General features: G+C 37.9%; 4 protein-coding genes across 5 annotated transcripts; 1 reads left to right on the forward strand and 3 right to left on the reverse strand.

Moving 5' to 3' along the window:
* Positions 1 to 21,351: 21,351 nt before the first annotated feature.
* On the reverse strand, positions 21,352 to 37,808 carry suclg1 (succinate-CoA ligase GDP/ADP-forming subunit alph). The gene is made up of 9 exons (XM_086083623.1): positions 37,683 to 37,808; positions 36,220 to 36,320; positions 32,664 to 32,780; positions 32,279 to 32,491; positions 31,940 to 31,997; positions 31,327 to 31,410; positions 29,329 to 29,480; positions 24,271 to 24,459; positions 21,352 to 21,743 (listed from the first exon to the last, which is right to left on the reverse strand). Exons 1-9 carry the CDS (start codon positions 37,714 to 37,716, stop codon positions 21,717 to 21,719), a joined length of 975 nt encoding a protein of 324 aa, XP_085939749.1. The 5' UTR covers positions 37,717 to 37,808; the 3' UTR covers positions 21,352 to 21,716.
* A 5,091-nt stretch (positions 37,809 to 42,899) lies between these two features.
* On the forward strand, positions 42,900 to 44,908 carry cisd2 (CDGSH iron sulfur domain 2). The gene is made up of 3 exons (XM_086083293.1): positions 42,900 to 43,101; positions 43,705 to 43,919; positions 44,155 to 44,908. Exons 1-3 carry the CDS (start codon positions 42,999 to 43,001, stop codon positions 44,242 to 44,244), a joined length of 408 nt encoding a protein of 135 aa, XP_085939419.1. The 5' UTR covers positions 42,900 to 42,998; the 3' UTR covers positions 44,245 to 44,908.
* Positions 44,909 to 45,162: 254 nt separating this feature from the next.
* On the reverse strand, positions 45,163 to 54,309 carry LOC147169853 (sodium/hydrogen exchanger 9B2). Of its 2 annotated transcripts, none has more exons than XM_086083292.1 (13): positions 54,186 to 54,309; positions 52,986 to 53,260; positions 51,597 to 51,798; positions 51,259 to 51,429; positions 50,712 to 50,854; positions 49,717 to 49,844; positions 49,454 to 49,629; positions 49,263 to 49,369; positions 48,764 to 48,913; positions 48,541 to 48,649; positions 47,506 to 47,642; positions 47,245 to 47,428; positions 45,163 to 46,139 (listed from the first exon to the last, which is right to left on the reverse strand). In XM_086083292.1, exons 2-13 carry the CDS (start codon positions 53,118 to 53,120, stop codon positions 46,078 to 46,080), a joined length of 1,704 nt encoding a protein of 567 aa, XP_085939418.1. In that variant the 5' UTR covers positions 53,121 to 53,260; positions 54,186 to 54,309; the 3' UTR covers positions 45,163 to 46,077. The 2 variants fall into 2 exon arrangements, with proteins under 2 accessions (XP_085939418.1, XP_085939417.1); XM_086083291.1 differs by having other exon boundaries at positions 47,206 to 47,428.
* Positions 54,310 to 54,346: 37 nt separating this feature from the next.
* bdh2 (3-hydroxybutyrate dehydrogenase, type 2) lies at positions 54,347 to 60,123 on the reverse strand. Its single transcript, XM_086082733.1, has 10 exons — positions 60,042 to 60,123; positions 59,135 to 59,225; positions 58,044 to 58,122; positions 57,739 to 57,835; positions 56,825 to 56,933; positions 56,453 to 56,513; positions 56,187 to 56,300; positions 55,676 to 55,734; positions 55,510 to 55,602; positions 54,347 to 55,160 (listed from the first exon to the last, which is right to left on the reverse strand). The coding sequence occupies exons 2-10, from the start codon at positions 59,204 to 59,206 to the stop codon at positions 55,107 to 55,109; spliced, it is 738 nt and encodes a 245-aa protein (XP_085938859.1). The 5' UTR covers positions 59,207 to 59,225; positions 60,042 to 60,123; the 3' UTR covers positions 54,347 to 55,106.
* Between the last annotated feature and the right edge of the window lie 4,233 nt (positions 60,124 to 64,356).

Consider the following 64,356-nt stretch of genomic DNA (forward strand, 5'->3'; position numbering starts at 1 on the left):
CAGTCCAGGGCGATTTGAATTCATATCTGGGGATGATTTGATGAGTTGGTTACGTAGCTCAACGTCGATAAAAACATGTAACGGTATCTTCAACGGACAGCACTGACTTTGCTGTATTGTTGTATTCTTTCACTAGGACTGATTATGCGGTGAGATAAAAACGAGGAGGCTGTTAAGGATCACATTAGAAAAAGCAATGGAGAGGTTTAGCAGCGTAAACAAAATCGTATTTTGCATTAAAAGGTCACTAGTAAGCAGGTGAACAAAAAAGGACACCCTTCGCCATAATGATTAAGAAAGTTTAATGATTAAGAAGAGGTAAGAAAAAAACAGTAGAACGTATTTAACTTGGTATATCATTTTTTATGTTCGTATGAAAATGTCAAAACGTAAAAAATACAATACAACAAATACAACAAATCAAACAGACAGCTAAGCAGTCACAACAGCTAAATAACATTTTCCTATTTTTTTTTTGTATAATGCTCTATATTATAGACCATTATATTTTGCCTATATACATATCAATTACTCGACCCCCCCCCCCCCCCACACACACACACACACACCAAATCTATACGATTGGCCAATCACGTCACAAGCGACCTTGTGAATTTTCTGTCTTTCTCCTGTTGCAGTTGTATGTATCTCACGTTCCCTTCTCTTCATTAATGATGACTAATGTCAATCAATGACTGGACAAGATGTTGAAATCATGAATTTCATGAGCGCAAAGATGTGTAGGCAATGAGTTTTGCATGGATGCTTTTGAATGAAAAGGCAAGTGTTTTCATCGGGTGTGAGGTGGAGGAGACGCGGTGGGGGGGGGGGGGGGGGGGGGGTTGTTTTGACAAGGCTGCGGCTTGTGTCTGCCGCATGTCAGTGAGGGACACAATTCACACAGGAGCACAAATAAATGCCCCGTCAGATATCCAAAGAAGAGGAGATCTGATGGCAAAAAGTGCACCATTAGAAGTCTGTCTGTGCACAAGTCTTGTCAAAACATACATTAAAAAAAAAAAAAAAACACACACACGCACATAGAAGGTAAGTTGGGTTTCTTTAGTTTTGTGGTGCTTTTGGGGAATGAGGTAAATTTGTGAGTAGAAAACTGAATTGTAACTGTATTGGTTTTAAAATATTATTATTATTATATTGTTATTATTAATATTATTATTATGATTATTATTATTTATTACTATTAATAATAATATATAATATTTTAAAGCCAATACATTATTAATATTATTATGTTTTTATTATTATTATTATTAATAATAATAATATTTAATAATAATAATAATGCATCTCTAGCATGAATTGAGTCTAAATATATTGCAGTAGTTAGTTCAGTGTGAGATGGGGAAAAAAGGGGGAGGGGTCACCGACATTATGAGAACGACGCTGCATTGAAGTCTGGTTAAAATATGCTTTCCTATTTTCCATCTTATCAAAATAGCAGGAGGTTGTAAGATCGAGCACCAAGAGGCGCATCCAGAGAAGTGCTCCAAAGGCATAGAGAATGAGAGCGCATTTGAGGCAGCCCTCACATCACTTTAGAACTTGGACATAAAAGGGAGACAGTAGACACATTAACACAGATGGACTTGCAAAGCAACCACACGACACAATGGCAAAATTAACACATTGTCCATTAACTAAGGTATATCAGATAAAATAAAATAAACATTATTATTCATTATTTAAGTCAAACTACACAGGGATGTTGGCGGCTTTTCACATAAAATCTCAACAAGACAAATAATAATAATAATAATGTAATTTAACCCTAACCTTAGAAATATTAGAACCCACTCTGCAATGCCATTTGTCCACCACCGCAAACTATAACCATCCATCCATTTTTAAGACCGCTTTCACAATGACAAGCAGTCTATGGGTTTCAATTCATACAAACAGTTTATAGAAAAAGCAAAAGATGTATTCTCTGCTATTGGTCTTCATGAGAGATTCTCTCTCCCGCCGTGCGCCAAGGTCAAATGGTTCTGTCAAGGATAGCCACTTTCCAAAAGAATGGATTGCTTTAATACATTTTGATTTGTTATCTGCAACCATCTGAGTCATCTGGACAAGGTTAGATGTGCAGCATTTTGTTCTTATATCAGAAACGTAGGTATAGTGATTGCACACTGGTATTTTTAAGCATCACAGAGAATATGTTTAATTTGATTTTGGAACTGCTTTCTATGAGGACTGATAAAATAATCTGGTATTAATTGCTGCTATTTTCATTAAATCCAAATTAAATGAGTGTCAATTAAATGCGCAAAATAATTTTTTTGCCATCATGTATCCTAAATAGAATGACATTGGTTGTCTCAAAGCAGCTAATACATTCTGTCATAAACACAAATCTTTTCTAGATAATCCTCTTCAGCTTCAGGTATTTTTTGGCTCCACGTGGTGTCTTTAAAATGTCACAAGAACATAGAGACTGGGCATTGTCCAATGTTTGCACATTATTACTGCATGTTATTGTTATTATATTTTTATTTGATTTTAACTTACTCTTAAAGCATAGCCATCCATGTAGGTATTACTTTCCATAATTGTTGCTCATAAACAGGTATTTGATTCAGTTATTATTCATTATAATCATACAGAGTTCATTCTAGTACAGTGGTGGACCTCGGATTTGTTCATTTTTTTTCCAAATCAAACCCTTTATTCATTCATCAAAGTCTTTACAAAAAACAATGTTTTAAGCAAAATTCGAAACTATTATGCAAATTTTTTATATATATATATATATATATAATATAATAAAACTATATATATATATATATATATATATATATATATATATATATATATAAATATAATTGCTCTATGTTAAAATACAACTAAAATATTGATGTATGGATGCATTGCAAGATGTGGGGTAATGTCACTAAAGGTGAATAAAGTTTGTGCGTTGCGAATACAGCAACATAACTCCCATGAGGACAAAAAAGTCATTTTGTTCAGATTTTTGTGAAAACACAAAAATATTGAACCATTTGCACCATGAGGAGATGATTTAGGCAAAACAATAATTTTTGCAACCAAAAAAAAAAAAGACTTAGGCAATTATTTTAAGAGGGTGAACCCACGACCTCCCAGTCTCAGAGCGGACACTCTACCACTAGCTCACAGAGCTGGTTTTTGCCAGATCTGTGAAAATGAGACCAAAAGACTAGTGATGGGAAAATGAAGCTTCATGAAGCACTTGTAACATTTTTTGACTCCTCTAGATGCCACTCTTGGTTGAAAGATGCAGTGGAAATGTAATCAATTTCCTTTGCACGAGCCTTTATATTTAAACCAAGAGCACCATCTAGGGGAGTCAAAAAATATTACAAGTGCTTCATGAAGCTTCATTTTCCCATCACTACAAAATACTACATCCCAAATACCACTCAAAACTGTCAAGTCATGAAGTTGAAATCAGTCAAATGAGTCTTAGTCAAGACTGATATTAAAACGTAAAAGCAATCAATTCTAAACTCATTCTTTTGGGAATTTTGATGACGCGTAAATGTTTTCACATGACAATCACAAGTCACTTTGCTGTGTACATGAGCTCTTCTTTTTTTTTTTTATTAAATTGATTTTTCTATTTTATGGTCATGTTTCCCTCTTCCCCGAATGTGGTGGCATAAACAAATCTAAAGAAAAACAAGAAAACCACCTTTGTTGAGTTAATCCTTTAGAACTACCGATAAAATCTTTAGGGACCTTTAATTTAAGAGGCTCCAAGTGTGTGTGAAGAAAAGTTTGCACTCTATCTTTGAGTTTCAAACTTTGCCATCTCGGTTTGTTAGTCAACTTCCAAAGCAAATACAGCACCTCTGTTTTCGCTGTGGCTCAGTCAGATGACATTGCAAAGCTTTTAAAGAGTAGATGAGAATGCTGTGTGATATTTGTGTCAGGTGGGTTGCAGCAAGACCACCCACTGCAGTACAATCAGCTCCCAAGTCAAGTGCACAGCAGTCATTAGAAATGCTGTTTATTATTCATGTGAACTCGCAGCGTCTTCCGCAACACACAGTGAACGGTGTGAGCATGTGGGAAAAATGTCTGGCCACTCGATGCTTGGCATGAACTCTGATATAAGACAGCGCTGAGAGTTCATTTCGCATTCACATTGGGACTCATAGCATCACCCAGGAACACTTACTGTAGGATTAAATTATCATTTGGGCCTCCGTATGCACATTCGCTTAACAGGATTTGCATTGATAATACATAAGGGACTATAGATGACAAACGTGTTTCTCTTCCACTTAAGCCAACTTTACGAAAATGTGGCTCAAGACCGTAAACCTTGTCCTGAGAGATCCAATTAATTTAGCTTACTTCATAGACTCGTCGTGGCGGGGAAAAAGGGCGAGTCAACAGTGTTGATCCACCGCAACATATTTGTTTGCATTATACAAGATGTACTGGAATGTTTTGTGGCGGATGCTAAAACTATCTGAACACTGGAAATCCCATTAGCAGATTAAATGTGAAGTACTGCGTGAATGTTTTACAGTCATAATCACTTTAAAAAAAAAAGTTTAATTATTTTTTTAAACGCTCATTAGACTTATGTTTAGGGATGGGTGAGTACGGCTGATACCTGGCCTTATTTCAAAGTATCTTTTATGATTGTGTTTTGGGTTGGGTTATTGTGCGCTTATGTGGTTATTATGTTCTTTATGATGAGTTATGCTTATGCAGGTCGGGGAGTCATTGAGTGTCCCTTATGATGATAATGTGATGATGATGATATTTTAGTCACTCTTAGTTTGCCAAATTTTATGCAGTTACTATGCCCCTTATGATGATAGCGTGATGATGTGGTCCATTGTTATGCAGTTGTTTTCTTATTTTGTCTACTCACTATTATTTTATCATATAGAATTGTGCATTGCCCTAGCGATTGTTAGTGAATGACACTTTTGTCAGCACATCGAGGTTCCTTCGGTGAGTTTTCTCTCGACGTGTTGAGGTTTCTTTCATGCTAGTTTTCTTTTATGCAAGCTGTCTTCCGTGTGTTTTCCATTTGAGTTCTGCATTCGGCCTGCTCGCGGTTCTTAGTCAAGGTTTATCTGTCAAGTGTTTTCTTCGAGGCCATCTGAATCAAGCCTTGCTCCCTGTTGTTAATTTGTCTTTTATAAAGCATCTTTGTTTCCAACTGCCGTGTCTTGTCTGCGTTTGTGTCCAAATTCCGCATGTCACATGACAGTGTCGGTACTCACGACTAGTGATTCAAATGTCAACCGCCCTCTTGTGGCTGTTTTCTGACAAGGAATGAGAAATTAGAAGAATATAAAATTACCATTAAGGTAATTTGCAATTGAGATCATATATATATATATATTTTTTTATTTTATTTTTTATTTTTTAAAGTCATATCGAACATCCCTACTTATGTTAATGTTAAAGCAAATTTGGTTACAATTATACTGGTGTAAATTTAACATTTTCAGTGTGATTAATAGCTTTGTCACGTCCCTTCAATGACTAACTACTGACTATTCTGTGTGTTTGAAATAGAGTTTCCGCTGTATGCTTGTTATCAATTAACACTGAAAGTTTGGTGAAGATCCGTTGAGAATTAGAAACAGAGTGAAGACAAGATACCTCATAGACAAATTTATCCGTAGCAAGAAAGATTCCGAAAGTAGTCAAATCAATACTTTGCTAAATATAAGTTTACCCATGAATTAGAGACTCATTTGAAGAAAAGATGGTTTACCAACCTGCCTTTTAATCTATAAAAGCAATTTCAAACCTTACTTGCTCCTTCTGGCCATTATCAGTGCAGCCTTGCATATTCTATGTCATCTATTGATTAAGGCAGGGTGGAGGAATATACTTACCAGTCGCAATCTTCATTTTGATTCAAAAGACAAATGATGTATTTTGTTAACATTTATGACATCATTGGATTATATATCAACAGTCTGTAATCTACATACAACATCACAGCACTTCTAAACATCACAATAAGATAAGGCACAGGTGTCAAACTCAAACTCTAACTTCATGTATCTTGCTAAAATACCAAAATTGCAAATTATTATTTCTTCATGTTATCAGTGGGCAGGTTCCACAAGTATCTGTGCATAAACGAAAATGATCAACGCTATACAATAGAACCGCTACGGTCGACCAAACTGTTCGGTCAAAATCAGTTTGCCCTTTAGGAGATTATGGAAAACATTGATTTTTTTTTTTGGGGGGGGCGCAAAAACAAAAGGTGTCAAATTAATTTTACCAACACTGAGCTGCTCAAGTCTCAAAACGTATGATGAAGTTTTGCATGACATCACGCATTAAGGTGGTTCAAACAGATATTTGGGACACTTTGATGGAAAATTCAAGCTTATACTTTCTTCTACAGCATTTTAATTTCAAAGTTCCATTGTTATAGACTGGAGCATCTGACATTTATACGTGCATATGAATATGGTCTCAATTCAACGAAGAGCATTAAATCTGATCCTAGCAAGCTTCAATCACAGGAGAGCAAGACGCAATATCCTTCACAGGATTAGGCTGCTTTTAAATTGGCTGCCGAGAACAAGACGAAGTGTACACCAGCAAAGTAAAATAAGCCAGTGGATATGGAGGACAAGCGGGAGAGGAGTGTGTAATTAGCTTTGTTAGGGTGAGTGATTGGGGGGGGGGGGGGGGGGGTTGGGAGAGATGGTGATGCCATGTTTAACTCGAGAATTATGGCCTTGGTTCTGTGAAATTAGTAAACCTTTAGGAAATTATCCGCTCGGCGGTAATTAAATTCACTATGAAACTTTTAATCAATTCAATAAATTACTTTTCTCAATTAGCTTTGCTTAATTCTTCTTTGGAGACAATTTTGGAATCATCTTCTGCCTTACCCCATTAATGTAAATAGGATTTTAGCCCAATTTTATTTTTCACCATGTCTTTCAGTTGAAAACTATTCTATCTTTTATAGATGGAATTTTTTCAAATTAATTGGTTTTATGAATGGGATGAACTAGCCCTTTAATGTAACAATTTGTGTTAATTTGTCTGCCCTAATGTTCGCAGGCCACTTCGTCGCTTCGGTTCAAACGAGGACTGTATGAAATGATGTATAATTCTTACTAGTGGAAATGGTTCAGTCGTAATGGCAACAGCAAGACTTAAAAAAAATCGATTGGTTCAAGAGTTTGTTAACAGGCTACATTTTGGTTCATGAGGAAAAAAACTGAAAAACGTTTTCGTGAACAAAATAAAATAAGAACGAAAATGTGTGGGGGGGTTTTCAAAACAAAAACTAACTGAAATTACATTATACAAAACTAACTAAAACTAACTTATAGCAAAAAGATCCTCTGTTTTCGTCTTTGGTAATTAACTTTGAAAATATACTATTCATATGTAATATTTGTACTTTTGCAAAGTTGTTTGAAGTATCGTGAAAAATGTGCTCTTTATTGCTGACTCCGTGAAGCATCAGGCACTTGATGTCAACACTCAGGAGAAATGAAGGTGAACGAACGATGTGATTACAATCAACTTAAATGTTTTTCTTGATGAAGGATGCCACTGGATTTTCTGTTTGCATTCATTGGAACAGGAAACACATTTGTATGCAGCTTAGCCAAGCTCCACTGAGCAAGTAAAAAGTTAATTGTTGGCATGCTTGAAAGGCTGCAAACAGTTTATTAGGCGACACATGACGACTTGATCTCTGCTTTTTCATTCAATGACATGACAGCAGTAAATTTAGAGCGCATATAAATCCGTCTGCTCTATTATAGTTGCAGGAAATGCTGTCAGGTTGCTCAAATATTTATCAACAGCAACAAAAGGACATGGGTGGTCACCGCCCAAAAACCTGCAAGGTGGACCGGGTTATCTGTAAAGATCACGGTGCGATCATCTGTTTCCCGAGCTTATCTCTCTACGCGTTTTATCACCATCAGTACTGACTCTATAATAATAAGTCACATTATCTGTTGTATAAGTGCCCATAAGAGGTTGAAACACTTAAGTGAGAACACTCCGAAAAGTTTGCTTGTTTGCCTGCCAAATGCAGTGACTGTTTGAAATGGAAAGGTCCTCTTTGATATATTTGAAAGTGTTTATGACCATCAAAGGGAAGAATCACTCATCAAAAGACGTACCATCGAGTCCTGTAAGCGAGAAAAAAAAAAAAAAGCTTGGCACATCTGTTAAGTCAACTCTGATATGCATCTCAAGCACCTCGCCATTGTCGCTTCCTGAAACAAAAGACGAGTGAGCCCAGTGCGGCCCTCACTCTTTATCACCTGGTGCCACATGCAGGCAGAGATGAAGGTTGAATGTCTTATCACAGACACACCATTAAGTCCCTCTGCTTCCTGTAGAAATGTGTTGAGCAATGTTTCCAGGTCCTGGGATCTCAGCAGAGGTGATTGATTCTATGATGGGCTAACCAACAACAACCTTGATAAATATTACTCTGTGGACCGGGAACCTTTAAAGGTGTGTGTCCTTTGTCACAGGGAAAAAAAAATAATGAATTCATTTACGGGTTGATCAAGGGAATTTAGCAACAAAACAGATTAACTTTACGCCATATATATATATATATATATGGGCGGCACGTCCGCCTCCCAGTGCAGAGTAAGAAGATACTGAACCCCCTGATGATGCGTCATCAGTAGGTGAATGAGTAGTCAAATGTAAAGCGCTTTGAGGGCCTTATAAGGTGGAAAAGTGAAGTACATTTTACCATATTTTATACATCGTTATGTAGGCTTATTTAGTCTTTAAATAAAATATTACTTTGGTGTAGTTACTTTTCTTCCATCTTATGTTTTTTTTTGCAGTATAATGAACTGGATCTACCCGGTGGGTAGTAGGTAATGTCTGGTCGGTGCTGGATTTCACTTTCCTTTCTTTTCTTTGATCCTTCCTCGGGTCTCCTGACAATCTCACAACTCTAGCTGGATTCTGAAGTATTCGGTTTAGGGGAACGGTATGGGACTTGTTACCGTGGCTCAAATAATTTTTGGGTCAAGACTAATTTACTCTTTTTTACTCTCACGTTGTAACCTACAAGTTACTTTTCTCAGAGTTTAGCACATTTAATCACAACACTTGAAATAGTGAATCTCTTATCATATAATGTGAGTCAGGATATCACCTGACATAACGTTGTCAAATTTTGTCTTTCACAGAAAGGCATCTCGGGTACTAATAGTGTAGGTCAAAGTATATACTGTAAATCTGTGCTCAGACTCTTTACACAGAATTTCTCTAACTTGTTCTTGTTTTATAGGCAACTGAAAGACCACACAACATGATTAGAACCTCAAGAGGCAAATTTCAGCCAGCGTCAAAGCAGAGGCTTTTACGATGAGAGCAGAGCATTGATAAATACAGACTATTGTCTTACAAAGTATGCTTACAAAGATAATACTGTAGCACTTGAATTGTGATGTAATTTGAAGCGCAACCTGGAGGTTAACATGCTCATTTATAAGGTTGCTTTGAGTGACTTGCAGAAATGTGTCAATTTGCAATTGTTTCACTTCACGTATACTCACGTCAGGCTAAATTGGCTAAATGAAGAGTTCGGATGAGTTTCATGGTGGTAGTAATAATCACTAATTAAGCCATGAGGGGGAAAACAACTTTGAACATTATCTGTTTTTTTTTAACATGAAAGTCTGTGCAATCTGCCATTAGGAAATGCACAGATAAAGGCACTTGAACAGTCAGCAAGACTCCTTACAAAGTCTGCCAGTAACTCCCTTTGGGCACAAGCTATCTTGTAGCCAAACGACTGATTTGCCAATGCTGCTCAATGAAAGCAGAGCTTCATTTCGGATAACACTAATCTAATTGTATCCACAGAACATACAATATCCTTCATTTTTCTATCTGTGTCTTCAGCGGCGGCTCTTTTTGCTTTTCTTTTCTTTTTCTTTTTTTTACCAGTGATTAAAGGCCAAGGTCCCGTGAATAAAAACACCTTTACGGGTCTATTAACCATTCTGCACCTTGTCCTGCCGATTCAACCATCTTGGTGAGCATACTAATCTGTAGTTTTCATCTCCTTGGCAAAGAACGGGCATGTGTTCTGGGATCACAAGAAGTCTTTTTCAGGTGTAAATTCCAGGTGATTTTTTTATTTTTTTTACCCAGCCAAAGTGCTCTGTGCAGATGTTTGCTCATTCACAAAGCATGTTCATTACATTTCTACAAAGTCTACACTGCTGATGGTCATATTGTAAACCTGTGTCATACATGCCATCAAGCGCGACCTCTGCATGCATAGAAATTATTCAATACATGTTTGATTTTTCTTTATTTCTTTTTTCTTTTGGTACCAGTGGTGAGGAAATGTATGATGAGCACAACAAAACCGGAAACTGTACTTATGGTGATGCATCAGCAGCTTAGGGATACAAATCCTTTAATGTACATGAGGTGTCCTCACTGCATGGTACAATATGGCTCAATCAACCATATTTTGGTAATAAAACTTTTTTTTTATGTAATCAAAACTCTGACATTGGACATTAAAATGCTTTTAGCGGTTTTTTGGGGCTTTTATGAAAGCTAATCAGGTGGTCTGTTGCTTGCAAGTGGTTCACTGTGACGACCGACCCCTGATGTGAAGAACAAAAAGTGAACTCCAATAACTCCTATTTCACCATCTAAAAAATTAAACATTTTGAAAGCTCAAGATAATGACTCAGTCCTTTGCTGTTATAGCAACCATTAAAGCTCAACTATATTGGTCAACACTCCACAATCATCCTGCATCTGTATTATTGAGAAAGCACAACCATATGCAAGTGCAAATTAGTTATTTTAGTTAGTTCTTCTTTTCAAACCAAGTGAAAAATAGGTCTACCAGCTATGTTCTGTTTTGGCTTATTCATTTCCTGTAAGGAGTTTGGCTAAACCAGATTATACTCCTCGTTTTTAATTTTGTTGAAGCAAAAAACTCGAAACAAACTCACAGATATGCTTCCATCTCATGTTTGGGTTTATAGCTAGCAGCGTGAGTTGATTTTGCTGGATTCTCTACTCACGCACATCACTGATAATCATTATAAAAGCACGTACAATTAATTCAACCCTGGTATTAACTGTAGAAACCACAGAAAGTAGAATTTTGAACCACTACTGCCACCTGTGGCCAAAAAATGAAACTGCACATATTTGATTTACTCTCTATATATTTACACCCTCTATTGGTGTCTTTATATGATGACTTGATTTGACATTTCCAAATACGTGCCCACCACCAAGCTGCCATGCTTGGAGTGGGGCACGTGTTTTTTTTCCCTATAGTGCATTAAACGTATTTTACATGTAGCTTGATTCAGGTAAGAGCAAATACCTTGTATTATTTTTCGGCAGGTGTAGATAATAATACTTTATTATTGGGACTGTACTCAACAATTAACTGCCACATCTTGGCAAGCTACATTATTTTTGATAAAATGCAAAGATTGTTGTAGGGATTTGGGGGGGAGGGGGGGGGGGGTTCTTCATTGCCCACCAATTTCTGAAAGCACTGCTACTTGTTTCTCAGGACCTCACTCTGACCACAAGCCCCCCAAACAAACAAAAACAAGCAGTTTGGTTAAAATAAAAACAAAGATCATGAAGCAATTTCCATATTCCGAGTACATGCATGCTATAAGACAAACATCTACTGAAAGGTTTTACTTCTATTTTTCAGATTAAGCATATGCCTTTTTTTTTTCATTTTTTTTTTACAGCGCGATAAGACTCCTGCTGCTCGCTACCTCATTTTCTACAGCGTGGTTAGACCCGCGCTGCTCATGACACTAACGCCAGAGCTACGTGCCCCGAGCGCTTGCCAGCCCTTATAACAAAAGTATAACAAAACATGTAACTATAGTGTTTACATGATTAGCGGATAGCAACAATTCTACGTCTGCCTTGATGAGTTGAGTCTTCAGGAAGGGGTTTTATTAAAATTCTGAGCTAGTGTTACAAATTCCGACATATTATGTGTACCTTAAATGCATCCGTAGTTGTAGTAGAAGCAGCACACCAGAGGAGATTTTTGCTGTGGCGAATGTGATTGAGAAGGATCGTTGTCTTAATAAAACTGTGGGGGACATGTTCCCCGCGTCCTCAGTTGCCAACGGGGTAGATGCCAACTTCCAGGTTTTACGCATCAGCGCCATTTCCGCCCATTACTGGCCGCGTTCCAACACTCGCACTCCCACCCCTGCGCCCCCCAACCACGCGCTCCCGCTTATCGGCGAGAGGGCGCCTCGGCTATCTGAAATGCTTCGGGCACTGAGACAGACACTACACACGTCGCAAACCGGAAACGGAAACAAAGTTGATGGGTGAAAACCCGGAAGTCGTAAGTCCCGCCTCCTCCGTGGCATATAGTCCACTGTATAGCGACCAATTTACCGACAGCAGGTCGAGCGGCGAGCGACCTGGCTTCGAATGAGAGCGCGTCTCGTAGTATGACCTCATCCATGGACGGCGTAATAATAATCATTTGTTTTATATAAATTATGTTGCTGAATTTTTGTTTTGAAAGGCAACAAAACTACTTTGACATACCAAAAAATACAATTATTAAAAAAAATAACGTTTTTAAATGGACAAAGGGGCACTTTGGGCATCAGTGCCCAAAAGGCCCTGGCACCCATCCTTTTGCAGCTTCATAAACTGCGGCCATTTATTTATTTATTTATTTGCTTGCTTTTTTGCTATACCCTGGGTTGTTTGACAGTGGATTACATCTTCAGTTTTTCATTAAATACAAAACCATAATTTATAGTAACAGCATTAAACACTGAACTGCTGATTAAACATAACAGCAGCGGCCGTTTATTGCGATAACCCTGCTGTACACCTGCTGAGAGTCCTGATGTTGTGTACATAATACATCTCATCTGTGAATGCAACTGGAAGCAATAGTCCCTGAACGAAGAGTCTTAAGGACAAGTTGCCGTGAAAATGTGGATTTAAGTAAATGCCTCGAACACCTTCAAACAATACCATCCATCTCACAGGTATCTGTTGGAACAGTGCACGAGACAAATATTTGCGCTAGAGATAAAAGAAAAAAAGCCAGGGGTTCAAGTCCCACACCTCGCTGAGCACTGCTGGTTTCAAATTCATTTTCCTGGTGTATGAAAGCAGAATTTAGTGGGCACATAGATTATTCATCTGTAACCCTAGCACAACCACTTAAGCCCTGTATCTCAACAACACAGCAAATTGTAAAATGCTCAGGAAATACACAGCAAGGGTTGGAGATATTCATGAGGCAAATGCAACATCCAAAGACATCCACTTTTAAGCCGGAATATGGATTCCCCCTCTAGTTGCTATTGATAAGCATAGGGAGGCCTTGTGAGACCCACTACTTTAAAACATTGTAGTCAAGATTCACTGGAGAAAAAAATATTGTTGACAGCACAACTGATCTTTCTGTCTCTGCTTTCTCTGTACAGACGGATTGGCAAGAAAATGAAGTTCATCCAATTTCATGTTTGATAAGCTCTTAAGTGAGTGTAAGAGATGGCCTTAGATGCATAACCGATAGCTGGAAAACATCTTAAAAGCGATGATGAAGTGCTCAATGCTCCCTTGCTCTCCTTCATCCCCACCGTAGCATTTTCTCCTTTCATGCAAATGTAGGGGAACGATTTGAAACGAGTTACCATAGAGATGATTACCAGTTTCTGCTGTGAATAAGAGAAAAAAGGAACTAATAGCATTGGAATATACACCGAGCAAAGGAAAAAAGATAAACACACTTGGAAGGGAAAAACATGTCATTTTATGAAGGTTTTCCAAGGCTATGGCTATCAAAAACAGTCTGTACTTGAACGACCTGTTAAATAATAATGGTTTGGTTTTGTGTCTTTACAACAGAGCACAATAAAGTAATTTAAGTGTAAACTGTATAATAATAATAATAATAATAATAATAATAATAATAATAATAATAATAATAATAATAATAATAATAATACATTGAATTTAATACAAAGACAAGATATTTAATGTTTAAACCACTATTGCAAATATTAACTCATTTTGAATTGTATGCCTTGAAATATTAATAATAAAACTGATAACTATTGATTGGTGTCTTATGATTATTTTTTAAATGAAATGTTGTATTGTGTTTTAATTGTATAAAACCAATGGACGTGTCAATTCATTATTATGAACCTTTAGAAAATGATCTGCCTTGTATAAAACAGTCAATTGTTTCACTCCCCTAATTTTTTCTGCCAAAAATGGCAGATGTTTTCAGGAAAAAACAAAACAACAACACTGCTGCTCAGTGCCAAAGCAGCAAACAAGGAGGATTTTACAGGAGGATAAATATTGGATTTAGATTCACCAGGTAGACGGAAACATGTCCGCGGTGTTTGTCCAAAACTATGTTGTGTGAGACGATGCAACCAGATGTTCACTATACGTACTGGTATCATTTAATTAGTTTGATTCTCACAAGTTGTGTTGCATTGTCTTATTTTTTTTTTTTTTTTTTAAAGCAGAGCCAAAGATATTATGCACTTTTCATAATTTAAAACAGTTCCCAGGATAACACACCACCAGATATAATAATAATAATAATAATAATAACATTTGTTATTATTATTATTATTATTATATAACATTTATTATTATTATTATTATATAAGATAAGTATTTTTTGCATTATGTCACTACACTACTTTGTTGATGCTTATACAAGTAGGTGTTGTGTGTCTTTGCTTGTCTAAAAGCACTTTGAGTTTGTTTCCTTGTGTATGAAATGTGCTATAGAAATAAAACGGAGTCGCCAAATTACACAGACACTTCAGGAAACATCCACTAAATATCCTATTGCTAATCCAGCAGCTCTCCTTACTTTTGGCATTAACATAGTCGTGCTGCCATTTTGTCTGGCCATCGCTTGAAAATGGCGCATCTTAGCCCAGCCTAGCTTCCAAGTCATGGGTGGAGAAATATATAAGAGGTATTAATCAAAAGATATACCTGGTTATTTAGTTACAAAATGTATTGGTGGGTATATAATAAAACTAACACAGCATTTCCATAATGTGGTCACCCCTATTTTGACTTTTTACAGATTCTTGGAGTTTTGGAAAATGCTTGAATTTCAATGTTGCATCGTAAAGATTTGAAGTTTAGATGAATTCATTTAAAGGGTGTTTGTAGTGATGGGAAAATGAAGCTTCATGAAGCACTTGTAATATTTTTTGACTCCCCTAGATGGTGCTCTTGGTTTAAATATAAAGCCTAGTGCAAAGGAAATTGATTACATTTCCACTGCATCTTTCAACTAAGAGTGGCATCTAGAGGAGTCAAAAAATATTACAAGTGCTTCATGAAGCTTCATTTTCCCATCACTAGTGTTTTGTTAACTTTATTTATATGGATCTTAATCACAAAGGAGCTTTACATGCCCCCAGTTAACAAATATTAATGACATCCCCTGATCGAAAGTAATTGAGCTTTAAAAAACTTTGCGAACCCAGCTTCATGAAAAGTATTGAACTCTTGAAAAAGTTTAGCCTTGAAGGCAAGATTTTTAGTATCCACGATTAATATCATTTTTTGTGTTTTTTTTTTTTTTTTTACTGGAAAACAGCAGCTCCCATGTGTACTTTGGCTTGCTCACTAAAATAAACAATAAAATAAACTCACACTTTTTGATTAATAATTTGTTGTATGTTTGCACTCAGCCTCCAAAAAACTCTTGACATTTGACTTGGAAGATAAATATCAGAAAGGCTGCTGTTTTTTTTCTAAAAAATATATATTTGGCTAGGGTCTTTTATATTCACTTATCATTCTCATATAAATAAGATTTGCCTCTCCTCTATCCCGGCTGTCTTAAACTTTTAACCAGAAGCTTGCTATGACTTTTTTTTTAATGTTTGAAAAGTCAGATGAATTGCCTTGCTCTTTTTAGAATAAAGGACGTATTATGCAATATTAACTTTTTAATTGGCTACAGTATATAGAAACAGATGGTTCTCTGGAGTGCCTGGCCATCCATCAAGTTTGAAATATAATATCCAAGTAGGCTACTGTGTATCATTTGTTGTCAGCGTATTTCTGAGCAAGCCATTCTATTTTTATTTATTTATTTATTTATTTTTACAAACTGTGGTGCAACAATTCAGTAAAACTACCCCCAATACACACACAGACACACAAGACACACCAGTAAAGTGACTTTTACAAACTGGTTATTGCACAGATATAGTTCACCTGGAAGCTGGCTATTAGGAGAGTCTCTTTGGGGTTTCAACAGCCGTCCTTGCTGACCCCATTTTGTAGCCTTCCGACCTGTGACCTTCAAATCACTGGAGATTTATCCTCAGCCTTTTCCAACTTGTTGTTGTTATATGGAGCTGCTTCTACACTGGATTGTGCTCTTCCTATCAAATTGCCCCCTGCCACACTAACACTGGTATTAAATTGGATGAAAGGACAAAGAGAAAATTGTGTTAAATCTCAGAGCAGTAGATGTTGAGTTTGATGGAAAGGCAGCAAAGAGGAGAAAATCTTAAAAATATATATTTTTTTGTTATAAAGGAAGCAGCAGGAAGACCGCCGTCTGAGAAAACTCCACAGGAAGTCCTGTGAAAAACTTCTTCAGCTTTAAATTGCTCAAAAGTACAGGCAAATTTAAAGCAGTGTTGTGAAGAATTCTCTGACTGCAACTAATATGACAATCAAGAGCTTGAAGAAATCATCCTTCCTCGACATCCTTTGTGTAAAATCAATGTTATAATATCAACGCGGTGCTCTAAAAGACTGTGGGTGAAATGGACACTGGCTAAAAGGATTCACTCCTGCAACGAGAAGCCAGCGTATAAAAAAGACAAAGTTGAAAGGTTTTTCATCAGAATGTTTAATGGTTCCCTCGTGAGCTAGGATGTTTTATTTATCTCTTAATTAGAAAAATTAATGTGCTGTATAATGTGCCTCGTGTTCTGCAGCATCTACAACAGCAGACAAACTAAAGAAAATTCAAACCACAACATATACCTCTGCACATCAAAACTCATCTCTCGGTGGGATTAGGACACACTGCTGACAATCCCAAAGGGGGGAATCCTGATGAGGAGTCTAGCAACAGCTGGCGGGATGTGATAACTGTGCATGGGAGCTGAACATTGAAGGTATTACTGCAAATAGAGATGCGTGTAAACACATCTCTTTACAGGGAAGAAAAATGCGCTGTCACCCCGTAGGATCAATATTGAAATAGGGGATATAATCTTGGATTACTACTGCTAAATTTACATGGCACAAGATATGAAAAGGAATTAAGATTGAAGAGCAAAACTGGATAAAGGATAATACAGGGAGCAACAAACAGAATACATATTAGAGTCCATGGGTGCAAAAAGGTTTATCAATCTTTTGCAAACAATGAGTGACAGACTGCTTTTTTTTTATGATTTCCACTGCAGTTGTAGTGCACTATATACAGTGTATTGTATATATATATATATATATATATATATATATATATATATATATATATATATATATATATCCATCCATCCATTTTCTTAACCGCTTATTCTTCACAAGAGTCGCAGGGGTGCTAGAGCCTATCCCAGCTGTCTTCGGGCAGTAGGCGGGGTACACCCCAAACTGGTTGCCAGCCAATCCAAGGCACACAGAGACGAACGACCATTCACACTCACAATCACACCTAAGGACAATTTAGAGTGTTCAATTAACCTGCTGTGCATGTTCTTGGAATGTGGGAGGAAACCGGAGTATCCGGAGTAAACTCACACAGGCACGGGGAGATCATGCAAACTCCACCCAGGAAGGCCGAAACCCGGACAAATCGAAAACCGAAAATGAAAAATGCTTGGCCTAAAACCAAAACGCTCCCAAAAAATTATACCATTTTTTTTTCAAGTCGGTCCCCACATTGGTATTTAAACCAGAAAAAAACACACGTGTATGGGCCCCATAATGTAGCAAAAACAAAGGTACACACACAACTATTTCCGGGTGTCCACACACAACAAAGATAATGGGGAAAAAAATCAATGATTTGTGAAGCCTCTATTGTAGACATTACAAGGACTCAAATCTGTTTTCTTGCAAATCTCCAATCTCATGAAAATTCATTGTGAAACTGCCTCAGTACTTCTTTAAATGTGCCTTGTTAGAAAGCAGCGATGGGAGAAAAAAAAATGCAAATGATCGCATTCACTGCAGATTTTACATAACTGTACTGCATCGCGCACGTTTCTTCTCTATTCATTGTGAATGATACTGAGTGGAGTCAACATGTCAATTCCTTTCCTAGCCTGTTGTATCTTCATCATCATACAGCGCACAAATACATGTTTCTGAAGAAGAAACCAATCCCACAGATGATTGAGAGCAAAAGCGAAGGGGCTCTACTCTTTGACGCCTATACATCGCCTTCTCTGTCCTCATTCTTGCCCTCAATTCCCAAAGCAATCTCAAGTCAGTGGTTCTATTAAAACAACACAGCCTCATGCAAATTGCTACTGTCAAGCCTCTTGGTTTTATTTCTTGTCCTGAAAACAGCTCGATGCTTTAATGGAGACCGCGCCGTGCAAACTTTACACCATCAGGTAGGATCAATGAAATCTATAAAACAATCTGACAATGGCCATTGGCCCACATCCATGTAAAATGAGTATAAGGTGACGCTGAATGGACGAACACTTAATTGAGAGTGAGCGCAAACAAAGCATGTAATTACAGCCAAGGGCAACAAATCTGAGCTCACCTATGCAGCTTTCCAGTCTACAACGTTTTGCTGCCGGAAATGAATTATCCTAATTGGCAGATGGCAGCGTGCGCTATTGTTTGCTATTGCAGCTAGCAACTGTTAATGATCCACCACACACGCTAAGTTAGCTTCTACTCATCCATGAACCTGCATTTGAATTGAGGGTGGAAGAAAACAACACTCCTCCTCACCTTACATGTCTGTCTGTTTTACTGTAAAAACGTTTTAGCGCAGTATGACTCATGTACTGGTTGCCATTTTTTTCCATCTCAGTGCTATCATCGCATCCTTTAGCTATAATGTGCTAGGTTTTCTATTATTCCTCTCAACATTAACAGCACCTGCCAGTTGTGGCGCTTTATTAGTAAACACCAGATTTGGGCAAGCAATTACTTAAAAAATAAATAACAAATAAATAAAAGATTGTTTGTCAATTCCCAGTTTTCAGATCTGGGAGCACTGAAAGTTAATTTTTAATGTAAATATGCTGGAACATTTTAACGTTTTGCGTTTGCTATTAAACCCTGCAAAGTTTTATTAAGCCACGTTTAAAGGAGCTAAACACCACCAAAGGTTAATATATGCTCTTTACAATACACATTGGGAAGCGTTCCTCGCAGCCTCACAACTTAAAAGTGAGATATTCTAAGCTTCTATACATATACAGCAGGCCTTGAGCTCCACTGTCAAGTCATTATGTTAATTTGCTGTGGCAGATTAAAAAGTAAGCAAAAGAAATATGTTGTAAACAGTTTCGCACTGCATACACAGACTTATCTGCCCTGGTGAATGTGATGATAAATACTAAATAAGCTTAAGATTGTTTAATATAAGGCGTTGTGCGCTACATTAAATTGTTTAGCTCATTTGAAGAGATTGTGTATGAGCAAAACAGCAGTAACCTTATCTTACCTCTTCATTTTTCTTCACTTTGTTTAACTTTATCCAGTGTACAGTAATGGTGATGTGTTTACCCTATAAGCTGGGTGTATGGATTTCTTTATTTTCCTTAATGAGAAGATAAACCGCATATTTGCATTTGCATTTTAGTTACATGTTTCTTTCTCATTAGAATAGGAAAAGATTAACAATGAAAAATGATTAACAGTGTGTGAACTACTTGATATCAAGTTAATTTCGTTCACAAAATGTATTATGAGTTTAAACTTGCAACCTAGGAAACTCATTTGTCATGTTAAAAAGAACTGCAGTGACATGTGTATTCAAAACATTGCAAATTAAATAAGCAGATGAAAAAAATAGCAAAAAATAAATTAAAATAAATGTGACTGTCACGGATTGAAATTGGTTTAAAAGTTTCACACAATGTGGTGATTTGTTTCTAACTTGACAACACTGACTTCCCCCCTCAATTTTCAAATTGTTGATGGTAAAAGGTACTCTGTGCTTTCCTTTCATCTCTATTTATAATGACGTACGATTGTGACATTTTCCCCGATCTGGAGCGGGTGGTTAGGATTGTGTTCTATAGGTTGGGTCGTGTTTTGATGTTGGTGTATTACGCTTATGCAGTCATGATTGTGCAGATCAGGGGGTCATTGTGTTATGGATATATTATGCTTATGCAGTTACTATATCCCTTATGGATCATGCTTATGCAGTTATGCCCTTATAATGATGGTCAGTTGTTATGCACCTTTATGTGCCTATATTGTTCTACGTTCCTTACGATAGTGCTAATGTAGTCGGTTGCTATGTGCTTTGTGTACACCCCCTGATCAGTTTGCCAAATATGAAGCCCCTTTTCTCTGGTTAGTTTAAAGTTAACCAAACTGATTCTAATCGAGGCCATTGTAAATTATCTCTATAGTAAACTTTGTTAAAGAAAACTGAGAAACTATTCTCTTTGTATTTGGTTTCAAAGGTTGGTGTCCCTGATGAGATGAGTGAAGGTTGTAGTGGCACTGGCACACGCGCACAAACACCTGACCGAGGTGCTCCGCCCCATTAAGCTCGCACTAAAAATGGTCAATGTTTGCAGGCAAATATTTTAGCAAATCCTTAGTGACAACAGGCAAGATGACAGAGCAAAGAGTTTTGGTAAAGGAGACTGCTTTTACAATGTCAGCAGGATATAACAGGAGCAAGTTACATCTCAGATAATAAAAGCTTTTCAGTCACCCTTTTTGGGTGATTTCCTCCTCAGTAGGTCACCTCCGTCTGGGTCGCTTGGCATTAGTCAAAGAATGGTCAAAGTTTGTGAAATGTAAGATAAGAACTCTAAATTTCATTTTGCCATGAGGAAATTCCATACATTTATTTGAAGATTTTTGCCTTAACATGTACTGTATATAGAAAAGCAAAACTCCTAAGTCATTGCCTTGCAACTTGTACTAAATGTGGAACGGGCATAAAGCAGCACAGGTTGTCACAATTATGCCAACTAATTTACACTTAGATGCACCATTTGAAATGTTGTGGTTCTCATGTTGCTTTCAAATGGCAGGAACCAACTTTAAAAACAAAAAGCTAAATGGCAATAAAAGGACTAATGTAGCAATGACGTCTCCAAAACAGGAAAAAACAGAAAACAGGGAATCAGCTCATGATGATGAGAAATATTTCTTATTCAGGCGGGAAGCCATTTACAAATGATGGGATACACTTCTTACAACAGGTGCAGTGAACCAAAAATCACAATGGCAGTTTTCTCTCAGCTTTTAACATTATGTGGAGGAAAGTAAATTAAACCCGCAAAGCTGTTACATGGTGTGTATAATGGCCTCTTAAAAATACTAGCAGGACACTATTTCTTTCTTTCATCATGTGCAAGTTCATGACAGAATTACAATATAAACGCAAAATGTGTGCTCATGGTTGCCAAGATAGGGGTTGGAGAATGGGGGCATTTGCACATCCAGAATCAGGTTGTTCATCTTGGAGGTCGCACGTCTTCTCGCAAGTCTGCTCACAGCATCTTCTTCTTCTCAAACTCCTAAAGACAAAAGAGAAAAGCAACAGGGATTCAAATGACACAGACAGAAGGGAATTATTTATTCGTGTTGATATCTCACAGCTCTTTTGAAAGGAGGAAACAGGCTGCGAGAGCAGAAGAGAGCCTGTTTATAGTTTTCCCTACAGTGGCCCTCGCATGCCTGCAGGTTCACGACCAAGTTGCTGTTGCGAAAACTACTCGCGTTCTGTGATTGATTAGGACAGCTCGGCAATAATCTGATACAGTTGCTTTATTTACAAAATCAGACCGCGTGACTATAAATGAGAAGCATTATGTTTAGCAGCCGTTTATTTAAATGTAGTATTCAATTTCAGACATATCACACAAAAGGTAGGATGACAAAATGTGTCCTTCCCTTGGAAACTTCTCTTCCATGGGGTGTGGGGGCGGTAACTTAACGCCAATGCCATTTATCAGGTCCGCAGAACACACAAGGACTCACTGCGTGGCCCATTCCAATGAGGCTTGGAGATATCTAAAGGTATACTGCCACCCTGAGGAAGCACTGGGCCAATGATTTAAGCCCCTTCAAAGCCTTTAAAGCCTCTTGTTGTTCTGGGAATAGGCAAATGAATTAAGAAGCCTTTTGGTGGGTCAACATGGGAGTTGTGCTTGATTGCAAACAGCTGCTTTAACAAGGAGTCAGCGGGGCCCAGTCATTTGGGACGAGGCTGTTAAAGAAATAACAGTGTAAAGACATGGAAAAAGGGAAACGAGAAAAGGGAGAGATGGTTGTGTTGCAAACAGACGCTTTGGTGTGGTACAAGGGAGAAAACCAGTGTTTGTGAAAAAGGGGAGGGGGGGCGGCTTTGACAGGAGATCGACGCCTGACATGGAGTCAAAATGAAGGAATGGAGGATGCCACTCAAAAAGTAACGCCAGACAATGGCTTTTATTGAAACAGCAGCGAGAGCAAGAAAACATGTCAGGAAAGAAGTGCAACACATTTAAAAGGAGAGCAACGGCAAGCGCTCGGCCCACCTGTGCCACAAAGTGTGACGACAGACGCAGGGTGCATCAGAATACATTTCATGAAGCAAAATTGACTCACGCAAGAGTGCGTGTGCGAGCTTATTTCGTAAACAAAAGTTAAGAAGGTTGTAATTATTCTTGCATATTAACGAAGTCGTCAGATGAACAAGTTTTTTCTGATAACGCCTTCCTGCACCAGAGGCACTCTCATTCCAGCGGCTATCACAGAAAATATTGCATATTTGAATTTGTTTCGAGCGATGTCATCCGCAAACAGCTTGGGAAATATGAAAGTGAATTGTATAAATTAGTGAATTTTTGGACAAACATCTAAATTACTGCTACAGCTGCACAAATTAAAATCTCATCAGAGGCATGAAATCATTTAATTAGTTGTTGAAGTCAAGTATATTTTTGTGAACAATATCAAATGATGTTACATAAATCCATAACTTGAAGCAACACTTTTCATGATTGCAAAGGCGCAGCAAGAAGAATATAATTATGTCTGTCCCTCTTTATCGTATACATTTCCCAATGCAGATAAATGTGGACTCAATGTGATCACTTGCCAAAGTTGAATATATACATACATATACATATATATATATATTTTTTTTTTATCTAGTACCAACAATTTTGTCCTCGCGTGTACTGTATATACACTCAGTGCAGTGTATGTTTAATATGATGATGACGTTTGGATATGGATGTCTGCAAATTAGATTTTACTGACAATCGTGCATTACACAACCCCCGTTTTTTTTTTTTTTTTGGTCTCCTAATGTAATACAAATCTGCCTTAATCTACATTAGCATTGATATTATCTTGCTTCCAGGTGATGTTGTGCGACAATGCTTTCCCCACAACCTAAACAGGTCCGCAATGGTCCCCACACACGAGGCATAGCGGCTCCTTGCATTTCTTAACCACTTTCATTACAGCAGTCGATGAGATTAACAGAGATGTATGAACACTGCGTGTGGTGGTGCGGGGCAAAATGTGCAACCGCACTGCACGTTTTTCCCAATTACACTCAATGATCATGAATTAAACTTACAACAAAAAGTGCTTGTAAATCAGTATCCACATGCGGAAGAGCCAGCAGTGGTAATGAAAGTAGAAGATGACAAATGAGTGTAATACCTGCATCCCACTTTTTATACATCCTTTTAACAACGCTTCTCTTGAGATGTGCAGAAATAAAGACACAGCAGCCTTAACTCACCCACTGTCAAACGTGCATATATTAAACGCTAACCTTCTTTATGGTATATTCAAATTGCCAGCTCATACTTTCTACTACTACACAAAGAAAATGTATGAAGTAGCATTTTGTATCATTTTGCTTTCATCTCATTATGCTCAACATCCTCAGTTAAAAAGAGGATACACATAATTCTCCCCCTGAAATGAAATTGAATGCTTTTCAATTTCTGACGAAAATTGGAGATTCATCAGTGCGTGTACATAGCAGGATTTAATTGCTCATGTACGCGAAGATGATAGTTTGCAATTTAGGAAAAGACCCACCTTGAACATCGTGCTACCCAGCTGGGCAGGCGACATGCTGACTACAACTCCAGCAGACTGCAGGGCAGCAATTTTCTCTTTGGCGCCTCCTTTTCCACCAGCAATGATAGCGCCGGCGTGACCCATCCTTCGGCCGGGAGGAGCAGTTAGCCCGGCGATGAAGGACACCACAGGCTTGGCGCTCGCACCCTGGACGCATCGCCAAAGTGAGGAATAAGGGGGAAAAAAAGGAGGTGAAAAGACCCACTAGAAGGATAATCATCTCATTTCAGAGTGTGAGGACTTTAGCAAAGCATCCTAATGGCATCGTCATAGGCAGGACAGAAAGAAATATAGGAGAGGAGGTGTGCATAAATCAGGGCAATTTGTTTTCTGCACCTGCATTTTATTCATTCATTACAAATTAAACAACCCATGTCCTCCCATTACAGAGATCTGATGATAAGAGTCTTATCCAAGCAGCCGTCTCTGTCTCAGCCCGCATTATTAAAACAAAGGGTCAATCAAGCAGTTTAATTGCATGGGTTGGTAGATGACCAGATAGGGGCCAAGGCGCCTGCCATCTCAAATCATCTCATTTCTGAGATGGTAGTTAGTCATGCAGCCACTGATTAGCTCAGCGCCTGTCTGTCTATACTGCTTGCTCCTTGATGGATGTTGCGCTCAACAGTTTAGATCATTTCCAAGGTGAGGAGCGCTGATATTTCATTCGTCGCAATAACATCACAACTGGAAAGAGGGACTGTGTGTGAGTACTAATATAGCGGTTCAAATCGTACTTAAAACACATGCACAGCATACAAATACAAAGATACAGTGTAATCTCTAAAGTTGAATGCCCGCAACGTCAAATTCTACATTTGGTTAATATTGGGAGGGTCGTGCTTCTTAAAAAGACACAATGCAATGCAAATCAATTGTTCTGACGTGATTTCATTAAATTTGCCACTCCAGACAACAATACCTTTGGTCCTAGAGTACCAACTTTACTAGGGATGGGCGAGTACCGATAACAGGCATCGGTATCAGGCCGATACCAGGAAACATTCCACGGTATCGGCACTCGCGACAAATATCGATACTGGTATTGGCCTCCGCTCATGTGGCCATTTTTCGGTAAGGAACTTAAGGCTGAAACGGTTATTTTTTGCATTTATTATAAGAGAGCACATAAGTCTTTAGTTGTAACAATTTAATTAGCTCTGAAGTGCAGAGAGATCTTTGTATATTATATAGTATATCGTCATTGACTACTGCACTGCTATGAGATGAATGACAAACGGAGACTGTGAAACCGGAAGCGGAAATACAGAGCACCCTTTCGTATTAAAAGCATGGATTTCAAAATAAGATATAATCAAACATCACACACTAACCAGCTTGAGGAATTCTTAACATGGTAGATATTACTAAATTACTTGAAGCACTATTGTATTGAATTGAATTATTTGCACTTCACTATATTCCTTCAACCACATATTTTGATTGGGACTTTTTTTCTGGCCACTGGATTATGTGTTTCATTTTTTTCATAAATTTTTTGAAATTCCTTTTATTGTGTGCTTTATGCAAAATGAATTTTATGAGCAAATTGAAAATATATATAATTGCCATTAATTTGATGCAATTTTAGGGAAATTTGCTATAGGATATATATGTGATTTAAAAAAAAATATCTGTCATTCTTTTTATGCATCATAAATACAGTCCTTTCTGGACTATAAGTCATACCTGACTATAAGCCACGCTAGCTACATTTGGGGAATACTTGAGTTTGTTGCACATATAAGCGTCACCCGACTATTTTAACGTTACCACGCCGGGTTCCCGCTATTTTCCTTTCCATAATGAGGGCGCAAATTGTCTCACTGTCGTTCTGTCTCTCCTACTGTATTTGGGTTCACTTGGTTTGTTTTGCTTTGCCTGACGCTCTTGCGTTTCCCTTGTAGTGCGCCCCCTTGTGATCTGGTGGATAAGCCGCACCTTTGTACTAGCCGCAGGGTCGAATGCAAGTGAAAAAAGTAGCGGCTTATAATCCAGAAATTACTGTATTAATGGTAACGACATTTGGTATCGGTGAGTACTGACGATTTAAGTATCGGTCTAAAAAAAAGTGGTATCAAACATCCCTAAACATTACATTACATTTACTTTTCGGACATTTCTACTGAAGTAAGCAGTTCAGTTTAACAGGGTGATTCAGTGGGAGTGCTGCTTTATTCAATAAACAAGTTTTTAAAAAGTAAAGCTTATACCACAAATACGCCCTGATGAAATACTGAGATGGATGCATCCACATGGGAAGCCTGGCATTTATCTAGTTCAGTCTCCGCGCAGCTCACATTACTATGCAGTGTTGTTTCCCCAAAATTACAAAAGGGTTTATGTAAGCTTGAGGGAGACAAGCTGGGCTAAAAGTCATGACGCTGAAATGGGATGAAAGAAATATCACTAAACCTTCATGGAAGCTTGGGCGAAAGATACTCAAGCAAATTATCATACGCTTATCCTGTGTAAGACCTTATTTCTGAATTCAGGAATCCAGCAAAACCCCAGTAAGGCTTGGCAGACCTTTGATACAAGTGACTTTTAATACCATATTATGTTGGCAAGTACGGCAGAAATTGATACCCAGTGAACCTTCAAATGTACCCTGCATTATCAAATCTGACAACAGAACCTAGAAGGAGGTGCAAGGTTGTTTTCTTGGATTTTACACAATTATGGGTATTGATAAACTAACTCTGTCTCCAGCCATTTAAATCAATGAATAATGAAGCTTTGTTCCGCCCAACATGACACAAAACTATAAGCCATTAAAACTGATAATTTGCCAGGTAATGTAATCTGCATTCTGTGGCGCCCAGTGTAGAATGCAGAAATATAAATGCTCTAAAATACAGTGCATTTTTAATTCATCCTCAGAACATGAAAAATGTGGTCTTGTTAAAAAATTTGTTGTAACGAGTTCTAATTAAGGCATTGTTTTTAAAGAGTTTTAGCCTCTTAATTGGTCATAAAACATTGCATAATTTATTTACAGTATTACAAATAATATCTATAATATTCATCTATCTGGGCCAATAATTTGTTGTGACAGTAGAACAATTAAATGCTCTTCCCCTTGATGTCAGAAGTGCAATCATACAATCAGCGTAATAGCTTTATATTTAACTAAATTTCACACATACAACGTAAACGTGTGAGTAAACTGCGACATGACCATCATTATAAATACTTTTTGTGACAGTTGTTTGGTGGTGTGCCATTTTAAATGTTAAAATGTGCAAAAATCATGAAGTTAAACCTACTTGAACTGTGAAAGTGAACCTTAATTGAAATTTACATTTAAAAATACAACTAGTAACTGATCAAAATATGGCCACATATTTGAAAAGACACAGGTCTCTCATTACATTAAGCTTAGTGGGCATGATGTAACCTCTAAATAAATGAAAGCGTTTAATGGTGAATGTTGAAAACTGAAAAATGAAAATGCTGGAATTAATCCATGTTATTAATTACTCATTTGCAGTAAAATTACTGACTGGTGTTTGCACTTTTTGTTATTTCCATTTGTTACAAAAGTCCTGTTGCAAAATACCAAACATCAAAGTTTTAAATTGGAGCTTTGTACCGTTCCTAATTATTAAGTACAACACTTTTTGTGTGATGTTTTCTACACATTCGGATTTCAGTGAAGGGTAGGCTGCCTACTCTTGCTTGCTTCATTTGAACTGTGCCTCACTGTCAACACTTTGGGTGACGGGTTGTGTTGGTTGCCGTTTGTACTTATTTGTGGAAAGAGAGTGAGGGAGCGAGAAAGAGAGAGACAGAGAGAGGTTATTCTCCTGAGACGCTCGCAGAAGATTTGCATGCATTAGAGTTACTGAGGGTAAATCAAATCAATTTCTCAGCTTCAGTGCACCATAAACACACAAAGAAATACAGAAACAAAACACACAAATACCGCATACAATAAGTAGCAAAAGTGCGGGTCTTGCCTGGATTTAAAAATGTCAATTACATTTTCTTGCTGCACAAGCGAATTGTCTCGCTGCTCTATATCGTCACAAAAGACGTGTACATTTGAAAAACATGCCTCATGAGTAGAAGACTCAAACACCCATCTGTCTTTCGTCTTCATCTTGACCATGTTAATTACACGGACTTTGCACACAAAACGGGGGAGGACTTTAGCTGTAAACTGGGAATTAGTCGACTCATCGAAGCTATTTGTTTGCGGCACCTGGAAGTTGTCGGAACCAATATTTTGTGCTTCTGCACAGACTCTTATTGGTGATGTACTCCGACCGGCATTCACTACTACTAACTCAGATGCTTTTTAGGGTTTGTTTGTGGTCTCAGACTGTATAGGGAGAAAAATATCATCGCTACATGTCTTATGTTTGTAACAAAACATTCTGCATCAAAATCGCCAAATAAATAAAAGAGTTCTCATGAATTTATTGGAGCCAACACACATAAAATGGCGGCCCTACATGCGTCAGCAAAAGGAAGGCGGTATCTACTGTTAGCAGGGTTCGCCAATTCCGGTCCTCAAAATCCGGAGCCCCGCATGTTTATATGTTTCCACCCGCAAGCCGCTAGCACACCTGATTCATTTAATCAGCTTTCGTATCTTTACTATCATACATATATATACATATATATACATATACATATATATATATACATATACATATACATATACATATACATATACATATACATATACATATACATATATATATATATATATATATATATATATATATATATATATATATATATATATATATATATATATATATATATATATATATATATATATAAAATTATTTATTTATTTGTTGGGGGGCGATAAGTCGATTCATCGATGGGAAAAAAAGTCTATTAAGCACTATTTAGCTGTGATCAAGAAGAAACGCTATCAGAGATTGCATTGTGTTGACTTTACTGTGTTATGTTTGAAGATGATACCTTATATTAAGACACTAGAAGTACTGTCACTAAAGGGTAGGAAAAAGAGTAAGTAAATAGGTTGGTGTCCCTTACGGAGTTGTGTTGTTTAAGATAGTTTGCTGCATTCTCCTCTGCATTGCCTCCAATCTCCCCAATCAGGATTATGCCCTCCGTCTTGGGATCCTGCAGGAACACCTCCAGGCAATCTATGAAGTTCGTACCATTGAACGGATCCCCGCCAATACCTTTGGAGGAGACAAGGCAAATGTGTGTTGTGTACCCATGGATCTCTCAGGATCATCGGTGTGAATATTTGAGGACCACAGGGCAGCACAGCCTTAGAACGGAATGCAAAGCAGGCGAAACGAACTTTAAGCCTGATACGGTCTGATCATCACAGCAGCAGCGCGCTCTTTCATGGCTCCTCATTGGGGATTTGTGAAAACAATTGAGCACAGTCGGAATTGCTTCTGGTGAGCAAACAAAATATTAATAGATGGATTTACTTTGAGCATGATTTTTGTGTATTCTACATCTCAAGTGTATTTCGTTATTCTGCCTCATCAGGCAGTGTGCTGACTCCTACGTTCAACGACTTCCCAAAGTATTGAGACCTCCGTACCTTTTGCACACTACAGTACTTTTCATTCACATTCAATTTGGACAGAAGATGACTAACTATAAAAGGTTCTCAATATATTTCGGATTCACTATAATTAGTGTATTGCGCGATTTAACGACTTTAGAGTCTGGTTTCTGTCTATAAGATGTTTATTTTAACAATTACCATCTTACGGGTCCTTTAAGATGACGCCGAGGGAATTATCTGCCCCTTTCAGAGCAAAAATGCTAAAAGTTAAAGGCTTGGACTGGGTGCTTATTAAATTAGCTTTAGCAATACAGCATTAATCTGAAATTGGGGGTAAAAAAGAAAAGTTGAACTATGATCTACAAAAGGATCAGAAAAGAGATATTCTAAAGCTATGGGACCTGTATTCCTCACAGCAGCCAGCAGGGGACAAGTTCAATGGTTGCAAAAAAAAGGCATTCGACTGTAGGATTTCAGTAGCTCAGATTTACAAGTCTATTTATGTTGCTTTTGTCAAGTCTTCTTCTAACAACGAAGATCATGCCAGGACATGGTTAAGTCCAAAATAGAAATGAAAACATTCAGGAAAAGTTAACTTTTCCCCCCCTCTTTGAAAGGACTTTTCTTTAGTGGTACAGAATATTTGTTCCACTACATTTTATCTGTAATGTTTCCTATCACATCCAAAAAGATTGCCACGAACATTAAGAGCCACTCGGCGCTTTGTAAAAGTATTTCCACTGGAAGATTACACCTCCAGAAGCCCAATCTTCACAGGCAAACATCAACAAAGTTATGTGAATCATAAAAAAAATAAAAATACCCACCAATTTTAAGAAGACGAAAAAGTTATGAATAATAATCAAAGAGAAGCACATTAACAGCAAAACAGATGACAGTGATATTAAATATTGTACCAACGGTAATTTTGCTGCAGCCCCGCAGGTCAGAGTCAGACTATAAAGACTCTGTCGCAGTACCACCAATAAACCACTTTAATAAACTCAAACGAAACGAAACTCCATTGCAGCAGCGGCCTTTATGAAGTCAGACTGGAGGACACGCTATAATTAAAATGTCAAAATCATAATGAACCCAAGTTGTTTTTGTGTTATTTTGGGTGTCAGACTTGACCTCGGTTACTGGTTGGAAGATAAATTGGCCATAAGGTTTTGTTTGCATAAAATAACAAATTTTCGTAATAGTAAATAATAACTGTCTGCGCTTGCCGTCATGAGCAATTGATACTGACACACTCAATCGATCAAGATAATATTCAGAGAGCACAAACAGTATGAACTATGTAAAAAAAGTGACAATATGGAATGGTTCATGATCGACTTAATAATTAATTTCTTAACACAGTGTGGCAAAACACATCAGCATATTTCATTTGAATGTGAACAGGAGAGCACCAAAATTGTATTTTGTTGTACAGATGATGGCACTGTGAATATGTGTTTAATGTTAAAGCAGCATGGATAACATCACTGTGATCTTACCAATGCAGAGGGACTGGCCAAGGCCAACTTGTGTAGTTTGGTGCACAGCCTCATATGTCAGAGTTCCTGATCTAGACACAATACCTAATAATAAGAGAAAAATGTTGACAGTTATTATGTTGTTTTTGGAAAATATATCAAACATAGATAGCACTTTTCAGATTCATTCACATTCACTATTTCTATTAATTTAATTGTTTTCCCTTTTTTGTTAAGAGGATGAAAACCTAGAATTGTTTTTATTGTACATTTAGAACAAATATAAAAAATTAATTAATTAATCGCGAGTTAACTAGTTAAGCCATGCAATTAATTACGATAAGAAAATGTAATCGCCTGACGCCCCTAATTTTTTGTAAGTGTAATTAATCGCATGACCTCAATAGTTAAGTCACGATTAATTGCAAATGTTATATCTGTTCTAAATGTACAATAACAAAATTCTAGGTTTTCATACTTTTTTAACAAAAGTGGGAACAATTATAAATAGAAATAGAGCAAATGAATTTTTGACGTCTATATGAGTGAATGAGTTAAAAACCGGTTAAATAACATTTCATTTAATTAGTGTGTGAAAACAATTATAAATAAATAACCATTGTGAAAAACTTACCAATCCTTCCTTTTTTGTGAATGTGGCCAGGCATGATCCCAATCTTGCACTCCCCAGGCTAAAAATGAACAGTTCAAATCAGAACAAAAGACAACAAACAGTTCAAGTTCAACCTTCTGATGCAGCTTAATTCATGAAACATTTGGCAAAACATCCAATTAGCTAGTCTCTGTTGAGTTTGCACTGCATAAATACATATAAATAATCTCCAAACTATTACTTACAATCCTTTGTAATGGTAAAAAGGAATGCAATGTATTTAATTTGAAGATCTTGAGCATGTGTGCATTCAGGCTTTGAACATTAGCATATCATATTCATATATGTACACATGCTTACATTAATGACTCCTGGGCAGTTAGGGCCAATGAGACGAGTGGCACTCTGGCGCAGGAGTCTATGTTTCACTTTCACCATGTCCTGCTGGGGGATGCCCTCAGTGATGCACACCACCAGGGGAACCTCAGCATCAATGGCCTCAATGATGGCAGCTGCAGCAAATGGAGGGGGCACGTATATCACGGTGGCATCAGCTCCTGTGCCTTCCTTTGCCTGAGGTAAGAAATGAATGCGTTGGAGGTGGATTAAAAATGGCAACCGTGAAATTGTTAAACACTGCCATCTAATGTCCATTTGGAAGAATGACTCCAAACACACATTCATTTTCAAAATTCATGTTTTACTTTTGAAAGTTTTGATTAGTGCTGGACAAATTCACACTGACCTCCTTGACTGAGTTGAAAACAGGCAAATCAAGATGAGTCTTGCCCCCCTTGCCAGGAGACACACCTCCGACTAACTGTGATCCATAGTCGAGAGACTGTTGACTATGAAATGTCCCCTAGGTGGAAAGAGAAGTCAGTGTGTGAATGAGTGTGAGATGAGGATAGCTCACTGCTGCAGTGTTTCGCTCAGAGGAATCAATCACAAGAGACAAAATGCGTCATCCAGCATCATCTCGCATCTTTTACCAGGGCAACGTTAAAGAATACAAAAGACAATCAATGTGCTTCTGTGGATGAATATGCTGGTACAAATGCTCATTAAGAAGGAAATGAAATGGTCTCAGCAGAAAAATAATGACCTGGGTGCGGTTTAGTCATTGCGATTGTACATTAACGCTGGGCTTTATAGCCTTAAAAATAAACCTGATTCCCCAACCAACAAAATCAAATATTCCTATTTAAATCCATTTTCCCCTTTGATTTTAGAACAAACATTTGACAATTCAACAACATTGACATTCAAAACAAGTTTTGCTTTATGCTTCATCCTGGAAGGGAGATCGCTCCATATTTGGTCTCTTTTCAAGGTTTTACTTTCCGTCAAACCACGCCCTTGGGTTTTGAGTTTTTTCCTTGCCGGGCAAGGCAGTTTAGATCATGGATGTCACTAATCTTTGTGGGCTTGTGAAGAAGCCCTTTGAGACTCTTGTGATTAAGGGTTATACAAATAAACTTGACTGGTATTAGGTTTATTTCTCGTGATACTAAACTAATTCACTGTCATTGACGGCTAGAAACGTCAAAAATTAATTTGAACTATTTCTATTCGTTTAACATTTTTCCCACCTTTGTTAACAAGAGTATTTTATTGTATTAGAACAGATGTAAAATTTGTGATTAATCGTGAGTTAACTAGTGAAGTCATGCAATTAATTACGATTAAAAATGGTAATCGCCTGACTCCCCTAATTTTTAATAATCTTTTCTTTCAAAAAAAGACAAAAATAATTACAATTATTTTATTTATTTATTTGAAAAAAAATAAAAGATTACTAAAAATTAGGGGTGTCAGGTGATTACAAATTTTAATCGTAATTAATCGCATGACTTCACTAGTTAACTCACGATTAATCACAAATGTTATATCTGTTCTAAATGTACAAAAAAACAATCTAGGTTTTCATACTCTTGTTAACAAAAGTGGAAAAAAATGTTTAACTAATAGAAATAGTTCAAATGAATGTATGACGTCTATAGCTGTCAATGGCAGTGAATGAGTTAGTATTGAAACTGATAAACAAGTATTGATTTTTTTCCTCTAAAGCCAGATTTGTTTGTTTTGTTTTAATAACTTGCATTAACTTCCACAAAAATAACATAACTTTTTTTTTCCTATTGGATTATTATTTAAAATTGTTTTAACCTTTTTCAACGCTTTGATAACATGACTGCTGTTGCACTAAATATGGGCATCATGTCTTTGGCAATGCTCAGCACAAGTGGCTCTGTCCACCGTGTGCTCCATTCTTATCCTACGGAAAATATTTTGAACATGATTCCGCTCATGTTGTCTTTCTGCTGGTGTTCGAACTGTCTCTTATTTTTAGGGGCAAAATGCAACATTTAAGGGCAGTCTAGAGGTCTGAGTAATGCTGATTTTTGGCCATCGCTGTTGCAGACCATCTCTTTAGTCTGATGTAAACAGCTTTAATTATCCTATAATTAAAGAAATTATATGGTATAAGAAAGCTGCATAATTTTGCCAATTTGGCTTAGTGATAAGGCCGTTATCTTGATTGAAAAGTAATCTTGTTACTTAGACGCCGTTAATTACGTTTACAACTGTTTATTTGAACACAAACTATATACTAATAACTATATGAGGAGCACTCTTTTTTTCTATGACTCAAAAGGGGGTGAATTGTGATAGCATGTCTAATCTTGGTAATCTGAATATTAGGTATAAATACTACTCAACGGCTTTTATTGTGGAAAATAAACATGAGAAAACAGCCCAATGACTTGTGAATTAGTTCATCAAAGCAGACGAAAGTCATTTTCAGCTCAACAAATCCCATCAGTTATTCGTCTGTTAATTATCACTGAGGATGCTGAGACAATGCCATGTGGCAAAGGGTCATACTGCAGAAAATGATAAATTAATGATTTTGGCGTACAGATTACAACAGATTGATTAAGAGGAATTACAAACTATGAATCAGCACTACCATTCAAATGTAATATATCCCTCCTCTCTGTTAGCTATGCTGTCCCCCCCTTCCCCCACCACTATCACCATTATTATTGCAAATGGGACAATCACCACTATCACAATTATTATTGCAAATGGGACAATCAATTTGAAGAATGGCTTGCTTATCAAGCTAGAACACAAAATGTATTCTCAATACCCCTAGCTTCATTTCTCATCTTTTTCTAATTACCTGAAGTGTTCACTGGAACCATTTTATTATGTTGAGGGCAAAATGGTGGATGAAAAATGGCATGGGGGTTATAAATCAGCAAAGATTCATGTTTCTGGACTGTCAAACACATTTGTCAAGTTTTGTTATTCTCCTTGAGCACGCGTGTTCAGAGTGTACCAACTGTGTTTTGTCCAAGTGCTTCTTACTGATTGAAACAAGGACTTGCACTCAAATGTGGCCTTCAGCTTTCTAGTTACCGCGTGTTGGTGGGGGGAAAATAACAAATAACAAAATATCTTCTTACTGTTGAAAATGGCTGAATGAGTCAAGCAAAAAAGTATAACTGGTTGAATGCTAGTTGGCGTTAAACTGTTTTAATTTTCATCCATCCAAGCATCATCTGAACTACTTATCCTGATGAGGGCCGCGTGTGTGCTGGAGCCTATCCCAGCTATCTTCGGGCAATGGGCAGGGTACACCTTGAACTGGTTGCCAGCCAATCACAGGGCACACACAGGGAATTATACTGACATGTAATTTGAGAGGGAACTGAATTTCGTATGTATTTCTGGAAGTGTGTATATGAGCAGGTAGGCAAGAGGTAAGCAATGGGCTCTTTGTACATAATCTCCCGCATAGCTGAAATATGGGTCGGTATTTTCCAATTTTGAACATTTGCATTATTCTGCATTTCATTTTATTAAAATTTTTTCAGAGCAGTTTTTATTACACACACACACAGGTTTGGGGAATCCAGGGCCAAAAAGTAAAAAGCCTACTACAGATGCTTCTACTTAACTGGCAGGTAAACAAGCTCATCTCCACCTGTTGAGTAGAAAAACCTGTGTGGCTAAAATCAAACTGTTACAGGGTTTGTTCTTTCTGGACCTGCTTTCCACAACCCTGTTCACACAGTCGCAGTAAGTTCCATTTCTACTTCTATGGTTATCAATAAACTTTTGCTCTTTGCCATCACTGGTATCTTATTGTGGTGAAAATAAATCAAACTCAAACAGAAAGAAAAACGCAATAAACTCGGGGCTTACATCTAACTGTACATTTTTAAAATCTCTTGTTTGTGGATGATGAGTGGTACAAACTGTTTGGATGGTAAAGTTTAGGAACAAACCTGCTTTCCTGTGAAACCTTGACAGATGACCTTAGTGTTCTTGGTGATGTAGAGGTTCTGTCTTGTTCCTGTGTAACAGTGCCTGACGCCACTTTGCTGCACTGAACCAAGACAAAAGAAAACCCACATTGCAACAAATAATTTGCAATTTGCAACAACTTCACACTAGGGGTGCACCGATCGATCGGCCTGACGATTTATCGGCCCCGTTTTCCTTAATTTTGGAATATTCGTAGTCGGCCGATCCCTTAAAAATAAAGGGTTAGGGTTAGGGTTAGGGTTTCTTTTCCACCAATCTCATCTACCTCCTCAGAGGTCTGAAAAAGTCAGCCACTGTCCTGTTCTGCTGAGATGACTAATAGGATTTTTACTTTTATTTGAGAGAACTACTTCATGTGCAGTTAAAACAACCCATTTGTATTATTTCACCGATATTGTTCAATGTTTTCCAATAACAAGTTTGGAACACTGAAGGTATACGTTGCTTGTAATGGAAAAAATAAATCGGTATCGGCAAAAATCGGGATCGGCAGGTCAGACTTTTTAAAAGATCGGTGATCGGACAGAAAATTGTGATCGGTGCACCCCTACTACACACATTATTATAATTATTATATAGGCAAACAAAGCACACTGTATTAAGAGGCGGTACCAATTCAAGTTAATTAGGAATAGCATACAATACAATTGACTGGACTGGATTAGCTGGTTTAGTAAACCAATGTGTGCATAGTGTAACAAGAATGATGTGTGTGCATGTACGTGGATATAGGGGAGATGCAAGTTAAGGAAGGCATCCTTATGTTGAAACTGCAAACATTAGAGCTTTATATGTTGTTGTTTTGTTTTTGTTTTTTTACTCAATAATGACAATAGTCCAATCTTAGGTGACATATGTAGCAGTCAGGATTGTAATCACACTCAAGACTGAACTTTGGTCTATTGCATCTCAGATACACAACTCGTCACTGACTGTGCAAAGTTCAGTTGCAAACTCAAAAAGGTGACGAGAAGGCGAATATAGCTTGCCATGAATTCTGAAAGCAGGCTGCCAATACTGGCTGAATTAAAAAACAATTGCATTCGTTACAAGCTCAAATGTGCTACATAAATATATAAAATAAAAGTAGTTCAATGTATGTTGCGTGCATGAAGAGCAATGTTAGGTCATTGTTGAAAAATCGCCCTGGCATTATACTTCATAGCTGCTGTCAAGGGGTTAAAGTTCTGGCAGGGCGTTAGCATAAACAAGCTAGTTAGCATAGAGTACCTTTACACTCAATTCAAGACGCTAAGGTTGCTAACTTGTCTGCTAGCATGCTAACTGTCAAACAACTCTATGTGCCACTTACAGCAATAGCAAAATTAATGAGCAAGCTAAAAGAGCTTATGCGCAACACTCAAAAAACAGTTGTGCAATAATGAAACAGTAATTCGATGAATGTATTATGATTAATACTTACAAAGCAGCCTGGCAAATAACCTGCAATGTGACATATTCGGTCATTCACCAATGACACTTGGAGGCTCGGGACCTTAAACACGAATATTAGCTGGCCATAAACATCCCTGTTTCAAAGTATAACAAATCGATTGACGTAAACAAATACTTGTATTATTGTTTGTACATAGATATTGTAAAGGCATATATATATATATATATATATATATATATATATATATATATATATATATATATTTAGGCTTTATGGCATTTTTTTCCTGGTACTCTTCATAAACTAAGACGACATCACATATAAGGAGTAATATTTTCAGGCATAGAAGCGGCTTCATAGAGCTGGTGCAACGTGGGTGTTGTAGTGTTATGAGAAAAGCGACAATTATCAAAATCAAACACTGGAGGGCGCAAACAGAAAGCAAATAGGGCTTGGCATCTTGTCACACCAACATAGACACTAGTGTTTGGTCAAATCATGTCGAGGTGGATAAAATTGGGACATGGATGGATGTATAACTAAATAACAAATTGAATTTCAATAATCATTTTAATGTATTTCTTCACAATACATTATCTCTCATTCTTGGTTCACAGTGAGACAAAACCTGCATGTTACCACAGAAAAGGGCAGAATGAGATAGAAGAGAAAACGACAGATGACAACACGACAGAAGCAACAGAAACTTTTTTGTGCATTTGTTGCACTCGCACTAACAAGAATATGATGAGGAAGAGAGCGCATTTTGTGAGCCTGCTGTGTTCTGATCAATGGCATATGTGACTTCAGTGTAAGCGATCAAGAGAACCAAGGCGATGTGTGAGCTTTACCTCAGGAAAATTAGTTTGGATGGAGAGAGTGAAGGATGACAACAAAGTGAAGCAAAAAAATGGACTTGCATAATATGACGTTTTAACGGTTATTAATGCATGCAACACGTGCCAGAATATCATAGGGATGTAGTGATCCCTGGAGAAGTGGGTATACTCTAAATTTTCACAGTTTATTTATGTATTTATTTATTTATTTATTTGTTGTTGTTGTAGTAATAGTCCAACAAAACGTCCGCTTTTAGAAACGGTGAAATGTAAGAATTAAAAATCCGTAATTACTTGCTCACAATAATAAAATGATCATGACTTGTTAAGAACAGTTTGTTACTACTGGTAACACAAGCGGCCTGACATAATATAAAATGTACTCATCACGGGAAAATATACAGCATAAATAATAGCAAGTATTTAGACCATCTAAATAATCTTGTGTTGACTGTCTCATTGTAAATCATCAATAATAATTTTCACCCTTACAGACCAATATATATAGCATTGACTGCTTCTGTTACTCAGTGTTACCAAGTTAAAATAATTTAATATAAAAAGTAGCACAACTTTAATCCACACATAGAAACAATATAACTATATTAAACCTTGTCTGTACAAAAATAACACATAAAAGAGGCAAACCACAATCACAAGTGTTACTTGTACCAGCAACAAAGCATGATGGGAAAGCTTCCTATGATTACCGTTGCTCTCCAAGTTAGCGTCAGTCAGCTCAGTAGTGCACCAGAAGTGGTGAGAACACATTTCAAAAATAAGAGTACTAACAGGAAATGCAGTGTTGGCTGCCTTAATCTTGCTGGTTTAACTTCATTTGGTAAGTGTGTCTTGTGAAGTGTAAAACGTAGGTAATCCCATTTAATGTACATTTGCTTATTGGTTTATTTTTGTAATTTTTTTGTCCATTTTATGTTCACAAACTTGTTCAAATAAACACTGAACGTGCTTTTGTAAGAGCATTCAATTGTAAATTACATTTTTGATCAAATGCAATATGAATATCGTTTGAGGGAATGCTCATCTATTTTACATTGATACACAAACTTTAAAATTGTGTATGTTCATTAAAATGTCAACTAAAGTGAGCCAGTCTGAGCCCTGAAATTGCAGGGCTGAAAATGAGTCCCAGTCCGGCCCTGCTGACAGCCACGCTTCCGTCAGCCTGCCCCAGGGCAGCTGTAGCTACTTAAATAGCCTACCGCCACACAGTGTGAATGTGAATGTGTGAGTGCATGAATAACGTATTCCATTGTAAAGCGTCTTTGAGTGTCTATAAAAGTGCTATATAAATCCGATACATTATTATTATTATTATTATTATTATTATTATTATTATTATTATTATTATTATTATTATTATTATTATTATTATTATTATCATCAAACTTAACCATTGGTTGGAAAGCGGACTAGACACATGCCCCTTCTGGGTCCAAATTGAGTTGAAGTCCTCAAAGCTCTCACTACATTCTCTCCTTGCCGCACGTCTGCCGCTTAGGGTGCATAATCTCTCTCAGAACAATGCTGTCCTCTGTGCTTTGAAAATTTGGACTCAGTTCCGCAAAAATTACGGCTTGGTCGAACCATCAAATCTTGCTCCTAACCAGCCCCCTGAGTCCTTGGCCGACCAAGCGCTCACCCTAGACCCTGCTCAGTGACGCGGCATATCTATCATTTATACTTCCTTGGGATCCCTCCATCCACAATTCCTCGACTCTGTGAAACGGAAGTGGGAGGAGGTGATTGGAACGTCAATATTAACTAATCAATGGGTGCAAATATGTAATCTCGTACACTCTTCCTCTATCTGTGCTAGGTGCGGTCTGCTTCAATGCAAGGTTATTTTTTGCAATAGGTGCAAGCAATCACTGGCTAACCATGCACATCCACATGCATTTTGGTTTTGTCCTGCTCTTAACAGTTTCTGGTGTCAGATTTTCGACACTTTATCAGTGGTACCTCATTTGGACCTTGATTTTGAACCGTGCACAGCCCTCTTTGGTTGCCCTCCTCTTTCAGCACCAAATTTGCCATTGGCTAAACGTGGAGTAATGGCCTTCACTGCACTGCTGGCGAGACGCTTAATTTTATTTAAGTGGAAACATGCTCTTCCCCCGACGCTTTGGGATGTTATGATGCATATTAAACAAGAAAAGATGAGTTTTTCGCTTTCCATTGCCGATGATGTCTTCAACAAGACTTGAAAGCCCTTTAAAGAATACTTAGAAAATGTCGTGCTCCTTCCAAATAGCGATTAGATGCCTTCCATTTGCCCAACCCCATCCCTTTGCCGTTTTTTCCCCTTATATATATATATGTATCTTTTGTATAATTAATTTGTCTACTTTTTGTATTTGTGTGCATGTGTAAGAGTGAATGGATGATTGTCGATATTTTGATAATAGCTGGTTGTTCATATGTTCCTCAAGTTTGTTTAGGCCTTGTATGTATGGTACTTTGACAACATCACTGTGTTTTTCAAAAATTATCAAAATTCTGAATAGAATGATCTACATAAAAACAGTGTGACTCATTAAAAAATGTGATCATAAAACCTGATAATGTTTAGAAATTATTCTTGTAAAAAAAAAAAGTTTTATCAATTACTTTTTTGAAATTACCTACAGAGTACTTTTTCTCTTAAGTTAACATTTATTTCAAAAAATAAATAAGCTAAAAAAATGTGAACATGTAGAAATAAATATAATAAAGGTGGTCTTACAACTTATTTTATAGTGTCCTTGTATGAACACAAGCTACACAGAGCTACAATACAAATAAACAGAAAATGTAATGGGGTAGATTCCATGGACGGTTCTACACATCAGCGTCGTTTCTGGCCACTGATGGCCGCGTTCCAACACTCGCACTGCCACCCCTGCGCCCCCCAACCATGCGCTCCCGCCGTTTCAACTCTCTGAAATGCTTGGGACAACTTAGACGGACACACTACACCCTCACACTTGTCTACGGGAAGGTGCAACCAAGGGGCACAAATGCGGAAGCGCAAGAACTGGGACGCGGCCCACATGTCGCAAACAGGAAACGGAAACAAAGCTGATGTGTGAAAACCATGAAGTCGGAAGTCCCACCTCCTCCGTGGCAAATACCCCCATTCATAACTCTACCATAAATGGATGACCTTAAATTACTACGTTTTATAGCTTTGACAATCTCTAATTAGCATAGCAAATTAATCTTAAGTTGATGAGAACACATTCCAAAATAAAAGTACTAACAGGAAGTACAGTGTTAGCTGCCTTAATCTTGCTGGTTTAATTTCATTTGGTAAGTGTGTCTTGTGAAGTGTAAAATGTCTTATCCCATTTAATGTACATTTGCGTATTGGTTTCTTTTTGTCCTTTTTTTTGCCCATTGTATGTTCACATAAACAAAGACCCAGCTCTTATAAATTGATCAAATGCAATGTGAATATCGTTGGAGGGAATGCTTATCTATTTTACATTGATACACAAACTGTAAAATGGTGTATGCTCATTATGTGAACTAAAGTGAGCCGGTCTGAACCCTGAAACTCCAGGGCTGAAAATGAGTCCCAGACTCCCAGTTCGGCCCTGCTGACTAAACCACTGCATTTACCACACACTGTTAGAGTTCAGTCACCTTTTCGAAAGCTATTTCTGACGAAGGGATTCATTTGCCATTATACAAACAATCCACATCTTTCATGTAGAACACAGAACATTGTATCATAAAAGTTTTGCATGCACATGTTGGTCCTTTGGTGAGCTGGCTAGGGAGAGATGTGTTGCATGCCACTATGCCAAATTGTCAATATCTGGGGGAAAAAGTCAGTGAAAGGGATACGACATAGCTTAACAAGACATGACACTTTAGTATTAAACCTCAGAAATTAATAGCGTTTGAGTTCTCAAAAGTAAAGATGCTCGCATACATTTTGGTGAAGATTGTCTGCAGTTTATGACATCAGGTGGTGACATCATCTTGTTTATATAACGAACTAGACCTCCCCAGTCAGAAGTCATTCAGGAAGTTAGGAATATAAATCATGCAAAGGCTCAAGGGGCCTAGGAATAAATAAGGTGGATATAGTGCAGTATGTCCCACATCGTCATGTGTATTTAATGTCATAAATAGTTTAAACTGGATGTTTTGTCTGTAGTATATATTTCTATAATTAAGATAAATAAGATTGCATAAATTCTGCATTGGTCTGATCCATAGAACTGGTAGATTTCCGAGGTTCCTGAAGTAATCTCTTAGTACCGCCCTCATACTGATATCCAATCAAAATCCACCAACTCCTCGGGCGATGATTGGTTTCACAGATCACTCTTAGGCATATTCACGACGGTAAATACGCCCTTTTTTAGCTTCTCGCAAATACTGTAGCACAATAATTACGTACCGGTAAGCGACTGTACTGAGAAAAGAACGCACATCATAAACGAAGCGTAGTCAAGTCAAACTCGAAAGCTCCTGCACTGAGCATTTCAAGATGGTTTTAGAAACGATTTCGAGGATAATAAAAGTTCAGCTTCCAGCATATCTGAAGAAGCTTCCACTTCCGGAGACGATCGGCGGATTTGTAAGGTTAACAGGTAAATAAACAATAGCTGTAATGCAGTGCTGTTCTGGATGTCCTGCTTGATGACTTCTTGACTTAATGGGGGCAATTTTTAGCTCCAAGCGCCTAACCTTCACTTGCACCTACGGATACAAACAAGTCCAACGAGTCGGTAACTGTAAATTGGAATGTCAGTAAACAAGCTGACCAAATACTGCACGACTCAAGTCATTATTACCAACCTGGAGCACCGTGAATGAATTAAAAGCCTAAGCCAGTGAGCCAAAGCCCCTCCAGCATTTTAGTTTATGACCATAAAATATATGTATTTGTATATTTTTTTCAGACTCACCATTGTATTTGTCAAGCCCACCATAAATCTGAGGGAGAGAAAATTGATTTGAGTGATTGCTTCATGGTCAAGCACAGTAGCCTACAGAAGCTGGGAATCATGCCTCATTGTGTCTTGGCTACTGTAGTGTATATTAGGTTACTGGACAAATCCAAACAAAAATGGGTTACAGAATCAATCAATTTAAAATGTTATAGTTTGAACTATTTCTGTTGAAAGAAAAACAAGTGTTCTCTCATGTGCCATCTGCCTTTCTATCAATTGTGTACATCTCTGTGTCCGTAGTGTCCGAATGGCTGCGGTTGCTGCCACTACTGGGCATCTTGGCTCTGCTAGGCTACATGACCATTCGGCCCTTCTTTCCCAAGAAGAAGAAGCAGAGAGACTGTCTGATCAACCTGAAGATCCAGAAGGAGAACCCCAAAGTGGTCAACGAGATAGACATTGAGGACCTTAACAGCGCAAATGTGTGCTACTGTCGCTGTTGGCGCTCCAAAACTGTAAGTCAATTTCTCTTCTTCTGAGTTTGCTTTTTACCCATAGTAAGAAATTGAGAATGTCCCCCAGGTCTCTGATGAGGGTAAGCAGTATAGAAAATCACTGGATAAAGAGAAGGCTGAGTCATCATGTTTTATGTATACTCTACAGTGTATGTATTTAGGTTTTAAATGTCCTCGGCGAGGAGGCTTGGGCAGCTCAACTGGCTAATAACATGAACCCATTTCCTCTTTTCAGTTTCCTGTTTGCGACAAGTCACACTTAAAGCACAACGAGCTGACTGGAGACAACGTGGGACCACTCATACTCAAGAAGAAGATCCTATAATAGCTCACCTGCTGGGAGATTTCCCTCAGTATTTACAGTTATTTACACTCTGTAATCATTTTTTATTTGCACGTGCAGGTGAGAAGTGTAGTGTCATGCAGTCATCAACTGAAGTAGTCCTGATGTGTTGACAAAGGAATGGTTAGCCTTTTCTGTGGTTTCAACAGGCCGATTTACTTATTTGTAAATTTGATTTGAGTCTTTCTGAGAGCCTTCATAAATCATTGACACTACTTTGTGTGTAATGTGGCCTTTAATCAGTATAAATCTCCCAGGGTAACAATTTGCCTCTATTAGACATGAAGTAAAACCCTTGTTGAGTTATTGTGACAACCGGGCCTTCCTACGTTGTGTTTATCTGCCTTACAATTTGAAATACTCATGCTCAAGCTAATACTTGTAAAGGGAGACTCCTAGCAACCAGTCTGATGCGCCCGGTAATTTTACTCAATCATTTCAAACCATTGCACAGGCGAGCTGTATCAGCATTGCTGTAGAATTCTACAAAGCCTGATTGAGGTTTATGTGAGTGACCCTAAGCATTGTTTTCAGCCCGTTTCTTTGTATGCACTGTACCATAACAATGACTGTAAATACTTTACTTCCTTCTGGAGTGACTCCTAATACCCACCAATATTTTTGGATAAATGTTTATATAACCACAGTTGTAGTTTCATGTTTTCCAGAGCATGATTTGAATTATATAATTCTATATTGAGCATACATGTACAGTATATTTGCACAGTAATGCTTTGAGCTAAATGCTAGTCCGTTAATACAATACCAACCAAAGGTTTGGACACACTTCAGTTTTGCCAAACTTTGCTATTGTCCATCTATAATGTCAACTGTTGGTCCACGGTATTGATAAGTGTCACAGAATAACTACTCCTAAAACTTAAGAACTAAGCAAGAGAATCACATAAAAAAAAACTTTATTTATTAAAGAATATTTAGTAAAAAACTAATTCTCAGTTCCATATATATTTCATAAATACTCTAATACTGCACACAAAACGTACCACATAATTTAAATGAAATGAACATCAGGTTCCTTAAGTTACACTGCATATTTTGTAGCGAAAATACCAAATGTGATAAAAATGTCTAATAAAAGATAAGTTTATCTGACTGAATGTGATTCAGCTTCAATTTCAAAGCAAATGAAAACCTTTTAATTACTGTACATTTTCCTGAGTTTGTACACATAGTGATAAAAATAGTCATTAAAATAGGTGTCAAACAAACACAAGTTTAAAAAACATACACTAATTCCCATTTTTAATAACTAACTCAATAGGCTACTAGTTATAATTCTTAGTATTACCATGAGCCAGATTTCCTTATTTTAACATTCACACTCTTAAAAAAAAAGAAAAGGGAAACAACATTCATGAAACTATTTCATCCAATTATAATGAACATTTTGACTCTGGACTGAAACTCTCATACACTACATGACCATTCACATGCGCAGATGATGTAGGTCATTTGTCTGAGGTCTGGAAATCACCAGTGGCTATTAATACATTGTCATTCACACGTTGGCTCCTCCTGCACGAAAGAGATCAACAGGAGCTGTCTGGAAGACAGCATGACGAAGCAGGCCACTCGGTGGCCAAAGGAGGGCTGACATATCCAACATGTCATTCCAGTTATTTTGTTTCAATTTAAAACTTCAGTCGAATGTTATGAATAAATACAGAAAATATGTTAACAGTGAAGATTTCCATGATAATAGACAACCTGATAGTGTTGCAGACAAATGTGCTCAAATCTAAAATGAAAGCTATTTCATTCAACACCTTGTTGCCTGCAATGAAACTGGTGATGTTAGAGAGTGCTTTCATAGGTGACCGGCGTTTCATTGTCCTCATCGCCGCCTGTCGCGGAGCCTGGAGGAGATGCAGAAGGGAGCACAGGCAACGGTTACCGACATTTTGTGTTGTGCCTTTTCTACTTCTCAAAGTGTGTTACAGAAACCCTCATGTGGTCTGTGAGTAACTTAATGGTTCAATTCAGTGATACCTGTACTGGTACAGGTAGTGTTTTAAGCAACAAGTAACTTTTGTAAACTTTGAAACCTTACCTTTGATTAGCACCACTTTTGAAAAAAAGTTCATTTTTTAGTTCTATTATTTCATCATTTAGCCTTTTGGCTTGTCACTAATACCCTTGCGGAAGGATATACGGTGCAAAGCAATTCAAAGAAAAATGTGATCAACAAAAATATGGACTGGAAGTGAGAAGGATTAACTGTCTTATCCTTTTTATCCCATTTTTGATGGAGTTTTTGAAACTGTTTCATTTTTTTGGAACCATCCTTTCCTGAACTTTTAGGTCCAATTTGAAGCTGTTTATGGTACAATAATTGCTTAACCACCACCACTATTAATTACAGTGTTCACCTGCAATTTACTACTCACAGATTCACCTATTCAGATAAAACATTTTTTTACCCATTGTTCATTATAAGATGGAAAACTCACCTCGTCACTGCCAGTTTTGTGCTCAGTCAACAGTCCTGTATAATACACAAGTTATGGTTTGGCAGCATCTTGTCAACAAACTATGTTGACGTAAGTTGAGGAGCTTCATGTAGTGCTCTGCTGCCATGTTGATGCATCTACAGGCCATTATAAACCTTTTAAAGGGGGTGCCAATTATACATGGATGATCACTATTTGAGGTAGTACTCAAATCCTAAAACATTATACTAGGCAGGCCTACTTTTTTTCTATGTAATATTAGATGTGTCATGGCGGAATTACAGTATTTAATGATTGAGTGATCCATTTTCTAAAGAAGAAACTATTCCATTGCACTGACATTGCTGCAATAGTTGAAAGGAAGGATAGCCAAGCTACATTCCTGTTACATTTACTCACTACTTCACAACAAGGTATGGGTGGTGAAATCTGAGCTGGGTTCATTTGATAAATATGCAGACACGTTACATACCTAAGAAAAAGGCTGATAAATTCGGTTTGACTCGCTCACCACAGGCTGAGTTCTTTGGTTTCTGCAGCAGGCACGGTCCGCACAGGCCTATAATTAGGGCTCCGACTGGCGCCGTGAGAAGAATGGAAAGCACAGCCACAGTCAGCACGTCCATGCCATACTTCTGCATCTGCTTGTCTTGCCTTGCCCTGGCCATGTCCAAAGCCGAGGAGCCAATGGCTGCCTGGTGGTTTGAAAATAACATATTACTTCTATGGTCCTTTATGTAACAACCAGAATTAACTTTTTTTTTGTTGATACCTGCACTGTGGCTTTGGGCATCCAAGCCAGGGCAATAAACAGCTTTTCTCGAATGTTAAAGCCGGCGAACAACACGCAAACGTAGGAGAAAAGGAGTCGAACCAGCAGGGCAATGAGCAAGGAAGCTATACCCAGACCTGCACAAGAAAACACATATGTACAACACTGTCACATAACTATTAATGACAACAGCCACCTCATTGTTAATTTAAAGGGATACTTGACATCATTTTCAGCAGTAAAAAGTTCATAATTTGTTAAAAATTCATTTGATAATGAAAGCCTCATTCTTTTTTCATGTACAATTAATACCTTTAAAAATGCATTTTCCACTTGCTGTCAACTGAAGAAATCACCTGTGCTGAAGAAATAGGTAACGACCAATCACAGCTCACCTGTTTTCTGGGTTTGGTCAGCAAACTGAGCCATGATTGGTTGTTACCCGTTTCCTGAGCAGAGTTATGTATCTGTTTTAGTTTTTAAAGGTATTAATTGTTCACGAAAAATAGCTTAGTTATCAAATTAATAATAGATAAAATATGAACATAATCGGACTCAATGAGTCAAGTATCACTTAAGTCAAAATATACAGTTTTCAAAAATCAATGTTCTTTTCCAGCACCTTACAAACAAACATACAGTATCAATTTTCCACATTAAAATTTGTAATATATATGATTATATACAAAAAAAAGGTTTTAACAGTAGAGAGAGAGAAAAAAATGAACCACTGAACCGTAAACGTCAAATTCTAATGAAAGCTCTTAAATAAAAATATAAAAGTCACGGGCTGATTGTTTTATTTCAAATACACTGTGATAATAAAAAACTTAAAAAAAAAAACCTCAACACGGGTGGACCTAATTGAGTAGTATGTTGTATTTCATCACTATTGCATGTGACAGCAATTTATAACACACGCACTTCATCAATAATATTTTTAAACACAAAAATGCAACATTCAAATTGTAGCATTTTCAAGAATTGTTATCACCCCTTGTGAAGATTATCATACGATTCTCTCAGTGCTCTCACCTACTGTGTGTCCTTCCAACTCTGACACTCTTATCTCTGCTCCGATTAAACCAAACAGAAGTGGCTGAAACACGTCCCATGCCCAGCCCACCACTTCCTCCACGCGTGCCTTAACACAGACACACAAAAACATGGCGTTAATTCCTGTTGCCTCTGGCATGGATGTAGCTGAACAGGAAACGTATTACTGTATGATTTTCAGTGAAATGTTAAAAGTTATTACCTTTTCTGTACCCCATCCGAGACCAGCAAGAAATGCCAATACCAGAGTGCAAAGGCCACCAGAACCAGGAAATCCAGCCACACCGCTGCCAAACACAGCAAAGACGGACAGGCCGAGCACCAGGAAGGATCGCTTCATCACCAAATGTTTCTACAAGGACAAATAACAGCCAATGAGTACATATTGTGTGTTTTAGACACCATTTTGGCCGATCACGATTGAGACAGGAAAGGTAGTCCAAATGTAAACAGCGGAAAATGCATGTCTTATTTACATGGTTACAATCGTTTTGTTGTTCCTTTTTTCCAACCTTCAATTACAAGTGAATTTTCAAGACTTTCAAGCGCCAGCGGAAAGCCGAGCTATAGAAGTCTGGTCTTTCCGGCCCTCAGTAACTGCCTGGGGTCAATACCACGGCGGTTAAACTCAATGACTCAACAATGGAGGAACACCTACGGTACTCAGAGTGTAGTGATGTTGCAAGATGCTCAACGCCTACCTGATCAAGACTGGGAAAGTACTGGATGAGGAAGCCAAGAAGGATCCCGGCAAGCAAGCCACCGGCCACCTCCAGCACACCTCTCAAGATGTTGTACCATGTGGAACCTACACCAACGAGCAAGATTTACAAGAAATAAATCATTAAATATGTTGGCAGCAAAATTGCTTTGTTTGATCCTCCCCCATTACCTGTAGCAAAAGCCACTCCCAAGCATGTAGTGAACCCTGTTATGGCGAGAATGTCGTCAAAGCTGCCCGCTGCCATCAACAGAGTGGGGATGCCCTGCTCCACGCCGTAGCCGTCCTTCTGCAGGAGCAACATGGAGGGGACCACCACTGCTGGAGACACAGCACCGAGCACAAAGCTGCAAAGAGAAAGAGATGGGCCCCACTGAATGGATGCACCCTTAATCCAGTTAAACAGTTACAGACAGAGAAGAGTAGACATTTACCCAAGGATGAAACCCCACACCCAGGGCAAACCCATGAGGAAGTGGGAGACCAGAGCTATGGTGCAGGCCTCAATGATGCAGGGCCCTACTGCCAGACGCAAACACACAGACTTTAGCTTCCTCAGAGCCTGGCAAAACACAAGATTCAAAAGGTTATACAGTATTAAACAGGAATGATTTGCACACACACACACACAGAATAGTGAATTTTATTTTGTATCTGTACTTAAAAAAAATAATATTGAAAAATACTTCTTAAAATAATTTGTACAAAGTATTTTTCATATGATTAAGATCCTAAGTAGGCTACAATTTAAACATATATTTCATGGCACTTTTTTGCTTATTGTTCTCATTGTGGAAACTACTGGAGCATATATTACTAAATTGTAGGGGGAAAAAATCCATTGGGCAATATATCGCGATATTACAGCGCGCAATTTTCGAATTGGTTCGATATGCGGCCGAATCGATTTTTAAAGATACATTTTTTATTGGAATATTCAACAATACGTCTTACTTAGGGTTAGGATTCACACATTAAGCATGAAAGAATGTTATATTAATGGAACATTAAGCCTTAATATTTGATTTCAGTGCTGTTCAAACATGAAACAGACTGCAACCTGTTTTTTAAATGCAGTGGTTCAGTTACAAGCCTGAATTTTCAGATAAATAAATACATTTCCATACAAATCTTAGTGTACATGTACAAGTTTACTAATTAGTATGATCTAAATTTAAGTTGAAAAAAATCGCAATAATCAATTTATAGATTTGTATTGGGATTAATCGGTATCAAATCAAATCATGACCTATGAATCGTGATACGAATCGAATCGCCAGGTACTAGGCAATTCACACCCCTACTAAATTGGAACATTTGTGGGAAAGCCTCAATTAAAAATGTTATAATTTTCCAACCAACATGGTGTATTTAGCATTTACATAACTTAAACACGAAAACTTTTTCTGTATCTCTCTATGTGTCTTACCGAGGGATCCAAACCCAGACCGGCTCTAGCTAGGATGACAGCCAGCGCAATGTTCCGGAGTGAGGCGGACCACTTGAAGTTAATGTAAACACCATCTGTTATTACTGGGATATTTCTCAGCGTGAAACCCATAAGCAGCATACCTGGAATCGGAAAGAAAAAATATTGTTAATAATTTGATCCTCCCACTGTGTTCAAGTTTACAAAGTTTCAGTCTCAGATAGGCCACCTGGGGCTCAACTATCAAATTGTATTTTTCTATTTTCTGCTTAAAATTTGCAATCATAAGTAACTATTACTACACAATACTAAAAATTAAAAACAAAAAACAGAAATGCAGAATCATAGATGAACAAAATGTAACCCAACAGACAATCAAGTACCACAAAGTAAGTTAAGCTAACCTAGCATTGCAAAGCATCAGAAAGCGATACGAGACAGTTTTAAAATTTCACTGGAAGCAAAAATATGTTTGACTTGTACTCAAAATTATAAATACTATATACAGCATGCTTGCTTTTGTCCCTAAAGATGTTTCATTTCCTACCAAGAAGTGGAGGGAATGGTGGAAGTCTGGGCAGCCGGATCAGAGCCACCAGTTTGCCACCAATGACTGCACAGATGAAAAGCACCGTGATGCCAAACAGGTTACCACCTGGAAGACATTCATCTTCTGTGACAGACCACACCACTCCAAAGAGCACTGCGGCCAAAAGGACTGGGAGAGACACAAGAAAACAGAGTTATGAAAAATAAAAAATATTATTGCTGCAATTTCAGGAAACAGGTTTAAGCGGTTTTGAAAATGGATGGATGGGTTTTATAATGTCATAGATCATTGACAAAAATGATAACGTGTGGGCCTTCTGGGCGGTCTGGGCTTACCTTTTGTAATGACGGAGGCCACAAGGCCTCTTGGAGGACAAGGACAAAATCTGTGAAGCAAGGGGCAGCAAACAAGTGGGGGTTCTGTGTTGGTGCCAGCATCCACCACAGGGTTGCGAGGAAGAAAATAGGTTGTTTCCTCTGTGACATTTGGACTGGAACAACGCCGTACCACTACCTGGATCTGGTTCACATTAAGGTGCTGGAAGACACGGAGCAAGGAACAAAACAACCTAGAACAGCAGTAACAAAATGATTTTGCAGATTATTGCAAAGGTATATTTAGACAGACTATCAACACGGTACAGCTGCAGCATTATAATTTCTTTCTGTGTTTCGTTTTTTCAGCATTGGTTTGATTGAGGTCTCCTCATTTGTTTCGGCCAATAACTTTCATTTCTTTGTATCTCTACTAGTAATACCTGGTTATGCCAATGTTGAAGTGACATCAGTGAGTAGAGACAAACACTGTAGGTATGATGCAGTGAGGCAGGGTTTTGCAAAAATAAATAAATAAATAAAATAAAAATAATCAAGAACTCATTCAGCGTCATTCTGAAAAAGACCACTATTATTTATTTATAGTAGTTCAGTATTTATACTGAACACATTGTATACAGTCAAAACACAAAATGCAAAATCTCAATTGCTGGATTGTATGTTGATTAGCTAGTTGGTTACAAAAAAAATTGTAAAAACAAAATGATGGATTGAGGAATTGATTTGCTGTTTTTGCCAGTGAAAAAGTCGAATCCGATTATCTACGTCATTCTCCATGAATCAGAACGGAACCTGCTCACTATCATATGAACAGACTGACAACAAAAAATTTAAATGCTACTATTTTTTCTTTTGTTAGAGGAATGAATTGTGTCGTTTTGCCGCTGGCAGAACAGCAGTCAGCCAACATAAGCACTGTGACAGTTTGGTCTTGACACAGAGGAGGAGCTGCAGGAGTGTTTTGATGTAACTGAATGGTTTTCTGATTTTAAATAAGTGTATTTTTATTAGAAAATAATATTTGATGTGTTTATATATAACGTGCTCTAAAAAAAAAAAAAGAGCTGAACTGAGTGCTATTGGGTGAGGTGTGTAAACTGCCTGTTCACAGCACAGCACAGCGATAATCAGAGATTGGGTTTTGTGTGCGCTTTTACAAAAAAGACCAGTCATTGCCATTTTTGCCTTGTTCTTTTCAGAACACATGCAGCTGATTGCAGAAATGTGGTGCAATAAAAAAAAAATTATAATAATAATAACAACTTGGAACGTTTAAAAAAAACACAATAAGAGTAATGCTGATCATAAGCATAATAGTAAAGTAACACAATTGATTTTGATTGCATTTGATTGAATTACATATTTTAGTTAAGGAAAAGTTAAGAATACCTCCACATGGTTTCCTGATGGCAAAGGAATACTGTCCAGAAGTGGCCTGGGTGCGGGACTCGGTGCAGGACTTGGTGCAGGACTGGGTGCAGGACTGGGCTCCGGCGTAGCAGGTTTGGACCTGGTCTCCTCCATGGCATCTATCTACAGAATATCTGGTCCACTCTTTTTATCACAGAACATTTAACTGAGGGGTGGAGTTGCTGGCCATAGATGAGGCAGTTCCAGCACTTGAACCTATATGTGTCCACCTCTACCTCTGACTTGAAATCCAACTACACAAAAGAAAAGAGCAGTGTCAGTGGAGTTTAATTACATTTAGGAAATCTACTGGGCTGCGTTTTGCATGCACTTAATCATTGCTGGTTTTAGCTCTGTTGGAACAAAACAATAATAATAATGATAACTTAAAAAACGAGTACGTAGTAGAATGAACCCTTCAAGCATGACATACAATGTTTGCCACTAGCTGATGGCACTCAACAGCAGTTGGTTAATCCAATATTGTCAACAGACCACACTAATCGATGCTTACATGCTTGGCCATATGGTGCGACTAGCAGTGTAAGTAGGTGAACGTGGATTTTTCTGCCAAAGTCTGTCCGTCCTCACTCTTTCGTGGTACACTTAGACTGTGTTAACTGCTAGCTAACTGTGCTGGTTTGAGGAGGGTCTGTAATTTCATGAATGGGTTAATAGTGTATGTAGTACTACGTCATCGACATGGGCGTAGTAACGGCGACAGCTAACCGGTTAGCTTATTTATTTTACAATTTGCGTGAATTCACGCCTCCTGGTTAACATCTCTCCTAGATCCGTTTTCGGACACCACCGCAGCTAAAGCGTCTTGATGTCTTCGGTTTGTAATTACTGTCTGTTTCAGCATTGTAACATACAGGTTTACAGTAGTGCCGGCGTGATTTTGGCAACAGTAACAACCAATTAGCGTATTAGCTTGTCACGAAACGAGCTATATCACCGTACAGATCACACACAACAGATTAAGACATACATACACGATTAAAGAATACGTTCCAGCAAAATACTTGACTCTTGGAATAAGTTTTGTACTTGGTGTGTTTGCTTTGTCCTATAATGGATGCTTTACAATATATGAATGCCAATGTACCAACGTAAATCCCTAAACATTCCTATATTATTAATGATCAATTAAACGGAGAGAGAAAAAAAACCACTTACCTCACACCATAAACATTGTCAAAGCTTGGCATTGGGAGCCTTTCTAGCAGGTTGGCCGGGAGGGAAATGGTAATAAGAAGGATTAGTGATGTCCAGTCTCTGCCGTGTGGTATTGGTGTAAGGTTGGGAGGGGGGAGGTGAATAAACACATTTAGCACACATTATGTGATTTAATATTTATTATATTAGAATATTAATCACTTTGACAACATGACATTGAAATGTGTACATATTGCGCCCTATGTTTGTGCCAAACACAAGCCTGGAGCAAAGCGCAGTCCAATTGTCCGCATGGTGGGAGTACTTTATTTTAGAAATTTCATAGACAGGTGCAGGTAGAAACATTTATTTGTACCGTTGTGGGAGTGAACACAACTGATTTGTTTCCTGGCCAATGGAAGTGGCTCCCCTCATAACATTTAAATTCAGCGCAAGAGAGGCACACACAGTCTTTGACATCGCAGAAGCAAGAATGGACTCGCTGGAGTGTGCAGCGTACATTTATAAGAAATTGCAAGCAGACCTCCACAGGTGGATAATGTGAACCTGGCCAGGGAGATTACTGCTGTTAAGTGGGCACTTGAAGACCGCCTTCCACCACAGTTAGTATCTGAGCCCGACCACCACCACCCCACCCCAATAGCTGGGCCAAATTCTCAAACATGGTAAACAAGACTTGCTCCAGTATGAAAATCAAGATGTGCCAGTTTTAACGCCAAGCGCATGTGTGCTGTCTATGGATCCCTTGGTGTTTATCTTACTGTTATTGCAGGTAAAAAATAATTGGGTTTATCTGTAATTCGACATGGCACAAGTGCAAAGATTTCTCTCACAAAACATCAGTAATCAAAAAGTGATAACATAGTGAATCTACCAATCTTCCATGTAGCACTATGATAGGACAAGCTTGCTTAATGCTCTTCAAAGCCTCCAACCTCCATCGATGATTTGCTCTGTGCCAGTCACATAGGCCGACTGTGGAGGAGCACACACATGTGACCACACCAGACATATTAGGTACATCTGCATCATTTAATTCTGTGTAATAAATTAAATTAAGTGTCCGAAAAGTCACCATAGACTTCCTTTTTTTCTGTTTTATTTCATGTATCATTCGATGGGATTGATGCCATCAGCCTTTGAATGACAATTTGTTTCGAACCCTGCATGCAGTTCAGCGGCAGTTTGAGAAACTTTATCGCCATCACACTGCTCCAACACTACAACTACATACAATTTCTTCTATCCATGACAAATTTCTCAAAACAGGATATGTTCTTTGCAAGTCAACTCTCAAGGCTGCAAATATCCATAGCATTCTCACCTCATCTGAGGCCAGGTACACACACAGGTATGCCACCTCTTCGGCTGTGCACATTCTGCCGGTTTTCTGCCTTGCCATGAAATCCTTATAAGCCTGTAGAGAGCGTTGTATCCACATCAGAACATTATGATTACTACAAATAAATAATAAACAAGGTGATCGGTACCTTTTCTGGGTCAGGTTGAGCTTGGATCCGACCTCTTAGTGATGGAGTGTCAACAGTACCTGAGGAAAAAGTTAGCTCACAGAGCTTCAAAAAGCACATTTTCTTCCTGATTAATGTCATTTACACATTGTCTGGGCTGAACGATTCGAAGGTATAATCTATTTGCAATTTTTTTTCTTCAACATTGTGATTGTGATGAACATGCAAAATTTTTTCAAGGTCCTTCTCCCATGTATTTTGAAATGGTATGGAAATTTATCAAAAATATTCTACTACATTGCGACGTCGATTTGATTTGGTCCCTTCCAAATATACTAAAGTAAAATAACTGTCTTGCAGAGGTGCCAGACAAGCTGTGAAAGCCTTATTCAAATAGAAAAAAATGTGCTTAAATACAAAAACGTATAGTGATATACACTGCATTATCCATTTGACTGTTACTATAGCCTAGGGAAACTTAACAGGACACGGCGACATGTTTTTTGTTATATACTGAATGTTCTTGACTTACCAGGACAAACACAATTACAGCGAATGCCTTGCTCGATGAAATCGGCGGCTATGGATTTGGTGAGGCCAATCACGGCCGCCTTGGAGGTGCTGTACACACACCGGTTCACCACACCTGTGGTCAAGGAAACATATGTCACACGCGCGCGCGCTCGCAAAGCTGTTATCTGGCATAAGAGGATTAACATGCTCATACAACAGTGCCTGAATGTCCCTTTAAATAAGCATTTGTTACACAAGTGAATCCAAACCAAAGACTTGCTTCACCTTTTATGCTTGATGCAACGGAAGCCATGTTAATGATGTTTCCAGATTTTCTTGCCAACATCTGCAATTATAAAATGTATTGGGTTGATGGAATCAACCTATAGAATAATATAGCATAATGGAAATATAAAGTGTTAGTTTATGTACATTTAATTTGGTATCATAAATAGATTTCCAATTTCAGTTTGGTCTATCAACGCATCTTAGTGATTGAGCAGTTACTGCCAATCATGACACAGGCTCAGATTAAAACAGTTTATCTCGGTGCACAAAGGGTGGCAATGAAATAAATAAGCATATGTCAGTCAATTTACAGCTGCATCGGAACAAGATCAAGTGGATTAGGCATTTAGTGAGGAGGGCAAGGGTCACCTTTGGCAGGAAAGCTCTGCACATAAGGTACATGCTCCGGATGTTCACATCCATGGTAAAATCCCAGTCGGCCTCTTCACAGTCCAAGATGGAGCCATGGTGCACAAACCTATTGTGACACATACATTAAAAAAAAAATCTATGCTTTCATCTAAGTATATGTGAGACAAAGCTATAGCCATTAAACACAACTAAAATTTATTATTAAAATTATACAGATGTCCTAATTGTGTCCTTGCATATTCCAAATCTTACCGAGGTTCTTAAGTAAGACCTTTGTTAAGGAGATTTAGCAAAGGTCAAGGAAGGTTAAACCTTGAGGTGTAGGGATTTTTGATACGTATTAGTTGGAGATGGATATTGGATATATGACCAAAACAGCATGTTGGCTGCACGAGTTAAGTTAGGCTACTGTTACTGTGTCTGAACTGACTCAAATGTATCCAAAGCTGTGAATGTGAGTATGAATAACTGGCTGGCTAGCGACCAGTGCAGCATCTACCCTACTAGCGACCCTTTATGACGACAAGCACCATAGAAAATGTATTGATGAGCAGGTAAATGGAGCCCTGTGATTGGCTGGGGCCCACTTAAGGGTGTACCCCACCTCTTGCTCCAGCATGTGATTGTGAGGATAAGAGGTTCAAAGAATGAACATTTCAGATTATTTCTATTAACGTAAGGGATGAACTGCCAAGTAACTGAGACCAAAATTATTAGATAAATATGGAAAATATTAGAAACAAAACACCTTACTCTACAATGCGGTGGAGTTTGACAAACAGCTTACATTATTAAATATATTTTCAGATAGAGTCAGTCGATCATTCAAATTCATTTTTGTTATGAAGATTTTTCGCTCCCTTTTTGAAACTACACAACAAAGTTAGTGTTACTGGAAAAAGGTCAAGTACCCTGCAACATTGAACAGGACATCTATGTGGTCATATTCCTTGGCCAGGGCCTCCACTTGTTCTTTCTTGGTCACGTCCACCACTTTGGTCCTAATACCTGCTCAGGAAGAGAAAATGCAGAATGACAAATTAGATTTAAATTAAACAGGTTTGCAACCCAGCAATTGAATATAATGATATACAAAAATGATATACGATATATCTAAATTTAAAAGTCAAGAGGATGGATTATTAGTATTCCTGTCATTGTTACACCGTACGTAACCAACAGGTGGCGATATTAGACCTTCGTAAACAGTCACTACCTTGAATACTATCCAGTTCCTTGAGCTTCTCCTCATTTATATCAGTCGCAGTGACTTGAGCCCCCTCCTTTGCAAATGCCTGGAAACACAAGTCTGTTACTGTGGCTGTATAAAGAAAAAGTATATATATTTTTTTATCTAACTAGACTGCATGTTTTTGCAGGGAACAGGAGAGACTCATTTAGTGAACATATCTCAGCTCGCCTTCTGAAAAAAATATTAAGGCAGAGTGGTGATAAAAATTCCATTACTGGTTTTCTATTATCACATGATGTCATTTTCTAAAACCAATACCTCAACCCTCAATTTAAATTGATTCTAGCTCCCACCAGTTTGTGGTTGCCGAATAGTGTGTAAAGCGCTTTGGGCACCAGACGGTGCAGATAAGCACCATATAAGTGCAGTCCATTTACCATTAACAGCAGAGAACCTTCTTGTATCAAAGTACCTTTTACAGACTAAATTGAAACGTTCAACAGACCTCCAACTTGACAGTAAGCAACTTTTAATATTATGCATGTCTCACCAAATGGTCTAAAACTGATTAGATGCATTCTTTCCTCTCTGCGTTAAATCCTTCACACTTCACCCACATACATGAGGTTATTGCTTTAGGTAGAATAGAATTGAACAATTTTGAGTAGAGCATTTTCAAACTCTTTTCTTGTGACATGAAGAGGCTTCTCACAACATCTACATGATCTCAAGATCAGATATTAAGTATGAATGATAGTTCCTTACAGCAATGCCATGCAAGCAATGAAACAGATGTCATAAACTAAAACTCTTATTGCTGTATGATAATGGTCTTGGTGTAATGTTGAGAAACACATATACCACTTGCAGTTTTGCTTCAAAGATCACTAATTTTTATACAGTGTATATATATATTTAAAAAAAACTGCTGCTACTGTAAAGACGTTTTATAACTAAAAATGGTCTACATAATGGGACAACATTAATATTTGTTGCTTGCATACAGTTGTAATATGCAAGTCAACTCTAGAAACGGCATTGACTGGCATAGAGCAGTCTATTAAATAAACATTTTACACTGATAATGTGGACATATCAGTGGGAAATCTCATTACAATTGCAGCAGCACGTCCAATCCCCTGCGCAGCGGCTGACAACACAATCACTTTCCCATCTAAGCGGCCCATGGCGCACTGCTTCCAGCTGCTGTATGAAAACAAGAGCATAGAACAACAACATTTTGTTCATTAAGGCACTATGTCACTGTAAAAGCTATACATTAAAACAGAGGGACCTGCAAATTATTCTTAAGTTGTACAATGTAAGGTTCAACCTACATTTGTGTGACAGTGTAATTTTTTTCTTAGGCTTTTCCGTGATGCCACAACAGAACGGTACCATGCAGTCAGAGAGGTAAAGTGTGATCATGACAATATACTTTAACTGAGGATGGAACTTAATTGTGACATGAAAGCACAATAGTACAGTAATTAACTTAATGTACTGTATCACAGAGTAAAGTAGTCCAATAGAGTCAGAACTGGCCAAAAACGTGCAGATTTAAATCTTGCTCCAATTTTTTGTGTTCATTTAGTGTAGGCGTTCATATGCACGTATGAATAACTGTGAAGTTAATCTTTCTAGTCACATTCGGTGAGTAACCTAGATTTATATTTTGCAGCAATTTTACATAGTGTTCACTCAGTATTTCGGAGTCCATATTATGCACTTATATAACTAACATTTAAATCGGTGACATGAAAACATAGGCCTACAAGCGTCTAGCCTACAACACTAAAGTGCAAAGTACAAATCGTAAAACAGTCTGTTCTGGATGGCAATAGTAAAAATGCATGCAAATTTTTCTCTTCCCTCTGTCTCACTTGTTCCCAAAGTGAATTACATGTCCATGTGGCAGTCAACGAGCACATTAAAAATGTCAGACTGCTAGGTTTATAAACGTGTAAATCAAAGGTGGCCAAACTTTGCACTAACTTTAGAAATTCGGTGTTGAAAACTCACCTGCTCTGCAGACTTGATCCAACAACAATTTCGCAGTCGCACACCACAAACGTGATCCTGTTAAACTTGCTGCTATTGGCTATTAACCCGGAAGTACCACAGCGAATAGCAATCTGAAGGAATGAAGAAAGAAAGGAAGAAAGAAACAAAGAAAGAAACAAAGAAAGAAAGACAGATGAGATCAGTCAGTCTGTCTGTGCAGTTTTATTTTTAGTAGGAAGTAATTGTGTTGCACTTAATATTTAATGAATAACTCGTTATATAGATATATTCCTATTTACAAAATCTATTTGATCAGGTCAGTCCAATGTAGTTCATAATATGTATGAGCTATTTGCGCTTTTGCGGTGACCATCAGCCCAATAGCTTGTATTTGAATGAGCATGGGGGGTCAAGACACCTCATTATTATCAACATCACAGATGAGTCTCCTGGGATCCTTTGCGCTGCAGCTCTCTCTCTCTCAGGGAAACACTTCAATCAGTGGACAGTAGCAAAGCACAATAGAGATAACGCCGAACATTTTTGGCTGTGAACAATGTCATACTTTAAAGTGTTTTATACTTCAAACTAAATCACTTGTCTGCAGTGTGTTCATGTGTGAAATAGATCAGTCTCACACCTGATTTATATTCTGTATATTGTGATGTATCAACAATGTAGTATAATATTTGACATTTTCTTCTTTTTTTTTTAAAGCAAACAATAGGAAAAGCTTCGGAGACCCACAGGGAATGTAGCCTGCAGGTTTACCAAACGTTTGATAACCTTTTTACCATCACGCTATGAGGATTCTTTTACAATCCAAGTCTCTACAGGAGGTATTCAATGAGGTTTATTGAATTTTTTACTGCAATGAAGGCCCTCACTTGAACTTGAACTTCGATGAAGATTTTAACAGAAAGCCTCTCCACAAGCATTGACTTGGACATAGTTTTTTACTATTGTATCCGTGTGGATGTTGTGGAACTGTATTCAATCGTAATGTTTGAAAAAATATTTAATAATCCTGTTAAATTAACCGCTGCATATGAGTGCAAAAAGAATGACCTCAACAACCGTTTCATTTATACAATATTCAAAATACCTTTTGTTGTCTTCCATTCCAAGTCAGAGTTGATTCCACATACAAGTGAGTACCGGTATTGATCTGGCATAATTCTGTCCCCCAGCTTCCTGTTAATATTTCCTCCACAGATGCAACTTCTTTATAAAACTATCAATTACTTCATACCAGAGTGATACCCAGAATTTACCCCAAAATTTTTTTAGTCAAAGTTACTGAACAAAATATCATGTTACGCATTTGGACGGAAGCAGGCCCCCACCTGAACAACTAACCTTGAAAGTGTAACTCGCACATACGTGAAAGTAGACCATCAAAGATATAGTACTTGGATTCTGTTTCTTGTTTTTGTCAGACTTTTGATTCTGTGTAGAAACTTTTGCTTGTTTGTATCCCCTACGCGATGTTTTTTTTTTTGTTTTTTTTTTTGTTTTTTACATCGTTACCGTACATTATATGAACCAAAACAACTCCAATTGTTGGACCGGGCTGGTCACTGCCACTAGCAGACGGTTACTGTACAACTGACCAGATTTCCACTCTCTCAAACCAATTGTGTCTTGAGGTCAGCTCGCCCTGGATTAATGAACTTCCTCATTTAAGATGCTCATGTTTATATTGCATTAGGTTGAGTGCACTGTGTTGATACCTTTAGTAAGATAGCTGTCCAAGGGGAATGCTTTAATCTACTTGAAAGAGGTCATTCTGTCAGCCAAAGATGTAAGTAGATGTAAAAGAACTGATGGCTGCCGACTGCTTGACACACTCTACATTGTTCTCAACTCTTTGAAGACTGCATTACAACAACTAAATAATGTTTTAATTATTGTTCTGCACATAATAATAAGTGGACTGCATGAAAACGCTGTATTTAGAGTCTCTATTTCAAAGCAGCAAGAGGCCATTGAAAGAGTCAGGTACCAGTCAGATTCAACATTGAAATGATATTACAATGCGTCCAGAAGCCTGATGAAGACCAAGTTACCTTTTTCGGCTCACTGAGGTGATGAATGTTCACAGCGGAATGAATCCACTGGCAGAGATGGATAATAGTAAGTATACAGCTAATGAAGCCTTTCTCACCAAATGCTTTCTGGACAACATGGATCCAGAATTGTCTGCAATGATCAAAGCAAAATGCAAAGTTTTGGGTAGTACAAAAAAAATTCAGCTCATTATAGTAGAGAGGTTTACAAAAAGCAGTAATAAAAAAATATAGGCATATATCATAAAAGCACACATTTCCTGATCTATCACACAATTCAGCCAACGGGAGCAGCTCTATTGGACGTAAACAAGCTCTTTTTGGTTGAGTGAACTCAATCGCAAGTTGGATGCGACTCTTGAGTCACGAGGCATATTGAGAACCACCATAGAGAAATTGGCTTCTCGAGACTCAGGGTCAAGTGAAATTATTGTCGGCCTGCTCCCAAAACAATCGTTATTTGGACCTTTTCCCTGGTTGAGATCTACTGCTTCTGGATGGATGCTAGTGTCCCCTTTTCTCTCTTTCCACTCCTTCCTGTGTCCCGATTAGGCAGACAAACAACTGTCTCCATGGCAACGAGACGATATGCTTTGGTGTACCAGATGGGACACTGACCTGCACAAACATTCACAATAACATACTGCACACGCAACCCTTTTTCACCGGCACCGCCTAATGTTGGCTTCCAACGTTGATTTGACTTTAATCACATTATAGCTGACTACAAAAAAATCTTTCGTTGTTAAACCCTTGCTGTGAAGTCATACTGTAACATCAACAATAACGAATCAGCGAGACCAACAAGCAACAAGCTATGGTTAAGTCAATGGTGCCAAACTCAATGCCCGCTGGCAAGATCCTGTCCTCTGTGTCAACAGTGGCCCATGAAAGCGTGCTACAATTTTTTAATGACTTCTGTTCAAAAGCAGCACTAAAATTCTACTATCCAAATGCTGATAAAACTATGTAATAGGATTAGGCAATGCCCAAACTAAACAGGTCAGGGGACAAGAAGTGTAACTGCCTTGCACTGTAGCTAGTCCATTAAAAACATTGTGAAGCTCAGCTTGTGGCTGGTAGACATCATGGCTAGCCATATATTTGAGCGGGGGAGCGACTTTTCCCGGGCTCTTCAGATGGAGCCAAAGCAATAACAAACGCCATCTTTAGCGTTTTTATAGCATCATAATTCACACTGCTCCAACTGTAGCTACAGTATTTGTGTTATGATTTCATAAAAACAAAGTATTTATAAGCTGTTGATGTTTTATTTGAAATGTCATTAAATCTGTTCCTGTTTAGTCAGGAGATAAAGCAACGTTTTATACCCTTACTAAACCCAATGTAAACTGAACCCTAAATTGAAAACCATGATACAAATTGAACCATGACCTTTGGTGTACCGCTACACCCTGATCATTTATACATTTATTTGGATTCATTGTTGCAATCTCACCCCTGCGGGAAACCATGACTGTGATGAGATTGTACAAGTTTGATAGTCATATGGTATTGGCTGAAATGGGGCATTTGACATTTGACTTGCTAAATGAGTGTATTTATTATAAGTGGTGGTGAAAGTTTATTAGTCGCTATAGTTCAACGGCTTGGAAGTTTATTATACTGTAACTTTTTCTGTCTTATGCATTTAGTATTACCATTCCAAAGTCTTTGCTACTCTGCAGCTCTTGTTCCATTTAATCCAATAATGTAATGAAGCTGATTATTTTTTTATGATCATGAATATTCCCTAAGTGTGGTATCTTGTAATTGCTCAGTTAACGACGACTGCATGTTTTAATAACCCAAACCCTAACTTTACCCTACATTCATATGCTGTGAGGGAATGTTCATTTATTACTTTCATTTACCTTGGAATGGTTCTCATGATGCTATACAACTGCGAGCACATATAATGTGTAACTTTAACTCTTTGTTAAAGATGTATGAGAACTGCACTGCCTTTCCGCTGAATAGCTTCGTAATAAATTCACAAAAACACCGTCTTCGCCCTACAACCCCTCTCCAATTTTAATGCACCACACAACTGGGGGGGGGAGGGGGGCCGCAGTATAGAGCAATGCTGCGGTCCCCCTGTCCGTGTTTAGATGTTTCTGGGGTTGGCGAAGAACTCGAAGTTCGGTTTAGGTGAACGGTATGGGATTTTTTTTAATAGGTTTTTGGTGAACTAACGAATACACACACGCACACACGCACACTCGCACACTCGCACACACGCACATTCACATTCTCACCCACAT

Source organism: Leptonotus elevatus, chromosome 8 (assembly GCF_054856555.1).
Source record: "Leptonotus elevatus isolate MCC_2025b chromosome 8, RoL_Lele_1.0, whole genome shotgun sequence".
In the NCBI taxonomy this organism is placed as follows: Eukaryota; Metazoa; Chordata; class Actinopteri; order Syngnathiformes; family Syngnathidae; genus Leptonotus; species Leptonotus elevatus.

What these genes read in the sequence shown, in the direction of transcription:
- suclg1 (XM_086083623.1), bottom strand. Translation starts at nt 37,716, where the DNA reads ATGTCACATTGCAGGTTATTTGCCAGGCTGCTTT. An exon ending in GTTATTTGCCAGGCTGCTTT is followed by an intron (nt 36,321 to 37,682) that starts GTAAGTATTAAT and finishes GTCTTGGTTCAG; the next exon opens with TGCAGCAAAGTGGCGTCAGG. An exon ending in AAGGTTTCACAGGAAAGCAG is followed by an intron (nt 32,781 to 36,219) that starts GTTTGTTCCTAA and finishes CTTTCCACCTAG; the next exon opens with GGGACATTTCATAGTCAACA.
- bdh2 (XM_086082733.1), bottom strand. Translation starts at nt 59,206, where the DNA reads ATGGGCCGCTTAGATGGGAAAGTGATTGTGTTGTCAGCCGCTGCGCAG. An exon ending in GGAACTGGATAGTATTCAAG is followed by an intron (nt 57,836 to 58,043) that starts GTAGTGACTGTT and finishes CTTCCTGAGCAG; the next exon opens with GTATTAGGACCAAAGTGGTG. An exon ending in GCAGAGCTTTCCTGCCAAAG is followed by an intron (nt 56,514 to 56,824) that starts GTGACCCTTGCC and finishes TTATAATTGCAG; the next exon opens with ATGTTGGCAAGAAAATCTGG.
- cisd2 (XM_086083293.1), top strand. Translation starts at nt 42,999, where the DNA reads ATGGTTTTAGAAACGATTTCGAGGATAATAAAAGTTCAGCTTCCAGCA. An exon ending in CGGATTTGTAAGGTTAACAG is followed by an intron (nt 43,102 to 43,704) that starts GTAAATAAACAA and finishes CTGTGTCCGTAG; the next exon opens with TGTCCGAATGGCTGCGGTTG. An exon ending in GCTGTTGGCGCTCCAAAACT is followed by an intron (nt 43,920 to 44,154) that starts GTAAGTCAATTT and finishes TCCTCTTTTCAG; the next exon opens with TTTCCTGTTTGCGACAAGTC.
- LOC147169853 (XM_086083291.1), bottom strand. Translation starts at nt 53,120, where the DNA reads ATGGAGGAGACCAGGTCCAAACCTGCTACGCCGGAGCCCAGTCCTGCA. An exon ending in TGCCCAAAGCCACAGTGCAG is followed by an intron (nt 47,429 to 47,505) that starts GTATCAACAAAA and finishes TCAAACCACCAG; the next exon opens with GCAGCCATTGGCTCCTCGGC. An exon ending in TTTATCAGCCTTTTTCTTAG is followed by an intron (nt 46,140 to 47,205) that starts GTATGTAACGTG and finishes CATCTCCTCCAG; the next exon opens with GCTCCGCGACAGGCGGCGAT.